The sequence below is a fragment of the Scleropages formosus genome, chromosome 3 (assembly GCF_900964775.1).
Source record: "Scleropages formosus chromosome 3, fSclFor1.1, whole genome shotgun sequence".
NCBI classification, from domain to species: Eukaryota; Metazoa; Chordata; class Actinopteri; order Osteoglossiformes; family Osteoglossidae; genus Scleropages; species Scleropages formosus.
Window position 1 is genome coordinate 22,603,514 of NC_041808.1, and position 60,948 is coordinate 22,664,461.

A 60,948-nucleotide genomic window follows, 5' to 3' on the forward strand; every position below is an offset into this window, starting at 1 on the left:
CCCCCAAGACTGAGGCTGGAAGATACTAGATGTTGAATTATCAGGCTTTTATTTAACAGCAACATCATTAAACTTGCTGTTGCATGGAAAGAGAAACAGTCAACCAAATTGTGTTGCTATGACATGTACCATTTCTTCACCATGTTGTATAGTTTTACCGTGCTTTAGCATTACAGTGCTTTCATCCCGGTTTTGCTTTTAGGATATAGGTGCCCTAAGACATTGAGTTTTGACATTGACATTGTCCCCAGTCAGGGGCCTATTTGTCTGTAGCGAGCAGCTCTCCATGTCGTGAAAGTAACACCATCCTTTTTTACCATGGAAGCAGCTGCAGTTCCAGATCAGCTGGACCCATTCCAGGTCATACCAGTCACTGGCCCAGTCACATGCTGGTGTTACATTCTCGGTTTTTTCACGGTATTTGCAGGCCCTCTGATAAATACATTCGTTTCCTACGTCATGCACGGCTATCGGCTCCGGCCTGAGCTCGGCACACATAAAGTGGCTATGCACCGAGAGTGCGGAATGCATGAAAAACAGCAAGCCTCATTGCAGTAGCTAACAACAATCGCAGATGTAGACGGATACACATAAGTCACTTAAAAATGTCTTAGTATTACTGCCAGCATTGTGTTTTAAAAGAGCTGGATGAACTGCTCGGCTCTGGGAATGTTATTTCCATGGACAGAAAGCGGTTGTATTTCATATGGGTATTTATATTTACATAGTTTTGAGCATATCGGGGCTGTAGCGCTGCTTATCAGATTAGGCGTGGAAGTAGAGCTTATATACTTGTGTGCCTTATCTTCCGTATGGAGCGCGTCGCTGAGAGACGCAGTAGGATGAGGGGTGTCACTAAAGCGCTGCCGTGCCCCTGGTGCCGCTGTGTGAGTTGCCAACGTGCAGAAAAGCTGTAGCTCGCTGCCACGTTGCTCCGGGCGGCCGGTCACGCACAGTTCCTGCCATTTCCCCCTAAACACTCGCCGGACCCCTGTGGCTGCTCCTCGCCGATAGCGCAACAGCGTCAGGCTGGACAAACAGCTCCTCTGAGCCAATCACATCAGCAGAAACATGTTGCAAACTGTTTAACATGCGTTGGATGAAAAGGTTAAGCGCATAAATAATGGAATATAAAGTACTCCACTGGAAGCAGGAGGTGTAGTGGTTAGAGCCCCAGCCTAGCACTTGAAGGAGCAAGTCTGAATCCCATCTCCTGATGTAGTACCCTCGATCGGGTACTTACTCTAAATTAATACAGCAAAAATTAGCCAACTGTGTAAATGGGTAAATCAGTGTAAGTCGCACAACAGTGTGAAATGCGTTGATGAAAAGTCTGTCCCATACGGGGTTGTGGTGAGCCAGAGCCTAACCCGGAAACACAGGGCATAAGGCTGGAGGGGGAGGGGACACACCCAGGACAGGACACCAGTCCAATCCAAGGCACCCTAAGTAGGACTCGAACCCCAGACCCAGCAGAAAGCAGGACCTGGTCCAACTCACTGCGCCACCATGCCCCACTTGATGAAAAGTGAGATGGATAAATATATTTGTAATAAAGGAATTTCACATCCTCACATGGTTTTATCCCCCTTCGGTGTCCATGCAGCCATGGCGCTTCAGTGCAATGCCCTTTGGATAACTGCTCCAACCATCCATGTGTCCGCGTGACGTCAGTGACGAAGGAAGCTAGCAGTGCGGAAAAGAGAATGGAAGAGAGAGGAGAGCAACAAAGTGTATGGCAGCAAGGGAGTTGAGGAAAGAGAGAGTGCAACATTCCTGCTGGGAAACATGAAGCTGTGTGGTGTGTTTTTTTCTTTCGGCATTAAAGAGCTGCAAGGCTTTTTAAAGGGTGGTAATTGATGCTTATAAAAGGAAGAATGTGGAGAATTGGCCTCCCATGGCTCCCCCCGTACACTGGCTCCTTCTGCAGCGCCGTGACCACCCACCGTCAGGCCCTTGTCCCCGTAACCCCTCCGACTGCTCCGTTGTGATGGCACCAGGACCACACAAACAGTTTTGTTTGGCATGATTCCCCTGCGGTGAGGTGATATTATGTTGCACTGTTTTCTCCAAGGCCGCTAACGCGCAGTATCTTCCCCCCGTATTTGTTGTCCGAACCGAAGCGAGAGCAATTATGTGAGGGGAAAAAAGACGGCAGAGGACCTTCAGAAGAAACTGGAAGTGAACACGTATTTGGCGACAGAAAGGCATAAATCTGTTTTCACCCCAACATTTGCCAGATTTGGCAGGATAGTCTGACCCCATGTTGATTTCCAAACTGAGAGGATTCCAAAGCAGGCCGACTGTGGTCGTGAGGAGGCTCTCAGACACTGGCGTGCGCTCCGTGTTGGCCTTGCGAAAGCCCACACATGCACGCGTCGAGCACGGTGAGCCCTTTTGTGGAAGGCCTGTCACAGAACACACACAGGTGTGTCAGCGCCTCGGATCACCTCTCTTGGCATCTCATCAAGCCGTTGTGAGGGAACGAGTCACAAATCCTGCCCTGTCCTTAAGTCTGCCAACAGATCCAGCCAGTGTAAGCAGATAATCAAGCCTTGTTTTTATTTGTGCCACTCATTTTCCCAGCAGCTCTGTTCGTGCGAGAAAAACCCGAAAGCCGAAGAGCATGTGTTTCGTCTTTCGTTTTCTTTATTCCCCCATTTTGCTCTGAGTGCGTGACATGGACGGTAATCCCTTAGTAAATGCCTTCACGCGTATCCTAGACATGCGGTCCAACCCCCCAGGTGGGAAACGAGAAGAAAGCGTAAAACGGGGCGGCACGGTGGCACAGGGAGTAGCGCTGCTGACTCACAGCGTCGGGGTGGTGTGAGAGAACGTGGGTTTGATCCCTGCTCAGTCTGTGTGGAGTGTGCATTTTCTCCCCGTGTCTGTGTGGGTTTCCTCTGGGTGCTCTGGTTTCCTCTCACAGTCCAAAGACATGCTGCTCAGGTTCCCCCATAGTGTGTGAATGTGTTTCACTGATGCATGGATGAGTAACCCCTTGTAAGTAGTGTATCTAGCAGTGTAAGTCACCTGGGTGAATAAGGTGTGTGGGCTAGTGACACCACATAGTATCCGTTGTAAGTCGCTCTGGACAAAAGTGTCTGCTAAGTGAATAAATGTAAAATGTGCCTCATATTTTTCCTAAGTACTGTGCAGATTTACAGAATTTACCGCCTACACATTCTCATTTAGCAGCTGAAGTCGACAAACAAAAGACCAAAGCTTATATGTTCTGGAATACATAACTAGCAAACTACAGGAAGAAGTGCCTGAACACTTTTCCAAGGAAGTTGTGAGTAAAGCTATTTGATTCTGAAGGGCACTGTGAGAAATGAAGCACTGTAATGTACTCTGATTCTGCACCAGAATTCACCTGTGGACTCATGACTGTGCTTTTGTACCATGCAGTTTGTCTGGTTTATTCCAGGAGCCCTGTGTCTAAGGCTTCAGTCCATGGCTTTGTCAGTCTCTTACTTAATGACCCCCAGCAAACATTCACGCTTCTCTAATTTTGCTTCACATTTACCAAATTTCATTTGCAGTATAGGGCTTTCCTGGTGTTTGTGCCTTAGTAATTACTGGATTGCTGCACCCCAACATAGACTCTCTTCGCTCGAAATGTCGGGAGCCCGACCGGAACATTATTGTCCTACCTTCCCTCTCGAGTAATCTCGTAAGAAAGCGGACTCGGGTAAGAAAGTGTTCTTGACTTTTCCATTGCCATGGTCTTATAGAGAGCTGTGGGAAATCACTGTTCTTCTCTGAAATTTAATATTTTCTGCAACTGATCTTGCAAATTTGGGCTAATATTCAGTAAAGCTGCATATTCCCAGGCAGAAGGAAGTGGTCACTGTGGTGTGGATCAAATTAAAAAATCTAAGTCCTGTATTAATACTGCACACCTAACTTTTCTCTCTGCACAGTAATGCTCTTTGGTGTGCTATTGGTCCTTTCTGAGGACTCTGGACACTGTACACTGCACTGCAATCTCACAGGGGTTCACAGCCAAAGCAAACAGCCATTCCTCACTGAGAATGTCATCTGTGAAACATAAAACCGTTGTATGTAACTGAGATCAGCAAGCCACATTTAGCACCGCAGAGTTATGGAAAAAATGGGGCCTGTTTTATTTAAAACCTGCGCTCTGTTTTAAAAAGATGAGATTAGCATATCTGGTTGACCCCATGGGTCACGCCAGCCCTACCATGTCTGCAGAGAAGAGCAAGGAGATATTCTCTAGAATGGTTTCCAGCCCCTCGTGTCACACTGTTTGTCATATGGGTAAATGAGATGTGACTCTTTAACCAATATTATTATTCAGTTAAAATTGTTCTTGTGTACCACTGTGGGGCTGGAATATTTTTAGGTGGGAACTGAAACTGTTTTCCTTCATTGTTCTGATTTTATGATGTTTTGGCCCTACTTATAAATACTATTTTCACTTGGTGCTTGAATTATTATTGTATGGTAATCAACAGCTACTTACACTTGTTACATTATTAACTGTTAAACTGTAATTGCTAATCACATACTTTGCTTTAATGGCTGCCAGAAAGCAATAAATGTACGTAAAAATCCTTTTCAACTAGTAATGCATTCATGCTTAAAATAATAATTGGCACAGTTTTTCAGAACAACTGGGTGGAATCAATGCAATAAGAAGGAAACGTAGAATGTTACCAGTCTAAACTTGTTTCTTAAAAGTTTTTTTGTGCTACTTTTACAGAAGAACATTTGATTGCATTTTTATTGCTGGCTTTGAAGCAGGCTTTCCATTTCAACCCTACTGTGCCCTAAGAGAGTATATATCACTGAAACAAAGAACGTTTTTTTGTGGCACCAGGAAAGGTTTGACAGCAGAAAAAAAGGATAATTTAGTTTCTGAGAAACTTCAGGGAATCTGCTGTCAAGTTCTGCATTCACTTGACAGATTAACAATGAGAGGAGTTTCTGAGTAATCAGCTCTGAACGGTTTTAAACAGCATGTTTGTAACACTGCAGCTGGATGCTTCTTGGAAGTTTCTTGAAACAAAAACCATGAAAAGGTCATTTCATTCTTGGTACAGGGTTGTTTAAAATCTGTGACATTGTAGATTAAGCCAGATGTATTTTTTACAGTGGGAGGGAAAATTATTCTTGTTGGTCTGGAGAGAAGTCATAGTTTCACTGTTCATGTGAAAGAGCAGGAGGGCAGCACAAGGAACACTGAGCCATAGTTCTTTTTATTAAGAATTATTGAACTAATGAAATGTTACTCCATGCCACCTAAATCACTTTAACAAATGAAAAGCTTTACTGGAGAGAATGCTACATCAAATACCTAATATGTCAACAAACATCAGTCTTTTTATTTTTAAAAAATCAAATGCAGTTCACTGACACTTCGGATGTTCAAGTTGTGAATTTTTGAAGACACATTATTCTTTTTATTTCTGTATTTTTATTTGTGTTTCATTCACTGTTATTTTCTAACATTTCTGTTCCAGAGGAAAGCCAGCTGCATTTCCAAGGCCGGCCTTTAGTTGGCAGTAAAACTCTCAGACAAAACAGAAACAGAATAGAAGAGGGGCAAGGAAATTAAAGCAGAGTAAAGTTTTACTTTATACCAAAAAAGTATAATCTATATTGAAAAATCTCCTCTATATGAAAAGGCCCAGCTGTCTAAAGTGGCTGTTTCCCCGCTGATTCTAGCAGTCTTTTTCAATCCCAGTGTCTTCATGGGTAATGGAAGCAAATACTGTACAGGTATTCATACTTACATTTACATGCAAATATAAATGTATTCATACTTGTGTAAGTTATCATAAAACATTGGGTCCTCATGTCAGAAAGTGTGGATGTTTTTAAATGCATTGTCTTTACACATGAATTTTCTAAAATTTCTCTTTGATGCAGAGCAAACATCACCTGCTGTTTTTTCATACCAAGCTTTTAGTTGGCAGCTGTCTGGGGTTCCTGGTCATTGGTGACCAATAAAAAAGTGATTGCATATAATTCTGGGATAAATTGGTCAGAAATCAGCATTGAACAGGAGTTTGTGGAGAGAATGTATTCTTATTTTACATCATTTTAAGTTTGTCTACTTTTAGTTCACTTCAAAATGAATTAAGAAGTTAAAATGAAAAGTTGTTCAAAGTATTATTATAGCTGTATCCAATTTTTTTACAGAACCTAATCTGTAAATAAATCTGGGCTGTCTGTAATATTAAGCTTTTATTGATTGTGTAGATAAAGTTGAAAGTGGCCAAAACCTGACAAATACTGAACATGCATATGAGATGAATGGGGCAGCAATCTGGGTTGAATGGGATGTTGTACTGATGTTTTATTTATTTTCTTGGTAATTTCAAATGAGCTTTAGATATAAAATAATTTGAAGTTCTTTTCACAACAACAAATCTGTGTCTCAAGGAATATTTTATATACTTTAAACAGATACCATCTCAGTGAAGGTAAACCAAATGACTGGCACCACAGACTGAGCTCAGCGCTTACACATAACTGTTGAATTTTGCATTAGTGTGTGGAGCTGCGGAAATCCTACACATACTAAGCAACACTTTCAGTGAATGCAATGTTTCAAAGAAAATGCACTTGTTACTGTTGAATTCTGCATTGTAATTTCTGAGGCTTCAGATCCGCAAGTCTAAAGTACACTTTCATTCTTTTTCTCTAAATATTGTCCTCATCAGGTCAAAGGTCTCATTCTAAATGACGACAGTGATTTCAATATGAGGATCATGACAGGAGGGGTAACATATGAGTGTGGCATAGGCTGGAGAAAAGGATAACTTCAGGCCATACTATCTCTGTGATCCTATTTTCTCCGGCCATGAATAAGTTTGAAGATGGCTGAGGCTAAGTGTAGTAGAGGTCGTGTGGCCTTGGTGTCCACACGCCAGGTCAATTCATGGAAAACTTGACAATGACAATGTTGTCCCTCCCAGAATCCAGATGAATTTGCATGAGTTACAGTCTCATTGCTAGTGCTGTGGTGCTGCTTGATGGTCCCACATGTAAGAACTCCAAAGTCAAAATGTCAAAGCTCTTGGTTCTGGCACCAATGTGGTGGAATGATCTCTCTTTGTCACTCAGAACTGCTGAATTCATCTCAACATTCAAGGGTGTCAAAATACATATTTTAGACTCACTTCTCTCCACATCTCCTATCTATCTACTCAATAAATTTCCATTACATTAGTTGTCACAATTGCCTTTGTAGTTCCTATCATTTTATATATATGCTACTGCTCAAGTAATGTCAACCCTCCAAATCCGTTCCAAAAAAATTTTAGTACTCTGACATCAAACTTCACATTTGCATGTATATCTCTGTCTATTGGTGAAATGCATTTTAGTTTTAGTTTTAGTTTTAGTTTTTAGTTTCTTCGTTTCATTTTAGCTTTCTGAATATTATTCAGTTTCTGAATTATACATCCTTCAGGAGGGAACTGTCTGCTACATGAATAAATGTAAATGTGCTCAAGGGATTTCGTAATGGGGGAGTTCCGAAGTCTGTAGGTCCCTGCATGTAGTTTGTAGGTTCTTTGCAATTTCTCTGATCATTGTAAATTTTGTGGAGAACACTCTTGACCAAACTGTCAGTATCTTTGTTTATAAATAGGTGTTGTATAACAGTACACAATTTAACAGATTAGCAGTACTTGGTTCTAATTTTCTGCTGAATTGATACAGAAGCAGTAAGGGTGCGCTTCCATGTTATGCTGCATGCTGACGTATTTTAGTTAAAAAATGATGGCAAAATAAAATGTGGTATTTGTCGTATGCTTAGTCCAAAGCTCTGAAGTGCCGAAGGCAGTTTTAGTGTCTGGACAGCGATTCCCATCCGCAGCTCAGCCAGTTTTGTAGCTGGTGTTCTAGTCAGTTCACTTAAAACTGTCTTTCATCACAATGTCCTGACCTTGTAGTATTTCAGTTATGCCATATTTCTCCATTTTTAATTTCCCCTTTTAACTTTACTCCTAGGAAGACAGGAAGCCTTAGAAATGTTTTAATCAGATTTTCCAACATTTTGTCACCTGGTATCTTCTTTCAGAAGCTTCTTTTGGCCAGATTAGATTTGCAAAGTTTTCTGATTACTGCTTTCTGGTAAACTTTGCCTCCAAACTTCGATTTAACATGTTTAGAACACAGATATATCGGAGTCTTAAAGAGTTACAAGAATACAGTGAAACCCGCACCACGGTGGATCGATGTGGTTGTTTCACCCGCTATACAGTTTTCCAAATGCGTCCTTCAGTAGTCGTAGCCTAAAAGCACAGCATTTTGTCGTGTCAAAATATTTCATTGCATTTTCATCTCGACTGCAGTCACTCTGTCCCGAATGTTCAAACAAACTGAGATAAGACCTAGACATAAATGTTGAGCAATGCCTTTGAAATATTAGACAGGAAACCTTCCGCTGAATGAAGTCTCTGTGTTTAGTCGCTTATTCCCTGTCCATTATACCTGCATAATGAAAATGAATGCTTTTACCATAAAGCCAATAATTATATGTGCAGCTCGGTCAGTTTAGAGCAGAGAGACATTTGCAGGCAAACCTGAGACCCCCATTAAATAGTTGTGTGCAGCTCTGCTATGCAGAACTGCTACCAAAAGTATTTAACCAACATTCAGTCAGTGCTATCGTGTGTGTTTATCTGTGTGTAGATGTGTGTTTGCAGTTATGATATATACCTCTGCGCATTCAGTAGTAGCCATGCATTTTAGTTTGCTCTGTTATGCTGGTCTATAAAGCACCGGGAAAGACACTGAAGCATCAAAGGATTTTCCTGAACAAAACTGCAGATGAACAATTATATAAAACAGTTCTTTTCTGCACGATTGGCCTGTTTGGAGCGTTTCCAGTCATATTGCATAAGGAACCTGAATGGGGGACTGTTGAGGCTCAACAAGGAGGTGCTGTGTGCCTTTATTAATGCACCCCTGGCAAAGCTGCTCTGCCAGAGCAAGAGGTTAATGCAAGCTAAACTTTACTCATTGTTCACCAAGGGGTTCGCAGATTTAATGCATATCATTACAGCCTCCCCAGTCAGAACAGCATGCCCTGCTTCCCTCTTATCTTTCCGGTAGGGTATGATGTGAAATAGAGAACTTAATGTTCATGGTCATGTAAGTCAGAAGGTGATCGACAGATCCTCTTCTGACATTTACATTTATTCATTTAGCAGACGATTACATGCATATAAACATTTACATTACAGATCCTCTTTTTAGCTTCCAATCAAGACTTTCCTGACCCTTTCGGTATTTGTCCCCTCATCTGCTTTATGCCACTACTGAGGCAAGCGCTGGAATACTGGTCCCTCCTAAGCAGCGATCTCTTGTAATGTACCTTAAAACAAAACTTAAGTAATCTCTGCAGCACTCCAAAAGTTTAATCTCCATTTCCAATCCCTTCCTTCATTTAGTATAAATCAGGAGCAGCTGGGAAGAGGGTTTATGAAATACCTAGATATCCTGTGTGTGAACTTAAATTGCTGCAACCACCAGGTACATCTGAGAGGATCAGACAGGTGTTTAATTCTTTGCAGCTGAAGCAGATGGGTTGGCAGTATAATCCTGACATCAGTAACAGTATCCGTAAAAAGTCCATTCAACAGTCAACAGCGGAGATTTTTCCTGCCATGAGGGCAGAAAGAATCAAAAACAGAAAAGTGCAAGCTACTGTATGAAAAGGTTTGAATGAAACTAGTTCCCCTAAGTTCTTGCTGCACATCTAAGTCTTATCGCTCAAAGAAAATGCTCTCTCAGATTTCCGAATTAAAGATTGTAGAATTTCTTCAATCCCAGTGTTTCACAGTAGTTTTAGATTTTAATTAAGACCTGATTTCCATTTTAACATAGTCTAGGCCAATTTATAATCTAGTGACCAAACTATTAAGAGCTGAGGTACTCAGGCACTCAAGGAGCTGATATGTGAACCCTTTCTCTGCTACATTTTAATGATAAACTATTAAGGTACAAAAGTTTGCTCTAAGTACATTAGTGATGTATGAATCTCTATCCCACACTTCTAGACTGGCCATTTACATTTATTCTTTTAGCAGGTGGTCTTCTGTAAGACAACATACAATGAATGCTGTGTGGACTTGCAGTATCAGATATGCTTGCATACTATTGGCAATTTAGAGGCACCAAGTCTCTTGAAACACATCTTTAGATTATCGGAGGATACCAGAGCACCAAGGGGAAGCTCTCACTAACACCGGGAGAACATACACACTCCACAGAGGCTGAGTCGGGATCAAACCCACATCTTCACGTATTGTCCAGACAACAGCGCTACTCACTGCACCACCATGCCGCTTTAAACATTCCCTGGTCCTCCATGAGTAAAGCAGTATTATTTATTGGATCATTAGTTCATCATTCCAAACCTGTGGCACATTTACAACAAATCCAGTTCCTTTTCTGCAACACCACAGACTAGGCAGTAATTTTTGTGTGGTTTACACAAGGGTCTTACAATCACTGGCCAGTTAGTTGTATTTTATAAAGGCTATGTACATACTCACAAATATTTTATTGTTCAAGTACCCCTAACGGGAGTACAGTATTGTTTTCAATATGGTAACGTAGTTCACCTCTTGGTGTAACCAAGAAACTAAAGACGACACAAGCAAAGAAAATAATCTCCAGTTCATTCTCTCTTTAGTCAATCATATTTCTTTAATTTATAATGCAGATGATTATGCCTTTGACACTTCATCAGTGGTAGTTCATGGTGAGTTACTCTTCTGTTACCACTGTTAATTTTTGGAGAAGTACTGTACTTTTTTGAGTAATTTTTGGCACTGATACTTTACTACTTTTCCTAAAGTACATTTTGCAAAGAAAAAATAACTTTTATTTCATTACCTTTATTGCCCTGTACTCATTACTTTGGATTTTTTCCATGTTTGTTTTAATATTCTGTCCTTGCAATCGCTTAGTTATTTTTACTGCAAACCTCCTCGCTCTTCGCTGACTTATGTTGACTCCACTTGTTTCAGAGGGCTGTCGGTATATCAGTGTTGCCTTGCAGTGACACCAGTCAGACTTCAGTGTTGAGTTTTGCCTTCATTCTCAAGCAAGGGAACTGAACTCTGGTGGGAAAACTACAGTTCAATTATTTTTAATAAGTTAAAAGTAAGTTTTTCCCCCCGTATTGTCAGAGTTGAATTGAGTACAGTTCAGCAGTTCTTTGATGAGTTGCTCCTGTTTTATTAATTTATTAAGTATATAGAGTATTAAAAAGGATGATGCATGGTCCTAATGTACAAATAGTAAGTGAAATGTAAAAATGTTGCTAAACATTCATACAGATTGTGATGCAAAAAATATGCTCAATGTATTATTTCCCTGAGGTGTTTCTTTGATTATGACTGCTAATGGAGAATACTGGCAGTGGACTCGTGTCCCATCCAGGATGTACCTGCCCTGCCTAGGGCCTCGTGCTTCTGGGATAGGCTCTGTACTGCCACAGCCATGCACAGGGCAAGCTGTTATTGATAGCGAGTCCTAAACTGGTAAATTTCCCCTTTGCTGCAGTAAAATACTGCAGTAAAAGAAATTTGTGCTGTTCTCAGGGTCCAGAGAATGGAAAAGACTAGTGTAATCCTCCCCTACGAGGAAATGACGAGGCACACACTACAGTATAAAATCGCGACTAGATGTGAGAACATACACATTCTCTAGTGGTGTAAGGGGTAAGGAACGTCAGTGCTAGAATGACTGTTTGTGGTGAAAATAATGGCCTCTGGGTGTCATAAAGGTCAAAAAGTACTATTAAGGCCTCCAACACAGCTGAGAATGTACAGATACCTTTCCCGGGGATATCAGATTTTAACAGCAATGGAAATTATTCTCATGATCCAAAAAGTCACTGTAAAACTATAGGTTTAGATGAACTTATCATAGGACAGCATTTTCAAGCCTTCTGTGTTTTTGCAGCTTTATTGTAAAACTTTTAAGATCAGGTAATGGTTCAGGGACCCTATAACAGTAAGTATGGAATAAGGAAATTTCTCTTTAAAACCTGTAATAGTGTGGAATTTAACTGTAGAGAATGATCACTGTTGTCTTTGACTTTCTCAGACCTTGTACCCAACATTCCCTTCTCAAACAAGCCAGTTACCATCAGAGGTTTAAGTCACGCACCACAGCCATCCCACATGCAGTCTACCTTTCCCTATTAGACACTCACAGTGGTTTATAATGACCTGAATGGGCAAGAGAAAACTACCAAATCAAGGAGAGCTGGACCTAGTGAAGATGACTGGGGCTGAAAAACATTTTTGTCCTGATTGAGAGGCTTGGACTGAGGATGGAGAAAGGATCCAACTAATAGATTTAGTTCCTTCTTGGATCACTTATTGCATCAGTCATCCAATGTAACTCTGAAAAGCAGCAAAAGAAGCAAATGTCCATTCATACTCTATCTGAATATATTTATTTGACTACCATTCAAGTTCATCTTGGCCCACAAAGAGTCCCTCAGTTCTGCTCGGGCCGTAGCTGCCAACGCTCACAAATGCACTCTGCTCAGGTCATTTCATTCGCTTTGAAATCACCAGCAGCCTGAAACCAAACCTCTGGAGCTAAGGGCTGGTTTGGCCTTTGCTAGGAATGGGAAATCAAACAGCATATGTTGGCTTATTTTTATAAATCCTTCCCTCACTACACAGTGAACACCGCCTTCAAACATGCAGTTCCAACAAGTCCCTTCCTTCTTCCACATGTAATTGTTTTTTTTTTCCTATCCAAAGTTAGGGAAATTATAACTGGGAAAGAACTGAATAATTACGTAATCCAATTTAACCTGTTAATGATTTGATGAACTGCATTATTTGTTACCATCTAATGCGGCTTTATGGAGTCACCGGGTTCACAAAGAGGTCACATTGTTACCATATTTATGTAATGCCTGGACAATGTGCAGCTCATTTAATAGTGGGCCCCGTCCTTCCATGGGTAGGGTTACGACACTCAAAGCCAAAACAGTAGTTGCTAAGCAGAAAAGAAGTATTTTTTTCCACTCATAGGCGCAGCTTGGTCTCTTCTTTAAAATAAATCATTCAGTCACAGAAACATAAAGCCGCAAAGCTCAGCATAATAAATTGGCCTTCAGTAGCTTGGTTATAAGATTGCAACTCCAGGGGAAAAGGCACCTCACCCTACTGCTGTCCCTTTAAATGGACTCCCACACACACACACACACACACACACACACACACACACACACACACACACACAAACCCTTCAGCCCCTAACCCGCTAGGCTTCTATTTGCTGCGAACTTTCCACGACTGAAGAACTTTAATATCTCTTCTCCTCTGTACAACTGCATGGACACTTGCTCAACATTAACACTAATGCTGAGGGCTGCAATTAGGTCCATAAAATCATAAAACCTCTGCACTGGATTATTGAGGGGGTTGGACAAGAATGTGGTCCTCATTGGAGGTGGCAAGAAAGACATGCTAACATCTCCTGTATGTCATTTCTGTTTTTTTTTTCACTGAAACCAAAGCTCTCCTTTCGAGCTCTTGAGTCAATCTTCATTTTGTTTCATCTGACTTTTTTTAATGACACAACCCCAAAACACTGACTTTCCTAACTCGTTTATTTGTATTGTAAATTTAGTAAAATTATCCATGCTTATTGCTGATACTTCTTGGAGGCTGGAGATGAGCTTTTCCATAGTAAGGTTTTGTGCTGACCCAGTTGACCACAAAGAGAATTATTCAAGAAGTAAAGTAAAGTATTCATTTTAGAAAGCAAAACTCAGAAGATCAGTATATTAAACATTAAAAGCATGTATAGCTAAAACACTGGGTAAAGAATCAGCACACTGAGATTTGTTTGCTTTGTAGCTGCATGAAGATAATGTCTACAGAGCTGGCTGCACTGTGTTGCCTCTTCAATACATTTATCTGTCATTTTTTTCACCAAAGCAATTTATGACATTACATTATCTACAGTTATTTACCAAATTAGACAGCTGGGTAATTCAAAGAAAGTACCTTGCTCAAGGGTGCTACAGATGGAGGTGGGATTCAAACCTGTGGCCTCTGGATCAAAAGGCAACAGCTCTACCAGCTGCCACCAACTTGTACATTTCACAGAAAAAGTGAAAATGACCTGTAAATATACATTTAGAGTGAGGCCTAAGTATACCGTTATTTTTCCATAGATCACCTAATTGCGCAACTCATTTTGCTCAGTTAAATTTTTTTTTTTTTAAAAATTCAGATCTTAAACACACACTGATTTGTTTATTAGATACCTGATGCCACCAAACAGGAAAAGTAAGTTCATACTGGATCTGCATATGTATACAATGTCACATTCATTAACATGGCCTGTAATTGTCAAGTAGAACAAATGTGTAATCAGTTTACTGTGTTTAAACCCACATTTCAATTCCAAATACATTTAGTAGTTCAGTACAACAGGCTTATCACCAGTATGTTCTTCAGATAGAGAGCTGGTGTGTTGTGGTCTTTGTTATTGCTATTATTGCTGCCATTCTTTTTACAGCTATTAATAATTTAGCTGATGTTTTTCTCCAGATAAACATACAATGTTAGGTTTATATACTAAACTATGTATAATTTACTCACAAAACTGGGTTTTTTACCGTATGTATTCAGGGTGAATAGCTTAATGAAGGGAACGTCATCAGGAACAGGGATTTGAACTTCTGTCCTTGAAGAGCAAAGGAACAGCTCTAACCACCAGTTTAAAACAACTCTTGAGCACACTAGTTCTTCATCATAGCCAAATTGCATCAATAATCCATTGAGCTGTGGGTCATGAACCAATTTATTGAGCATTTCTGTATGCTTGTTCCCTGCACATCATTTTGCTCACCAGTTCAGCAAATGCACCTCAAAGAAAACAAAAGATATTACATATACCTACTCATTAGGGGTTAAGAAGTTATTTCTACCAGCAGGCATCAGCCTCTGCAATGAGTCCTCATGCTGCTGGGGTGGACCAAGTGGCACTGAGCTGCTCTGTGTCATCTCAATACACCTTGCACCTCCTCACCTTACTCTGCCCTGTCTTGTGTAAATATACTTGCTTGTTCATCAACATAAGGTATTATTCCTTTATACAACATATTTACTCATTTACCGCTATGTCTTTCTTTGTCTGTATGTATAAGTGTACAGCATGTACTGTATGTACATAGGTATATTGTATGTTGCTGGAACCAAACAGAATCTCCCTCTGGGATTAATAAAGTTTAATTTCAATTTAATCCACATTTTATATCTTTCGTGCTGAATTTAAATAAAAAATACTCTGCTAAAGAGCCCTTAAACATTATCAGTTCTGAATATAAATACTTCATATTACTGAGGTCAGTTCCACAGGTGTCATTTCATAAATATGTTACTGATGGTATTACTTCCTATGTGTCTGTTTTTGCTGTTGCGTAGTGGTTCACTGGGCCCTGATCGGTAGAAGAACAGATTCTGTCCCCTAGTCTTTGTTCCCATGGGACACACACTGCCATCAGAGAATAAGCTGTGTGAACAACTGGAAACATTCTGCAGTACAAAAGTGTAAAGCCACCCTATGTAGGGATCTCTGCTCTGTAGCAAAATAATTTTTCATAAGTTCTGGGCTGCCAGCAATGGCCAGCAGCCAAGAGTCTGATAAATGGACAGCAGCAGCTGAGAGGACAATTTTGAAAAATTTGCTTTAAAATAACTGCTTTTGATTCAAAAATGGCCATTCAATGTGAGAAATAAAACAGATCAGACTTACAAATTTCAAAGAAGGCCAAATGCATAAAAGTTGGTGATGTCAACCGGGACGGAAAGACCCAAATGCGGAGTAGTTTGTCCGGAGTCAGAAGATCAGGTAAGTTTTCGGTATCGGGGACAGGCGGAGGGTCGGTCGATCGGAGGTCAGGGTCAGAGCGGGAATCCATGGGCGAGGTCAGGAGACGGAGCGAAGAGTCGGTCGAATGGCGATCAGAGTTGAAACGAAGATCCGTGGATGTGGTCGAGAAACAAAGCTAGGGGTCAAAACCGGAGGACGTGAACTGAGAAGTGGAGATGCGTATGAGCAAGGAGTCACAAGGAAGGGCGGTTGTCCCTGACGAGATTCCGCAAAAGGTATGGGAGCTGAGGAGGGTCTTTTAAAGGGTGAGCGGTTAATCAGGTGCTGGAGCAGAGTCAGGTGTTGTCGGTTGAGTCGTGGGCGTGGACATGACAGGTGAAAAGAGAACTTTATGATGTAAAATAACCTAAACTCACACACACACACACACAGACTGTCCTAAACCACTTGTCCCAAGCAGGGTCGTGGCGAACCGGAGCCTAACCCGGCAACACAGGGCACAAAGCTAAAGGGAGAGGAGACACACCCAGGACGGGATAACCTAAACTAGATGAACAGTACAAAAAAAAAATTTTTCTTAGGAAAAATGTGCTGAGAACAATGCTTGCGGAGCTGTAAACGCAGATGCTGGTGCTGTCCTGAACTCCTCGGGGTGGAGTCAGAGCTACCAGGAAGTCCTTTTCACGTCTCCATCCACGTGACTCATACTGGTCCGATTCTCCTAAAAGTGCAATTTTATCCGAATGACACAATGGACCGAAGGCCGTTCCAACTGGCATGCGCGGAGTGCAGGTGGCCCACACTTCACATTCAAAAACAAACGATCCCAGGAATAAGATCCAGTTAGAGTGATGGAGCAGCGCTGTTGGACTGTGAAATCAGTGAAACCTCGCACTTCCATCAAATGCCGTTTCGACAGCTGCTACAACGCAACCGCGACCGCAGCACAAATCCTGCGCGTGTTCACGTATCAGGGACAGGCAAAGGTCAGTCAGTGAACAGAAGCATATGTGCACCGGCGCAGGAGGACAGGCGTCCATAGAGGAGTCTCACAAGCTGCCGTGTGAACGCTGAGCTCCCTGGAAGGCTGCGGTGCGCGAGACAGCATGGCGTTGGGGGCTCAGAAGTTAAACGGAGATTGAAGCAAACAGATGAAGACAGAGATGCTTGCCACAAATAGAAGGAAGAGCGGGGACACACACACACACATGCTGTTATTGATACTAGTGGAGAAATCAGTCTGGTAAACTGCTAATGTGTCTAATTATGTGCTTATAATGTGTTAACGTGCTTAGAACGTGTCATTCTTTGCTGTACTTGTTCATGTACGGATTTTTAAAATCTATTTTTCATTAGAAAATGTTTTTGTTCATAAAACTGTTGAAGTTTTGCTTCGGCAAAACAGGCGTTTAAAAGCTGTCATGCCAATGAAGGACACTAAATTGAACACACACACACACACACACACACACACACACACACACACACACACACACGCACTCACATACAGCATCTTATTTGTCTTGGATAGAGGGGCCTCGTCATTTTACATCTCCACATCTGGCCTCTCTCTCTTCCTGTAGCTCAACCTACCACACGCACGACCCCAACAGAGCCTTTTTTTGTATTTCTTCACTACGGCCCACCCTTCGGCAAGTTCACTGCCAGCCCCATCTATCTTCCGAGCCAGGCGAGGAAAACACATCTCCGTGAGCTGTAAGCGAACCGTGACCCCGTGACCCGCTGAACGCTGCTACCTGCCAGAGAGGGGATCCCACTTGAGTGTTTTGGGATTTTTTCTTTGTTTCCTACTGACCGCCTTCCTCCCCCACCCATGTGACTGCAGTGCCCCCTAGCAACCTCTGCTTTCCATGAAGGAGTCAGGCTGCAAACAATGGAGCCACAGAGAAGCCCAGAAAAGTCAAGTCGCAAAAGTCTGTGCCAAAACACGACCGCGTCCTTGCAGTATGTTGACTATAGCTTCGTTTACATAGGTTAAAAAATGTGACCACAAAACTGAGACTGACTCGCAAACATGCCATAAATGAAAGGGTATTTGTGATGAACAATTCAGGAGATGAAGCGATGCCTAGGTCAATGAGGAGTGTCTTCATGTATGGGTACCAAGGCAGCGTTTCCACAGCTCCTCCCTCACTTCATTTTTTTGCATTTACAGTTGGATCCATCTCCAAAGTGACGTACATCTCAGAGTAAAAAATTTTCCGGTGCAGCTTTACTGTGCTGCACATCTTTACGTAGAACTACGTGTGGGTGGTGAGCCCTGGCCCACTCGGCCCAGATATCGGGTCGGTCGCTGCTGCATCCACGTCCATGGGCTCGTGCTGCACGGTGATGTCGGGTGCACGAGAAGTCAATGGTTGCAGCTCCGAAGTGTCTTCTTGGCTGGTGTCTTTCGAATCCCAAAGGCCTCGGCTTGCTCCCTAAGCCCAGCTCATCGGTAGCGATAGTACTTTGCGTCGTGTTTCTTGGGTATCTTTGAAATGTTTAATTTGATGATCCACCTTCGGGCCCCCTACCTCGGTCTAAATGAAGGTTTTCCTGCCGGCGCAAGATGTGTCCAATAGCGCGGCTCTCTATCAACGAACTGAGGTACAGATGTCAACACTATGACGTGGTTCGAACGTGATGACGTAGCGCAACGCGTGGCAACTCCATAACGAGCCAAATGTGGGACATTTTCGCAACATTGCCAGCTCGCTCAGGCTGAACCGGAAGCGGCCGTTCATATGTCGTTTGATGCGGTGTTCCTTCTTCTCTCCAATGGTATATGCACTATCTCTCTGTGTCGTTTCATTTGTGAGCGGTAGCCACGAGAGGGGGTTGCATTTTTATGTGACGGTCAATTCCCAAGTTACACCCCTACCTAGTGAGGAGAAAGATGTAGTTCTACGTCAAAAATGTGCATCAACAGCAGATGAAGAAGTACAGATTGCCACGCCCACACCGCCAAGCCAACGTGGAACACCTGGGGTGCGGCACAGACTGACGCATATAAGGAAGCGTCAGAGCAGGGACTGACGTGGAACCTTGTTCAGCTTTATTAATTGCGACCTCCTTGCTATTGCTCATCTCATTCCTGAGTCCTTTTCCAGTCCCTTACTCCTAATCCCTAGTCCCAGTACCTCCTTATAATCTTCAACCTCTTGCTTGTGTACCAACCTTGTCTTTTTAATTACCCCTTCAACAATGTTTGTGCCTCGGAGACCTTTTGCCTGTCCTTTGATGAAGCCTCATGGATTTTCCTGAATAAAGCACTTATTCCGCTCCGCACTTAGGTCCACCACTTCCTTCCGGAACCAGCCATGACACAGATAAAGACACACGAGTCTGAAAGTACAGTCAGTATGTCCAATACCACCACTTTTGATACCTGCCCTGAATATTTGAAGGAATCAGCTTCTCTGAGGGACAAAGGGCACTCATCCCAATACTTTGTACCCAAAACCAAGAACCTTCAAACTTTTGATGTTGAACCCTTGTGAGCAGGACCAGCAAGCAGCTAGAACTGGAGAAGTTCAGCACTATTACTGGGCTGTAGGGAGTGATCGGGCCCTGTAGGTAACACAGAGCACATCCTTTGACCATCTTGTAGCACATAACCAGAGACGTGGATTTTGTATGGGCAACTACAGGAGGCCAGTGGACAGAGACAAAGGAGACACATGGAAACTCTATGGTAGAAAATGGGTTTTTTTCTGGTACATGTGGTGCATTAACTATACTTGTGTGTGCCTGTGCTGTGAGTGATGATCAGCAGCAGAAGCATGGCACATATGGTAACCTTATTCATGTTTCCTCCCTCTTATAGTCAGCAGTTCTCTGTGCTCTCCATTAAGGTGCCCCCTCAGTGGTGGTTTTGTTGTCTTGTGTGCATTTTCTGTAGTTTTAAACTGTTGATAAATCAAAAACTGTACGTCTCCTGCTCATTTGTGTCATTTTATTTCCTAAAACTAGCGAGCGCTGGTAGCAGCAAACTGCTGCTTTACTTATAAATTCATTAACAAAAATGTTCCCAAACTCCCATCAAGGTGGGTCCAAGTCAGGCATCAATACTGTGAGAGAAAACAGTGATGCCTATTTCTAACATAAATGTTCATCCAGGGGATGCTGTGAACCTCGGTCACTGTGCAAAAGTACAACAGCTTTGATTTTTTGAGGGGTAGACTCGTGCCCTCATGAGCACATCTTCTTTAGAAGATCCTCCTTTTGTACTGGTGGTGTCATTCGATAGTTAAAACTCTGAAGGTAAAACAGGCGTGATACTATCTCCATGCAGGCATGTCTCAGGTATCACGACTCTCCCTGGTACACGACCACCTCCGCCTAAACAACTCGGAGCGCACGGCCTATTATGTCTACAGATGCAATAGAAAAGCGCGGCCTTGAAAGCAACATTTGGCCGAAGGAACGGCCAACCCTCTTCTCATGAGGCGCAATTGTGCCGTTTTTGGAGAAAAATTTTCAACCAGGTTTTGGTCGTGTGGGGTCACTTACTGTCATAATAATGAGTTTTAGAAAGTTCAACCCCCAGTGGCTTCTCTGGACAGCTGCCCAGGCTGTCACCAAAGCAACATGCAGAGTCTGAAATCTTACCATGTTTTAGGTCAGCTTAAGAACCTCAGCTACAACAGTGGTTTCCCTTGTAAAGGATGTAAACCAAGGAGCTTCTCCTTGAGGTTCTTGCTGTTTAAACAAAGGGCCAAGTGCTGCCAGCATGTCTTCCTCTTTGTGTTACAGGTGGTATCTCTGGCAGTCTGACAGGAGATGGACGGCTCGCCAGCACTAACAAATTAATGGAGGTCAGGGGGAAATTGCGTCATGCTACACCTAGCTGGGTTCAGGGACAGAGAATCCACCGCTGCCCCTGGGGCTCCATCCATCCTCATCCAAAGGGATGGAGCAAGAGGCTCACAGAGGGGTTACGCTGAGCACACACATTTTCATTTATCAGATGCTTTTCTCCAAAGCGACTTCCAATGAACTCTATGTAGCGTTATCAGCCCACACACCTTATTCACCATGGTGACTTACACTGCTAGATACACTACTTACACTGGGTCACTCATCCATACATCAGTGGAACACACTCTCTCTGTCACTCATCATGGGACAAGATAAGCTTCCTATGTCCAGCCTCAGCCCTGCAAAATCTCTCTTCTAACACATTTACTGCTGCTTATGTCAGCTAGTTTGATCTAATCTATTCCAATGGATATTAGACACACACACACACACACACACACACACACACACACACACACACACAGTCGGAGGCCACTTGTCCCGAGCAGGGTCATGGGATGCTGGAGACTCACCTGGCAACGCAGAGAGCAAGGTTGGAGGGGGAGGGGACACACCCCGGACGGGACGCCAGTCCACCGCAAGGCACCCCAGGCAGGACTCAAACCCCAGACTTGCCACAGAGCAGGCCCCAGGCAAACCCGCTGCGCCACCACACCCCGCCCCCGCGATGACTTTAGCATCTAAATTTCTTTCGTGCTGAGTGTGGCATGGGGGTATTCCAGATTTTATATTGTCATAACTATTTATTCATGTATGTTTTTAATTTTTTCAGTTTGAGGATGCTGCTGGTTGTCCATATAGAGCTTTTGTTCTTACATGACACACCGCATCTGTATTTTGACTGGTCCCGAGAGCCCAACTAACTGCATCTAAGCTGTTACTTCTGCAGTTGCTTTTACGTATTTTTATATTTTTATTCAGCACACGCATTTATAAGATTTGCATAAAGTACAGTGCCTATATGACTCAAGGTAAATGTATGATCGCGGCGCAGCCCCTGTACAGACATATTTTGCTTCCATCTAGTGGTGAGACTTTGAGCTTTATTAATGGCTTTTGCATCATTGTATTGCTGTTAAAAATGTTCATACTGGTCTAATACTGGACTTCACCCAAGTAGAAGAATTTAAAGGCGGGGAGGGGCTGCCATCTCTTTTCACACTACGTAACACGGGTTACTACATTTATTACGTTGAAGTTTGAGGTACTCGGGTGGAATTCGGCACTGAAAATCTGTTTTCACGTTGCTGTTTATTCATGGAAAACAGATGAGCAGCTCTGATGGCTTTAAAAAAATCAGAGCTGAGGAATAAAATGGAGTGCTTTTTCAAACTGTGTACAATTTATATTTTTATATTAAATTCACACTGTATTCTGCTACCCCAGTTTCATGTTAAATTACCTGTTTCCCAAGATCCCCACGATACCCCAGACACCACCGCAGGTGTCACTCTCCACTCACCTCCATCCTTCTGTCCATTAATGTATATGCAATATAATTGTTTTCTGGAAACATTTTATGGTTTCTCACTTATAAGTATTTACAATACATGTTTCATAAATGTTTCTGAGTACTATTACTGTTTTGTATAAGTTCAAATTTATGATAGCATATCCCACAGGGTTTATATGGAGAACTGGGTATAATCTTTTTTTTTTCTTTATATATTATTCCAATTTCCAAATGAGATGAAACTTCAGTGTAAGAGAAAAAGATGTTTCAGCTCATTCCATAACATACTTTGAAAGTTATACATCAGTATTTAAAAAAAAAAAAACATTCATATAGAATAAGTTATTTAAAAGAATTTATTTAAGTGTTATGCAACACAACAGAGCAAAAGACATAAAACAGCATTAATATTTTTAAAAACATTTCCCTCTAAAAATCCAAGTGTAAGTTAGACTTACAGCAAGTTTTTTTTGCTGGTCTTAAGTCATTCATGACTCACTACTGATGTGTAATAACACACAACATTTTGCCGCTTTTAAAATCTGTGACAATGCGACACACCATAGGCTGGTACTGTTGGCCTGCCATGTGTTTATTACTACATGGCACAAGTAAATTTTTGTCAGTGTACTCCATGCAGACCTTAAAGGGTTATCCATGACTTTAGTGCATTCGTTAGGAAGTTACTTGTCATGAGGTTAAGAATTTACACAGCTGGAAAAATATCCCTGAAAAAGAGAAGGATCTGCTGCATTTGAGTAAAACGAAAACTCTAGTCGAGAGAAGCGCAGAGTCGTTCCATACCGCTTTCTTTACGTCGATAAAATGCCGCTTCAGGGAAATGCACACGCTTCACGGAAAAAACAGGAGGAAAATCCTGAGATGTGCGGTGGAGGGAAACTACCCTCCTGTCCAGTCAGCTTCCACAGTGACCCCTACACTTTAGATTTGGTGCAATCAAGAATATTCCTAAAGGTGGAGGGGAGACACGCAAGGCATAAGATGGGTTCACTTATGCCGCAGGTGACACAGGAACACACAGTCTATAGAAGACGTGTAAGAAAAATACATGCCCCCCACCTTTGTTTTACCATGAATAACATGCATTGCACTCTGACCTTGGCAATACTGCAGCACCTGTAGTCAAACATGTTTATGCTTTTTAAATGTAAACATCGAGTTCAACATTTTAAAGTGGGAGTCTTTGTACTTCCACTGATGCCAAAATTTGCATGTGAAAGTCAGTTAATGTAGATTCTGTGTGGCAAGCCTGGGGTTCGAGTTCTGCTTGGGGTGCCTTGCGACGGGCTGACGTCCCGTTCTGGGTGCGCCCCCTTCCCTTCGGCCTCGCGCCCCGTGTTGCAGGGTTAGGCTACGGCTTGCTGCGACTCTATGGGGCGAGCGGTCCTTGGCAGTGGATGGATGGATGGATGGATGGATGGATGATCATATGCAAGAGCTTGTCACAGGGTGACATTCTCTGCTGGTGTGCAGGCGATATCGCTCTCCAAGGAAACACATTTCTGTGTGTGTTTCTGGCAAGGAAAGGTGTGCCTGTTTCAGACGCGTGTCTTTTGGCAGCTGCTGACAGTAGTCTCGCGGGTGCTACATGTCAGTCTTATTGAGGACTGTGAGCAGGGAGGCTTCACCCTCCACATGATTTGTCAGCTCCTGCGAATGGAAACACAACACAAGAATTAACACACTGATGCTCCCACAACATTTGCGTGTGTAAGGATAGTCTCTTGCTGCAGTCACAAAGCAAGTAAGGCGTGTTCCATATAGTAGATCTTGTACATAGATGAAGACACACACAATTATATCTCACATGTTTAAAGACAAAAAAAATGCACTCGTGCACATTTGTGTTATTTCATGGGGAAACGCTGTGCTGATAAATGCTGTAAAAAGCATCTGTTCCCATTTGCTTATTTTTGTAAAGACTGGCCTTCAGGAACAAAGAGAGGCTTCAGAATGCCCAGTTAATCCTAGCATTCCAGACAATCCAGAGGCATCCAAAAAGAGACAAGAGGCCTTCAGCGAAGCTGCAACAGGAGAGCTTTATTCTATGGACTCCTATTTTTCTACAGTTATTAGTTTATGGTGTATTATTATATGGATTTTTTTTTATAAGGATCAACAGATCATTCAGTCTACAAACCAATACAAAATAGCATTTATCAGAGAGAGGATGTGCATCATCCTGCAGCCAGCAGTGTGCCACTGAGCGATGTTAGGAAGGCAGCAGCCTCAGCAGCGCTTGTTTTTGATTTTATGCTCTCTGGGGGAAAAATAATAGACGGAAATCACTGTTTGGTGTGAAACTAATTTTATCCTATACAGAGCATTGAAAGAGCTAAGCATATATATATATATATATATAAACAGTATAATATATATTATATATACACAGTGTGTGTATATATAAATAATCTGTCACTGGAGAGGAAAAATACAATGCATAGTATCTACTGCACTAATTAATTTCATGTTGTATGGCGCTGATGGAACCGCAACCTGTTAATGACACAGTTTGAGATCTGCCTTATGAAATTAAAAAAACAGTATTAAAGGAAAGAGAAAAATTATGACTCTTCAGTTCAAGGGTCTCCTACCTTCATCTGCTTTGGTATTAGTGGGGTTAGGGTTGGGGGGGGTCAGTGGGGTACTTGTTGCAGGGGGCTGTTGGGGGCCATGGCCCCGTAGTCCTGGGCCAGTAGCCCAACGCCCACGGCCTGGAACAACAGCCAGGGATTACTCAGAAAGAGGAGTGAAGCTAATGGGTTAGCTGCGCCCGCTGGCTCAAATGGCTCCAAAACCATCCGTCATGATTGGCCTTATTAAAACTGCAGGGGCCTTTTGTTATGATTTGGAAAATGCCAAGAGAAGGAACATTTATTAAAATGCCCTTGGGACAGTAAAGATAAAAAGGAATTTGAACTGCCTCCCAATTAGGCAACATGAGAAAACATGAAGATGCAGATACTTGTCCCAGTCAATTTCCTTATTAGATACTAGTGAGACATTTTCCCAGCATTCTCATAAAACTTAGCTGACAACATAATTTTAGTACAAAAGCTTTCTGTATCACAGAGTTAAAGTATTTAGAACAAGATAATTATATGATTCCTTTTGCATAACTGCAAACTTAACTGGCTGATGAGAAGTGCACCCCCTGCAGTGGGGCAGCAGGAGGGCCACAAACCCCAGATATCTAAGGCTGTCTTGTCTTTATTTCTTACTTTGAGGAAAATGTTCAAATTAAGATGAAAAGTACAGGAAATGCCAGCAGAGACTTAACAAGGAGAAGATGGAGAAGGTGGTTAAAGTCACACTGAAGGAGTGTTGCAGCGCTGATCCGTCCAGCCGCGGTGCAGCACATTTACATACAGAACCCCGAGGTCTCGGTCCCACACAGCCAAGAGCTGGAAAACAGGAGCTGGCTGTGGGAAAGTGGCTGACAGAATGGAAGCATGAATGGATAAACTTGTCAGATACTTTGTGTGTTATTTGTATGTTATTTCATTAGAGGAAACACAGAAAAAGAAAACAATATTTAAATGAAGCCCAGTGCCCTGAATCCAGGTAATCACTGTAACACTGACAAGTGTAGCTCAGATAAGGCCCGTGTGGATTACGACCACTGCCTGGGAACCAAATCTTTCGTACAAACCACGTAAACCATTCAAAGTCAAATCAGACTGTCTGCCAACTAAAATAACTATATTTACAATTATTTCATGGCACAGAGCTTCGAAAGATAATGCACCACAGAACATGCCGAGAAAGTAAAAAGCAAAGAAACTCAGTGCAGCTCTGTGACACCGACGGCAGCACAGAGACGGAAGCTTGTCACAAGTCACTTTGGGAAGCATGACGACACAGCAGCCATAACAAAAAAAACCACATCAACTTTAAAAGCAAAGACTAGCTGCTCCCAATACACACCGCAGAACCTGGCCAGGCCCATCGAACCCACGGCCAAGCGAGGCACACTTACAGCTGAGTTGACTTGCTGGTTTGCCTGCTGCCTACGAAGGTCAGATTTGATGAAACCTGCAGAAACAGGTGAGCGAAGTAACAGGGTGAACTTCATGTCAAACCACGGGAGACGCCCCCAGCGCAACCACTACCTGTCTGATGTTAGAAACTCATTGAAATGGCCTTTTGCCTTAGTCTTTTGTGTCCAGTCCCCCAGTATGGACATGGTCTTTTGGTGAAATGACACAATGTCCACTAGAGGACACTATTACTAAGGGCATTTTCAAGAGCAGTTACTGCATAAAGCAATTGGGTAGACGTGCAGTTTCTGCAATTGCATAAAAGAGGCAGAGCTTCCTGTGAGTGCAAAAGTGAGGTCAGTTGCAGTTTCTATCTCAGCTCAGTGTTCATACTCTGTTGCGTTAGTATGCAGAGATCTCCCTCCAAGAGGTCTACCTGTGATGATGGTGCCTATAAGAAGGAAGACACATAGGAACATGTTTCCAGCCCGTGTGCCGAAGGAGTCGATGATCTTCCCTTGGCTGATGGTGAATAGGATTCCAAACACCTGCGTGTGTATATATTCTAGTTGAAAGGCAGTCCTGGCAGATGTGGCGACGTGCAGTTACACAGATGCATACTGTGTCATATAAAATTATGGATGAGTACAAATTGTTTATCTCCAAGTAAAACAGAGGTACTTGTGGTGGGTGGTGATGCCAAAGCTCTCAAGATAATAACGTCAATCTTTACAACGAAGGGTATTAGTTTCAAGTGTATAGATTGCGTCAAGGATTTGGGTGTATTGTTCGATGGGAAGCTGTCATTTGTATCTCAAGTAAATGCTTTGACTAAGTCGTGCTTCCTTCAGTTAAGAAACACGGCTAAATTGCGGCAGTTCCTATGTAGACAGGATGCTGAGAAACTGGTTCATGCTTTTGTTTCCAGCAGGCTGGATTACTGCAATGTTTTATTGCCGGGTTGTCCGTACCAGACTGTATCCAGGCTACAGTTGGTACAAAATGCTGCTGCGAGAATTGTTTCTACAACTAGGAAGTACGACCATATATAACACCGGCACTTAAATCCTTGCATTGGCTCCCGGTCTCTTATGGAGTTGATTATAAAATCCTACTTTTGACCTATAAGGCAATACATGGCATTGCTCCGGCTTACCTTTGCGAGATCGCCGATTCTTATATCCCAGGACGATATCTACGTTCATTGGATGCAGGTTACCTTAAAGTACCTGTGATCAATAAGACCTCGGTAGGAGGTCGCGCCTTTAGTTATAGAGCACCTAAACTGTGGAATAGTCTACCAGTTAATGTCAGAAATGCCCCGTCTGTTTCTGTTTTCAAGTCCAGACTAAAGACTACATGGTCACTCGGGCATTCCACCTCAAAATGTTAATTCCAACTTGGCTGCGTTTGGTTTTCCCACCGCTATACCAATGCAAATTAAATTTACTTGTTTAAGTTACAAATTACTAACTGCTTTTTCTTGTTGAGCATTGTCTACATAAGACCTGAGGAGGCCGGCCAGCGGTCACAGACGCACCCCCATGTCGACTGAAGATGATGATCAACTTCCACGATGGATGAGAGAACATTGCTGAACTGGGAAATCAAGCTACCATACAGCAACAATCCCATTATTACTTATTTAATCTAGAATGTCCAGGAAGGAAAGGCAGCCACTGGCCCATGGACCCCCAGAGGTTGTTTTCTCCCTCGATTTTCAGTTTAGAGTTTTTGTTCCTTTCCTCTGTGGCTATAAAAGCATTATATTATGATAGTCGGTAGTCAACTGTCTTCTTTGTTTCTTTATCTGATGTATTTGTTTTTCTTGCCTTATGCCTGTGTTAAAGTGCGCTGTAAAAATGAACTGAATTGAATTTGTAGACATACAAACACATCTACAATGTCTTTCTGCATGTGGGGAAGGGAATATCTGTCAAATCACCCATCTAACATTTCCTGAACGTTTGGTTCCCACAGGTGGAGTTTCGCCACCACGGCACCCACCAGGCATGGAACCTAGCCTAGGTGCAGCACTCTCTGTGCATACATCTGACATGGTGATACTCTTGTCCTTGGAGATACATGCATGCATGCAGGTCTCACCTGAGCTGAGCAGTTGAGCAGTCCTGAGGAGGTGCCCTCCGACTCGGGGTACGTCATCTCCACGGCGAACTCAAAGCCCAGTGGCAGGTAGCCGGTCATGAAGAAGCTAGAAACACAGTTCAGCAGTTATGGGGAAGAGTGGGAAGGAAGCCCAGCAATATAAGACAAACACAAATGGCAGAAATATTGAGTTTGTCTAGGCATTTAGTAAACCGATCATATGATAAATCTGCATCCCCACAATTGAGGAAACATTTCAGTGGTAATTTTCAATTCATCTTAGCTGAACATTCATCAGCGTGAACAGAATAAGGTACATGAGGGTTTACTACATTTCCTTTAGAACACAGAAACAAACAATTGCCCTGGAGTTTTGGAGTAACTGAATATTAACAAAAGTGGTCAGAAAGAGACTTCGCTAAAGTCACCCCTCAATGGAGTTTAGCGCCCATCGCAGAGAGCGAACGCCCGTGTCAGTTCTTACCCTAGTATGGCCGCGGTGAGGAACACCACCCAGAGGTGACCCAGGTCCAGGGTGAAGGTGAACACCAGCATCCCCACAAAGGACATGAGGTACACAGCCAGAGTAGTCTGTCTGAAACAGGCCAAAGACGCAGATCATGCCGTGTTCGTTGGAACTGACTTAACCACATTACTGTGTGCACACCCTCCCAAAAATGTCTTACACAGGTGTCCTTGTGGATCTACTGTGAATTCACACCGTAGTTTTCTAGATGTATGCATTTTTTTTCCTGTGGAAGACCACGAACTGAATCCTTCAAAAATCTTGTTTTTCTTTTAGGTCAGATAAACAAAAATAAAGATCAAAACAAAGAAGTAAAATTTCAGCCTAATTCTCAAAAGTTTTACATGTTAGAACTCATTCTTTTAGACTTTCTTTAAATGTTAATTTATATCATTTCTGAAAAAAATGCTTTCTAAACATTTAAAAAATTGTTTTGTTCTGCTGAACTCTGGCAAACTGAGCAAGACTTGTACGAAACAAAAAACGAGGCATTTCAGTCTGATCAACTTCCACATTTCCAAATCAAGAACGAACTGAGAGAATTACTTCCACTTTCTAAACAAACAGTTCTGTAAATGTAAACTGCTCTTTAGCAGCTCCTGGGCTATGGGTTTGGATTTGGGTTCCAATCCAGCTCAGTCTATGTGGAGCCTGTATGTTCTGCTCATGTGCATGTAGATTTCCTCCAGGCGCTCTGGTTTCCTCCTACAGTTCAAAGACATGTGTTTCAGGTGAATTGATGACTAGTGCACTCAGTGCATGTGTGTGCGTATGTTACATTGCTCTGTTTTTTGGTTGGGTACTTCTGGGTAAACACTTGGAAGTAGCTCATCACAGTGTATTTAGTATTGTCTGTGAGCTTAGAAAAAGCTAAATACAAATTAATAACAAGAGCAGCAGGTGGCATAATGGTTAGAGCTGCTGTCTTTCCGCTCAAAAGACCCAGGTTTAAATCCACCTCCTGCTGCAGTTCTCTTGATGAAGGTACTTGCACTGAACTGATCAAGAAAAATTACCCATCTGTATAAATGGGTAAATCAGTGTAAGTGCTGCATCAGCTAAATGAAATAATAAATAATGTAATATTAGTAACGTGCTGATCTGGCTACTGCCTATATGATCTTCCTATAAGAAAGAAAGGAAGTCATATAGAAGTACTTTCAGCAGGAAATAAGGTTTGATTACTGGGGTATGTTTACCTTTTTTGTTATTACTTCACATGCAAAGAAATGTCAAACGAGGGCAAGGGGGCAGGGCAGGCTGTTCTCTATGAGGAGACTTTCTTTTTTAATTCAGCATTTTAAGAGACACTGTATTCTGACACACATCGCTCATTACTTCAGGATCTGCAGCAGATTTTTTTTTTTTTTTTTTTTAAAAATCAACTCATTACTTGCGCCAGCAGGAAAAGTTACAGTTAAGGACATTATCTTGCACCTTTGAGGTCTGCCTGTTTTCATTCATTCCTGGAGTACTTCTGACCAAAAAGTACCCTGAATTACTCTAGTAAAAACACACCGTTGAATAAAGTGGTAAAACATGTTAAGTACCACTGCTATGCTGATGATACCCAGCTCTTCCCCTCCTTTCCACCTGGTGCGTCAGACATCTCCGCACGCATTGCTGCCTGCCTGTCAAACCTCTCTTCATGGATGTCTGATCACCAACTCAACCTCTCCAAACAAGAGATTCTTCACCTCCCAGCTGGTCTGTCCTCCTGTCATGATCTCTTGATCAAACAACTCACTCATTTTGCCTGCCTCCTCGGCTAAGAGTCTGGGAGTGACGATTGACTCGAGTCCATCTTTCTCTCGGCACATCGAAGCCACAACCCGGTCCTGCAGATACATCCTACATAATATCCGCAGGATCCATCCTTACCTCACAACAGACTCTGCTCAACTACTTGTCCAGGCTGTGGTGACATCCTGTCTGGACTACTGCAGCTCTCTCCTGTGTGGCCTTCCCGCTACTGCCATCAAACGTCTGCAGTCGATTCAGAATGCTGCTGCACGAGTTGTGTTTGATTTGCCAAAGCGTTCCCATATATCACCTCTACTCGTTTCTCTGCACTGGCTTCCCATAGCTGCCCAGATCAAATTCAAGACCCTGGTTATTGCCTACAAGAGCATCAATAGAACTACTAGCTATTTACAAGACTTTATCAACCACTACACCCCAACCAGACTCCTTCGCTGGTCTACTTCTGCCTGCTTGGTGGTCCCATGTACGAAAGATAAAGCGCGGAGGTTCTCGGTTCTGGCTCCGTTGTGGTGGAATAACCACCCCCTCTCACTCAGAACTGCTGAAACTCTGTCTACATTCAGGAAGGGTCTGAAAACACCTTTTCCAGACTTACTTTGACCAAGATCTCTCAAGCTCATGCAGTGTAAATGTTGATGCACCATGACTTTATGATCATGCCAGGATAAGCATTTACACAGCCGCCACTCCTGCATTGTATGTAAATGTTTGTGTACCTTAAAAAAAAAAAAAAAAAATTGCAGGAAGGTGTTCAGGATTAGTCTATCCTGCGTTTTATGCACCTACTCGTGCGATGAACGTTGGTGCATAAAGTGGAAAGAAAAACTAAGTTTACTTAAGAATCACATTTGCAACTATGTCTTTTCCTCCTAATGTAATGCACGAATTGTATTTTCTCTGAGATGTACGGCGCTTTGGAGAAAAGTGTCTGCCAAATGGATAAATGTAAGTTATTTGAGGGAGAAATGTGGCATTAATGAATAAACACAAAATGTACTGCAGTTGCCTACTTAGCAGGCAGTGCCAATATGCTGAAAGCACCGTGATGTTGTTTATGCAACGCTGTTATCCAAGTCACTTCAGGATTAATTGAGGGTATAAATTAAGCACGCTTCCACGTCTGCTCTTGATGATGTGCGAGTTTGTATATTATACACATATTATATGGGATAAAAGTAGTGTGTGGCACATTAGAGACATCTCACTTGTAGGTCTTTGTTCTGTCCAGCCAGATGCCGGAGAGGAGAGAGCCGAACATCCCGGCGATGACGATGGTCAGGCCGATCCTACCGGCGTTCAGCTCCTGTCCCTGCAGAACAGATGAGACATCGCATGAAAGCCCAGCCTGGTGAAGCAGGTAAAGACCTACAGTGGTGAAGGTATTGATCTAAAAATTACACGCTGAACTGCTCATAGTTTAATTACTGTCAGTATTTTGTTGGAGAGCCTCTGCTTTTGTTCAGATTGACTTACATTCCCACCCTTTCACAGAGATGCTGTTTTTACTAAATCAGTTCCAAAGAGAAACCGTAAGCTGCCTCCTTGGATCAGGAAGTAAATGTCCTTCACAGCTACACCTCCTGCTGGCCGACAGCATGCGGGGGTACAGGGTAGAGGCAGAATGCGGAGGTTAGCCAGAGGTGACGTTCTCGTACTTTGGGTACACGTACCGTGCTCTGCCATAGAGTGTCACTTTTTCCACGCTCGTTTCTTTAAAGATTCACTGATCTTCACACAACTTAAATTTCTACTCATCTAAACTTGCCTAGCTACTGAGGCTCTGGGTAGTCTTCTAGTCTTTATCTAACCTTGTCAAGTCCTTATCAAGCCTTGACATAGTTACTCATATTCAATTGGTTAAGTTAAAGAAAGTACAAATTGTAAGCATTTTCCTACTAATGAAGGAGAATGAAACAGTGAATTGAATTTACTGTAGCTGTAATTTTCATATTTTTTCTGTGTATCTGTTTTAAGCATAATTGCTTTTCCTTCTGCATTCTTCGTATATTTCTTCAGATTTTTTTTTCTGAGAGGCAGCAAATTTTCATAAGGCTACACATCAATAAGCAGCCCCATAAAGGGGGCAGTTTTTCCAAGGCAACGTAATACAGAAGAAGGGCCTTTTCTTTGTGGTGACCTTGCAGCCGAAGGAAAAAAAACATCCTTCACTTATGCACGTTGGTTTTATGCCTAATTTATGAATCGGACAAGTAAGAAACTGAAGTTGAAGAATGATCGCCCACTCACTCTCTGCCGGATAGTTTTCCCCAAAAACCCTGTGCACAGTTTAGCTGAGGAAGCAGTTAAGAACAGGGACTCACAGGGTAATGTTCAATGATCATTCTGTTCAGCATTGTGCCAACGGCGTAGAAACAACCCACGTTCAGTCCTGCAAGAAAGTCGGGTCACTCAGAACAGCCGCACGCAAGGCGAAGAGATAAAACCTTTATCATTACAAAAGGTCTTCTGCGTGTTACTGAAACACACCATTAAATTAAAGAGCAATAATTAGGTCACACTGTTCAACCTTCCTAAACTTCAGATAGGTTCCTATATTTTTCCACAATACAAATAGTTCTATAATGACTTTAGAGCAACTTCAATGATGATTAAACATTTTAAAATAAATAAAAATTGTAAAAGCATGGAATATATTTGTGTTATGCAAGATTATAAAAGGCATATAGAGTACATTCAGAATACTTAAAAAACCAGTCTGTTAATGTCAAAAAAAAAAAGAATAGTCTGTTTATAATATTCTGGTCTAATTGAAACTTTTTCTCTGCACTATCAGTTCTTTTTAGATAACATACAGTGTAATCTTTAACCTTTGAATAGTTTTGGCTGATCTGTGACACAGACACGCAGACTGTAGCCATTATCACTTCATTTGACCTTTGGTATACATATGTGACATCGTAGTGCTTACTCAGAAATAAGCATCATCTTGTATTGTGTTAGCAGTGACTGCTCTGACTTGTGTTTCAACAGCCCTACAGTAGGAATCTCCACAGCTTGACACAGATGTTACAGAAGCAGACAGCATGTGACCCACCGTAGGTGACGATGAGGAGGACAAAGGGCCTGTTGTGCAGCAGGCGCAGGATCGAAGCCGTATAGGAGTACTGCTCGGGGCACAGAGAGCGAGCCGCTGCCTGCGCTTGCGTAGGGGGGGTGGCGGGCTGCTCCTCAAAAACTGCGAAACAGTAGATCTTTATGACAAGAAGAGGACCGGCATGACAAACATCTCCAGGGATATTGCTGTGGTAAAGCAGACATGCTGCAGACGTGCTTTACCACCGGTACCGACTCAAACATGTACCCAGCAGCAACGTGGCCTATAATGCATCCAAACTCGACTCGTTCTCTTTACATCCTTGGCAACACGCACACTCCTGAACAGAGGTGTAGAGGCCTCACAAGCTGTTCAGGCCGAGCACAGACTGAAGGAGTTCCTTTTGTGAATAGCTGGGGAGGAGAGAACAAGCATCGCGTCTTTACGCTTCCTGCGCGGAACATTCTAGAAGCCCTTATGTGACCAACCACAACGCCGGTCTTCCCTTGTCACGATGATGACCCAAGCAAGGTTGTACCACAGGCGAAACAGTAAGTAGATTTCATTTTGATACAGATGCAAAGCTGGCATTTTTACAGTTCCTAAAGCCTTGGGAAGAAATTTTTTTGGGCAAAGATATACCTTTTTTAAAGTTAAAACGCAACACACGCCCTACACCTAAGCTACACTAGAAAATGATGGGAAGTCTCATGAGGGTGTAGCCCTGTTGCGCTGCTGTCTCTCTCTGTCTTTTGCCCCTGGGCTCCTTCCAAAGTAATATCAGCGGAGGGCAGCGACAGTGAGAGCTGCTGAGAACTGAGATCGACACACATGGTGCGTCCAGGTCCCGCCACACGTGAGCATTCTCTGAATTAAGATGAACTGCCTTTAACTGAGCCACTCCTATGTCCACAAGGCAGCTGGTCTGAGGTCGCAAGAGGAACAGGTAAAGGGAAAGGCTTGAAGGGACAGGTTCAACTGACTGCGCTGCATTTAAACTATTCACTTTATTATTCATGTCCCTTTGTAAGTGAAATACCACAAGCACACAAAGCTGAAAAGCTGATGTGGGCCAGGCAAGTTCTTACCAGTCACCACCAGGATGAAGAGGAAAGTAGCCACGCCAGCAGTCATGTAGAACATGATGCTGATATGGTAAGCAAGCTGGTCCATGTCGTCTATGTTGGGCACAAGCATGGGGGGCACCAGGAAGCCGATGGCAATGCCAAGCTGTGGGGAGACGGGGTCAGAACGTACGAGCGACGCAGGAAATCTCACGGCGATCTGTCACATAAACATGGCTTTGATTTATACACTCTTGCATTAAAAAAAAGCAGTTATGTTATCTGCAACGGCTTGAGCATCTTCAGAAATAATCAGTCATTTACTATATTTTACTGAGAAAACCAGAATTGTACACAAAGATTATGACTGGAGACTAGATGCTCAACATGAAAACAAGGCACATTGCAATTTCCAGTTTCAAATCTGAAGAAAAGATACGGCCTTCCTGCAAGCAGTGACATTTGGCAACCGTGAGGCAAGTGCTCAAGACTATTAAAAAAAAAAAAAAAAAAATTTAAATAAATAAATATACAGATCTCCTGCTCATTCAAATGTCACATGTGGCCATTTTTGAATGTCTCTGGACTGTCCACCCATATCAGCACCATGAATATCTTTTCACTGAACTCTGGACTGAAGATTATAGATTTTTGCCAGTCTAATCAGTCCTGTGTGTTTATGAAAGTGCCCTTAAGTCTGTTATGTCAAAGTCAGGTGACACAGACAAGACGGCATGATCCTGTTTTCTTTAATCATTCTACGTACTTCACAATTTTCACACTCAGAAGCCAGTGTTTACTAAATTTGTGAGATATTGCTGCCTAAACTGTTAAAAGTATAAAGGATTGAAGACATTTACAATGAATCCTTACGTTAAGTATCCATATGAGTAAAATAATGTATACTGCTCTAAAGGAGAGGCCACAAAAACTACCTGGGAAGGAAACAGGTGCTGAACCCTGCTGCTTCTACGTCAAAGGTAATAATGACCAGGACTGTCAAAGGTCCAAGTCCCTGCGAGAGTCCTTCTCTTGTACATTTGAGAAGGCATTTAGACTTGCCTCAGCAAAAAATCATTTGTAAAAACAAAAGTGTAAGCAAATTTGGATGAGAGTTCCTCTAAAGCCAAAAAAAGTGTGAAATCTATGTGAAAAAGGGGAATACGGCTTAACATATGAAGAGGAACAAATTTCGTATCGCCAGGGACAATATCTGTTAATGATATGCTGGGTCTGAGAAATAAGATAACCTTTCTGAATGTAAAGATTTACAACAAAAAAAAAATCCTCATTTGCTCGTTGTTTCCCTGCAAAAGGTGACACAGTACCGTACAAGCAAGTATCAAAGCAAGGAAAAGCATTAGTGGAGAACTAGGCGAGTAGGTCCTCTGTTGCTGAAAACGAATCTTCCTGTAACAAGGATATTAAAGTAAACTAGAAGCAGGTGTGTTTGAAATAATTTATACAACGGAAAAAAAACTGGGCAAGCGTACGGCCATGGCGCACACCATAAGCCACAATTCATGACCATCATAAAGAAGTTCATATACAACTTCACACACATACACGATCATCTGAAACCACTTGTCCCATACAGGGGAGCCAGAGCCCAACCCAGCAACGCAGGGCGCGAGGTTGGAGGGGGAGGGGACACACCCGGGACGGGACGCCAGTCCGTCGCAGGGCACCCCAAGCGGGACTCGAACCCCAGACCCACCGGAGAGCAGGACCTGGTCAAACCCACTGTGCCACCGCACCCCCCCATCATATACAACTTCCCTTTCAAAATAACATTCCTGGGCCCAGGACAAAATCGGCATTTGAGTTTCATGCCCACATTGGCAGGAGCACCTAACAAATGCCACATCAGGAAACCAACATACTGACATAGCCACCGACACATGGTTTTTATAAGAAAAATATATCATGATTTTCCCACTACCAGTAGAACAGCAATCAATAATGTGATTCGGTTTTGATTAGGTGCATGTAGTTGACACTCTCAGTGTGGTGTACAAACTTAGGGCTCCGGAGAAAAATGAACAAATGCTGATACAGCTGAATCTGAAAAATGCCTCTGAGTCCGAGTCTGATGAGAACGGGCAACCCTCGCCTCGCCGTGCCAAAGCATCACTCTTACTAAGAGTGTTCAAATCCCTCCTCATCATCCCGCCCGGGCCATGCCTACCGCTTCGCTTGTTGTTCACCCAGTTAATCGGATTCAGACCCAACTCAACTGCTCGTGAGAGGCAAAACAGGAAGAAGAAAGAGAGGAGAGGAGATAAATGACTTGATTATATGAGGAACTTCACCTGGTTTCCAAAGACCCCGATGGAGCAGGCGGTGGAGACCTCGTGCGAGCCGAACCACACGGAGGCGATGCGGGACGGCATTCCCAGAATGAACACCTGAGCGAGCGAGCAGGTGAACTGGCCGAGCGCCGTGACCCAGAAGAGGTCGGGTCTCACGCTGGACACCTTGATCCACGTACCGGTGCAGTTGAGCGCGGCCGCCAGCAGCGCGACCACCCGCAGCCCCTGCTTGTCCAGCAGCCACGTGACTGGAAATATGCAGGGGATGTAAGTCAACATGTAGATCATGGACATCCAGTCAATGGCGAAAGAGTCCACTCCGTAGAACTTCATGAAGATGTTGTTAATTATGCCGTACTGAATCCATTGGAAGGAGTTGCACAGGGAGTAAGAGCTGAAGAGTAGCACGATGAGCCATCGGCGCCGATAGAGGCGGGTGGCCGCTTCCGCGCGGCTCGTCCCCGCTGCCGCCGCCGCCGCCGCCGCCGGTCCCCCGCCGCCGGCTTCGGCCTCACGGTCGCGCTGCTCCTCATCGTCCTCCTTCATTTCGCCGTCCGCCACAGCGCCGTTCTCGGCGGGCATAATAATAACTCTACTGCTGCGGGACGAGCGGAGCGGGCGATGTCCTCCGGAGCACGAAGAAGGGGCTCGAGCGGCGCGCCGGAATGTATGAAATCATTAATCAGCGGAGTTACTCGGACTCCGCTTCACACAGACACATGATCTTCTCTCATTCACCAGCGAACAAAGTTATTATTTCCGAAGCTTTTCCAAAGCAATCCTCTTCTGGCACAAACCGTGGCAGCTAATGCATTTACATACGTAAACTGTCACAGAAATCTAAACAAAAACGCCACACGCGCGCGCACACACAGTCAACAGTGACATGACTGATCACATCATTGCCAAATTCAACTTCTCCAGGAAGTTAAAACTATGCTAACGAGATGCCAGATTACAACTCAGTGTTTCTCAAAGTCGAAACTGTTATTTCAGGTGCTCGGAAAATATCAGTAGGAAAAACAGACATTTTTTCGCCCTGTTAAAAAACAAAATTTAAGCGTAACTTTACGTGCCGTGAAAGATCTCAGCAGAGCACGCGCCCTCGCCGCTGTCAGCGCCGCCGGTTTCCTGTGGCCACGTGGTGCGGGAACGAAAACTCCGCCTCGTGAACTTTGACCTGCGCGCGTCGGCGGTGCCTTATGAGGAAACCGTTGTGCTTCGCCCTGCTGTCTGCACTGTCTGTACTGTACTGTGTAACACGTGTAGAACTCGTGTACTGCTGCACTCACGGGGGGGGGTAATTCTCCACTTTGCCTTCGATGAAACCTAAAATACCGCCATAAGGTGTCTTTTCTCGTGGAAATTACCTATTTTCTAACACCTGTTTCAAAAAACAATTCTTTCTTTTTGTATGACTGTGCGTCCGCCCCTCTGTGCCCCACCTCGAGCTGGACGAATAAAATCGCGCATGACATGATAATCGTGCAGGAGCTATATTCACCTTGTTTAATCAATGGAGGACCGGAATAATGGGTTTAGGAGCACTACCGTACTACTCTTTAAGGAACAGAGACCCGAATGTATGAGCTGCGGCTGAAAACAGCATAATAAAAGTCTTAACATCGTCTTTTAAATTTATTCTAGCTTTATTTGAGGTGTTAACAGAAGCTAACTCGTAAATAAATCGAGGCCTTAAGCTAAGATTTTACTGATTGTGGCGCAGTGATTGGATTTACGCACGATTCGATTTATGAACACAGACTCCGTTCCTAAGTGGAGATCAAAGTCCATACTACCAATAGAAGTCTCTTCCAGCACCACATTTCAAAGGAGTGCCTATGCTGTGTCCATTAATAATGGATCGAATCATTTCAATTATATGACTGAGCGAACCTTAAGAGCAAATGCATATTAATTGAAATAACAATTAATCGATAATGTGTTTTCAACAGTCTATTAGCCAAAAAGTACAGACTCATTTACCAAGTTCTCATCAAATACTTAGGGTTTAACCACATTTGAATGGTGTCATTCATTCAATGAAGAAGTCAGTCAAGGTGGATTTCTGTCAGTTTAACCAAAAACCTGTAGGCCCTACCTGATGGGATCAAAATTGCGCACCACTGCTGTAAAAGATGTCTGTACTTTATTTTTTTCTGTAATCTGTACTTCAATGGAGCAATAGTTTAAAACAAATATTCTGTGTACTAATATATGCACATTTTCACAAGATGCAAAGCAACTGCTTTGCTTAATTTTTACTTAATATTCATATTTTGTACAGTGTCTTTGTTTTCGCTTTTGGCTTCTGACCACGGCATGCAAAAACGAGTCTTTCAAGCATCAGTAATTATTCATTTAATAAGTTCATTAAATGTATTTCCAGTATGGTAGCAGTAAAATGTGGGGAAGCAAATGATCTAAGTTCATCACTAGCCTGTCTATATAATTATTAACAATTCAGAATCTCCAGTTACTAAGAACAGCAAGTCCTCAGTGGGGAGGAGACTGGTGTACCCAAGTAAAACCCCTGTCAACAATGAGGTAACATGCAGATCTGGGTCATATTAGAACCCACGGCCCGGTTCCCTCTGAGACACAATGTCATCTACGTACAAATCACCATTTGTGAATGTGGTAATCCCCGTTAAGTCTTGGTGAGAGAATGGTGCTGTAAAGCCTGCTTGTCCTTAAAGGTGGTAGAAGGATGGAGTGACAAGTGCTAGACAGAGTCCCCTGTGATGGGATGAGTGGTGGTTGATCAAATAAGGACGATCCACAGCGGAGCACAGGGCTTCGTGGTGGCTCAGCACCATTGACAAGTACTTGACCTCCTCTGTAAGCTGCATCACCTCCCTCCGGAGAGCAGCGTTCTCCCTCTCCAGCTTCTCGCTCTCCTGAAATGACATGTCCTCAGTGAGTTTAGCCAGGAGATCAACCTATGTGTAATGTCCAGGATCACAGTCATACTTTTCAACAAGTTATACAAGTCCTGCATTATACTTTATTGCATTAGGGTGCCGCACACACTTTTACCTAAAAAATGAACTCACTTTTGTGTGTTCTAGTGCTTTGTGATGCATGTACATGTAAGTAGTTTTTAAATTCAAGAAAAAGGAATCAGTTTTGTTTCAGTTATTAGAGAAATAAGTTTTTTGATTAGTTATGATCATGCCTACTTATTTCTCCACTTTTACACAGATACTGTATCTCTGCTACACAAACACTCCATATATCAAACTTGACCCTCAGCAATTCAGAGCAGCCTTAGATAAGCATCCATAGCTCACTTGTAGAGGTACATAAACAAACTATGCAATCTCATAGCACTGTGCTCAGTAAACAGGAACAATGGAGTGCAAACTTTATTATAATAGGGTTAGATATCTGAATGAAAATATGTATGTACAACACTTAAAAAACAATGTTTCATATGGCAAGGGGGTGCGGAGGCGCAGTGGGTTGGACCACAGTCCTCCTCTCCAGTGGGTCTGGGGTTCGAGTCCTACTTGGGGTGCCTTGCGACGGACTGGCGTCCCGTCCTAGGTGTGTCCCTTCAGCCTTACGCCCTGAGTTGCTGGGTTAGGCTCCAGTTCCCCGTGACCCCGTATGGGACAAGCGGTTCTGAAAATGTGTGTGTGTGTGTGTTTCATATGGAGAAATAACTCAACCATATAGGTTGCTTTATTCTGTACTGAGTGTTTAACTGAATATTTCAGGATAAGCAAATGTTATGTAGTTACTCCATAATTAACTTAGCCTTTAATGTACAAATTAAAAATGAAGGATTATTATTATTATTATTATTATTATTATTATTATTATTATTATTATTTTACAATATTAATTTTGCCCATCTAAAGTCTTTCACAACTCAACCATTTACCCTTCTTAGAGGAGAAGCAGCATAATCAATTCCCTCAGTAAGTGGTAGATTACAGTAATCCAATGTGTCTCCTGAACATTTCAACATGAGGGAAAGTACGACTTTTTGGTCATAAAAGTTTTCGATGAAACTGAAACCAGCAAAGAAGCGTGAGCATTGACAGTCAGTCTTCATTCAGTGTTTAGACTTGATGTAGCAGCTGTTCCTTGTTGGAGCTTTTTGCTTCTCCTCAGATCCCGTAGATGTTTGCTGCAAGGTTATCGGGTGACCAGCAGTGACTCTCACATTGAGATCAAACTTTCAGTCACTGTGGAAAGATTTCTGTTGATGGGGAAATCCCAGACAGCATTTGAGCTGCTTTCTTCCACTCATGTACCAGCTCAACTTTCACGTGAGTTTTTAAATATTTAAATTACACGTTTATCAAGATAAGTGCCATATGACACCACCCATATTTGGAAATTAATTTAAAAAGGAAAGAAAATATTTGTTAAAATTAGATATACCGATAATTCAACCATTATTGCTCTGCTGTGTTGGAATGTTTAAAAAAGATAGGAAACCATGTAACTTGCTGAATGATGGTGTCTCTGGAAATTTGGTACAATTGGGGTGCTTCCCCTTAGCTTGTCAGCTGTGAAGGACAGTAAGCTCAGTGCCAATTACAGGGCAGCACTCTTGTCTCCCTTTGACTCTACATCCACTGTGTTGTATAGAAGACTTCTTCATGCTAACATAAGTAATGACCATTGGAATAGCTAAAACCCCAAGTCTGTAATTGTTTTATGTTTAAGATGTGCACCTATGATAGTCTTTTGCTAACACAGAAAATTTCTGAAATACATAGTTCATGTTCTCAGCATTATAACGAGAGATCACGTTTTAATTTTTTTACTTGTTAACACTTCAGCCGAAAGCTGTAGAGGTGAATAAGAGCGAAACCCTTGGCCTGTGTGTCAACCTGCCTTGCGGAAGCGATGGTTGAAAGAGGCTGAACGTTGCTGTGCAGTTTCACATGCACTTATTTACTGTAACCTTAGGAGCTGAAACCAAGCCTTTGTATTTGAATGTACTCTTGTATGTAGTTTGCTGAACAGTGTATTTGAACTAAAACTGGTTCTTAGAACGTCCACAACCTGTCACGAACACGCTCGCACCTCAACCAGCAGCACCAGACTCCAGTTAAGCACCTGATTTCAGTTGAAACACTTGGCTATAAAAACCACCGCTCTACCATGTTCCAGTTGTGGAATCTCTTTGCGACAGCTGTCCCTCCTGTGATCAGGGCTCTTCCACAGAGCCCTATCTGCTCTCCACCCGTCCACCTCCCTCCTCGTTCCCTTGCCCGTCTCCTTGTCCCTTTTCCACTCTACTACAGCATCGGGCCTCGCAACGTCCTCATCGACCACGTCCTCGGATTCTCCCCACGTACAACGTCTGCGCCTTGGATTCGCCACGCCTATCCCTGACTACGAGTACTGCCTTGTCCCAAGACCCTTCGCAGCAAACGATCCCACGATTGGGTCCACACCCGGGTCCTCGGTCTGCACGAAGTGACACAACCAGTATAAGGCTGGGTCCATACATTCGGTGATGCTGACAAATAGGGTAGTTTTACATATTATTGTGCTTTGTTGTTAAAATCATCTGTAAACCAGAAGTATGTTTCAAGATTGCAAAATGGAAGAATCCAGATGTATGTTACCACACTTCTTTAAACATACAACCTATGCTTGATCGCAGTACTGTCACAAATAATTTTATGTACTTGTTCCAAATATGCATGCATCTAGCCAGAGGAAGTAACTTCAGGGATTTCAGTATAAGAAATTTAATCAGTCGAAAATATGAGACTTAGCTTTGCTGCAAATAAGTGTACAGGCAAGCACCTATGCAGGATGAGAGATGTAGACCCCATGCTGCCATACTGCCCATGATGGTATCACAAGCAAAGTGAAGGGCTCACCATGTGCAGGATATCTGTCTTCTGTATCTGTTTCATCCTGCTTCTCTGGGCTGCAGCACGGTTCTTCTCCCTTCTCATAACCTTCTTTGCATCATCCAAGGGGTCCTGAGGAACGGGTCAGGAGCCAGTGGTCAAATCATACAGCGCAAATTTAGAGAATGTGTCTGTAAACCGGAATACAAAGGCTCATATAAATGTCTATGTAAAAGCAGGGAAACTAAACTGCTGGGGTCAATAAGTACAGTATTTACTGATGGCTATTTCCAACTTCTGAAGTGCTGCAAGTGTCGCTGACAGTAAGCCTGTATAATAACTTGAGCGCAAGCTATGCTTCAGACAATTTGTTTCAAGGAATGAATTCAAATTCTAGCAAGAGGACTTTAACCAGGACCACATCTGAATAATGATGTCATAAGGAATAGACAATAGGCTTCATTTTATAAAATTTTCATTAGATTTCAATAATGTGAATTATAAGCAAATTGATTCCATCTCAAAGTACAGGTGCAACTATCACATTTGAAAATATGTGACAAAGAATAGTTATGTACAGAGTCTGAAATTGCTGTATGGGTAAGCTCATTTTACACTCACTTTCAGTAACTGCTTGTCCAGTGCAAGGTCATGATCGTTAGGAGTCTATCTTGGAAGCACATAGTGCTAAGCTAGTCAGGGCAGAGCCTGGATGGGATACTAGTCCCACACAAGGTGATCTCACACACACTGCAGGCATTTCAGTCACTGAGTTCATTTGGTTTTTGAACTGGGAGAGGAAACCCATGCAAACACAGGGACAACATACAAACTCCGCACAGACAGAGCTGGATTCACACCCACGTCTGAAGCCACAGTCCAGACACGGCGAGGCACACATACATGCAGTCACACAGTCACACACTACAGACAATTTAGAATCACCAGTTCACACAAAACACATATCTTTGGACTGTGGGAGGAAACCAGAGCACACGGGAAATACCCACACAAGCGCAGGGAGACCATGCAAACACCACACATACCGAGCTGGAGTTGGTCCACATGGCCCATGTCTTAAATTTGGGCAAAAGATCAAATTATATATCTTCAGGGAAGACACATGAAACAACTTAAATTTTACTTTTTTTACTGTCAGCAGAAGGTTGTTCCTTTAAGTGGAACCATAGAGGACGTGATTAAACAATGTACTGCATACACGACATATAACATCTGAGTGTAACCAAGCCAGTGACAGCAAGTGAATGTTGTTAAATTTCAGTGCTACATTGTATGTACTTATTTCATGGTGCTGTGCTATTATGTTGTGTGTTTGGTGACAAGCTCCTTACTACAGTCCAGAAAATTAGACTGATTTAAAATAAACCAAAACATGAACTGGTAATTTTTTTTAAAATGCATTATAATTTACAGATGCAAGCAATCATCTCAAGAGTTTGTAAGTTGCTATTGACATGACAGGTACATTATGAGCAAGGAGCTGGAAAAGAACTTGTGTTTCCTCACTTCGAGACATAGTCCATTGTCTTATGATTGAAAATTATACAGCTAGTCATAAACAGTTTTGTTTAGACAAGCAGAATAATAACTGGAACAGTAAGTAGGCTCAAGACTGATATATTCCTCCTCCATTTTTTATTTATATTTCATATTGAGTATTGAAATCTTTTCTACTCTCCTCCTCTGTCCTGATCATCCACCCCTCTTTTTGCTTTGTTTTATTTTTCTCTTTGTTATGAAAGGGGGGAATGTGTTAGCAAATCTCCTCTTGGCAGTTGTCATGTTTTTAACCTTATTTCCAGTTGTTAGAGCTGGACCCAAAAAGTCTCAGGTTCAAATCCCACCTCCAGCTATAATACCCTTGGGCAAGGTACTTACCTTAAAGTTACCCACCTAAAATGAGTAAATAATTGTGAGCAGCTTAACATTATAGGCTGCTTTGGAGGAAGCTGTCAGACAAATGCATTTTTCTGAACAGAAATAGAATTTTCAAGAAAACATCAAATCCATACATTCAAAAGTTTTTCTAGTGAGACCCCAGACACCTGTAAGCGATATCTTTGTTACTAAATGTAAATCTGAAGAAAGAGACCAGTGCTTCTTTTTTCATCTGACTAGTCCCTTTGTACAGCAGGACCCCTGGCTGCCCTCATGTTCCGTGCTGGAAAAAATATTCCACTATTTTGTAAACCACTGCGGCGTCTATGACCATGATCTCACCAGATAATTTCTTCAAGCTCAGTGAAAGTGGCACCCTGAATCTGGCTTCTCAAGGGGAAGGATATGGTGATTTTGCATCACTTCAAAGATGAATTCATAATGATCTGCGGACCCTTTGGACCCTCTGTGAGTTTCAGTCACTTCTGCATACGAAATATCAGCTGGTACAAAAGACAGTTGTGTCATTTTCATAATTTCTCATTCTGATGGCCGTACAATTTTTTGTCATTATCCTCACCATCTGAATAATTTAATTTTTTCCTCCTATTCATACTGTATATGGCACTTAATGTTAGCTGATTTCACAGCTGCTCATTACAGAGGCAGCGAATTGGAGTGAAAAATAGGTGTTGGTATTATGCACTCCATCTTAATGTCAGTTTGTTGAACAATAGCACCCAGTCTCTCCATGTTTGTACCTTTTCTAGCCCAAGATGGAGATAGAAGTTATGACTCATGAGCCATGATGCTACCTGTCTGTAACTGCTCACAAAGTGACCATCACTCATATGTTGTTCTCTTTTGAAAAGCTGGCTTCTAGGAGCGTTCTGTATCTGCAGGTCTTACAAGTTTGGCTGTAGCTTAACACCCATCTCATTTTTGCCAGCTTTAGCCACCCATCCCACCTCACCTGAGTGTATACACAACTTATGATTTTGGGTTCTCATTTTGATCAGTACAAAAGAGCAAACCACAAAACCCGACTGCCACGGAAGCATCTCACATGAACGTGTGGGGGACTCACCGAAGAGCACAAAGTCTCCAATGTGCGCAACCCGAGAGTACCGTACACTGAGCAGAGAACAGTTTACACACCGCAGAAAATGGGAGGATTTCTACAAGAATACATAATCGAGAAAAGTTAGTCAATTATTCTGCAGTATGTCAAGCTGGTAATGAGGAAGTCTTTTACACTCCACATATCTAAAACAGGTGAAAACTGGCAAAAAGTAGCATCTTGCAAAAGGAGCATTTTTACCTGTTTGCCACCCAGGGAAGGGGGTTTGCTGTAAGTTGTGTTGTTGTCTGAATCTTGTGCCATAGCAGACTGTATCGCATGAAGGACCTTGGCTCACTCTACTTCTGCTTTCTTTGCCTCTGTGAGCATGTGCATGCACTGAGAAAAACTTCGTTATGTCCCTGATGAGTTATTACTTTCATGCTAACCCTCTCTCTTTTTTTTTTTCTCTCATTCGATTTTAGTAAGCATCTGTTTAGTCAGAAAGGCCTGAAATGGGCTTTGGTAAAACCACATTCAGTGACATCAGGTTGCAAGTTGAAAGTATGTGTTTTTTTCTATGTCAGAAATCATGAAATATTTCTGACATCCTCAAGCAGCATTACGGAGAGGCTTTGTCCTTCAATATGCCATTAGATTTTTATGCTATGCGCTGTATCACAGAGAAGGTTGCTTAAATTATTGGGTCTGCCTCAATAATGCTGCTGACTTGGTACCCAAATGCTGACAGAGGCAAGCAAGAATGAGAGAATGATAGACTGCCGTGAGCCTGCCATGATGTTTAAGCACTGCCCCAGCAGTGAATTAGGTGCAATGTTTTACTGCAGATCCAGACGGAATGAAGGACTGGTGAAGAAGAGATTAACAGTTACCAGTGTGACAAATGTGTAATTCAATAGAGTGCACATAACACCCTCCAGGTATCAAAGAATCCTCAACATGATGAAGAGGACAGTGAAGGTTTTACTACTTCTGCTCCTCACAATGGGAGTAACAGTGAGTAGCCATCCACAGTCAGAGTGGTTAACCAGTTGGAACAGCTCCTTAAACAACAGTTTCACAAACCCAGTGCCATAATCTGGACCCAAGGCAACAAAAGTGACCTCTTTTTTTCCCTTGTGTTGTTAACCATTCCATGAGGGCTCTCTGTTTGAATGATGGCCTTTGTTTCAAGTGCCAGTGTCTTCGGCACAATAGTGCAGATTACACACATAAGCCTGTGAGTAAAAGAACAATTATAAGTTATAGTCTCTGAAGCAAGAATAGGGTACATGTCCCAAAATAAGCATAGGCCTTCAAACTAGCTCTACTGTTGGGGGGGGGGGGGGGGGGGGTAAGTGCTGCAAGACATGTGTATCCTCTTGACCATAAGTTAGAATCTTCCTACCAAGAGAAGTGCAATGACAACCCAAGTGTAATCAATTAATGAACATACAGGATAGCAGTTAATGAGGACTTCTTTCATGCTCCTGTAACTTCACGGTTCTATACAACAAAAAGGTATTGATAGTGGCTTAATGGCTTGTACCCTTGGGGAGTCTACCAAACAAAAGCTGTGTGAAAGGGGTATCATTGCTCAATTATCAAGAAGGGCCACTTAAAGTACTCATTAGCTATGAAGGAAAGCAAGTTAAACCAAACTAAATATGATCTTACCAATGAAATCTTGAAATGCAAAAAGCTAGTGCCAATCTAAACTTTCCCAGACAAGTGAATGAAACCATCATTGGGACAAATGTTCTTAAGCATGTTATCCACTAATTGAAAAAAACAAAAAGTTACACGGAGACCATCTCCAGACAGATGTAAATGTCTCTGGAGAGTCAAGTTGCCTTTTTAAAGATACTAGCCAATGTTGATGGTTGGAATGGAAGCGAAGTTCCTGGCTGGGTCCCCACAAAAGTGATTAATCTCCAGGAATATGTTGTGACATTTAAGTGCAGTGCTAAGTTAGTGGTTGTTAACCTATGCATTTCCCTAGAAGATCTCAAGCAAGATGGCAACAACTTGAGTCATTGTGACCTGAGAGTGATGATTTTCCAGAATGTAATTGGATCTGTACTGAGTGACTATAAATCTAGCCATACTGAGAACCTGGAAGAAATGAGATTATCAGATATCAGAGCCTGAGCATTGCTGCTCCAGAGTGTCTAAAGAAATGAAAGGAAAAACTGGTTGTACTAGTCAAGTACACTAGATCCCCTGCTGTTTCTTCAGGAGTTTCAGTTTGTTAGTTGAGTATGATGTAGAGTGAATGAGGGACTTGTCAGTTCTGTTTTCTGATTCTGTTTGCAGCTACTTGTAATTGTGGTATTGGACTAAGTGACTAGAACTGCAACTGACAATCAAATGATCAAATTATCTGTGCAGAGTTGAATTGAGATGTTTATGACACAATTTCAATACAACATGTGCTGAAAGATGACCGAATTAATTCTGTCCTGCTACACACTATTTCCAAGTTGGGCAGGTTTAACCATCTTTTCTTTGCTTTATTGGTCTTGATGCTCTTAATAGCACCATATTGTTAGAAGTTAGTGAAAATGTGAAGTCAGCACAGTACACCCAAGAAAAAAAAAAAAAAAACTTTAGTTTTAGTATTCCAGTACCTTGAAATGGTGGTGGATCTGGATTTCTGGAAGGAAAAAAAAAAAAAAAAAAAAAAAAAAAACTACATGTGACATTTAAGTTTAAAACCCTTGTGTAGTGCTGCCACCAGAGGGCATCAATATAACTGCAAGCACGTACACACACACACACACACACACTTTCTGAACTGCAGCCTACCCAGCAACACAGGGCGTAAGGCCAGAGGGGGAGGGGACACGCCCGGGACGGGACACCAGTCCGTCGCAAGGCACCCCAAGCGGGACTCGAACCCCCAGACCCACCAGAGAGCAGGACCTGGTCCAACCCACTGTGCCACCGCGCCCCCTATAACTGCAAGCATTAGAAGGAATTACTTAACACCATGTTGCAAAAACAGCTGGCTGAAAAATACAGACCAACCCTGAGACTGAAAGAATGTTGCAATATTAAACATGGAATCATCCTCATTTATGAAACATTAGTTAACACTTTAGGGAAACAGCTGTACACTTAGACATGCAAGGGTAATGGTTCACGGGCCTGGTGTAGCACTGTATGTAATGGTTTTTAAAATTCAACTGCATGGTTACCTTCACTGGTGTCAATGTAAAGAAAAGAGCTAATTTCAGGCAAAACCAGTATAGAGAGGTATGAAAGGCATGATTGAGAGCCACTGCTCTAGGCAATTTTATCCCATCCAGAAAATGATCGCTATGTACCATGCAGCTAAAGGAGGAAAAAGAAATTTTTTTGAAATTGGTTTTAATTGTTGGGAACAGAGTAATACATGCATATTAATGGTGCAAAACTGATAAAACCCACTCAACCAGGAATGGAAACTTCTAGTCCCCCCCCAAACAGCCCTCAAATTGCAAAAGAAAGCAACACTGGCAAAATATAAAAGTAATATACAATTCATCACATCTAGTGATCACATCTATACACTTTATAGGTTTTTAATATATATAAAAATACAATGCAAAAGTGGATATAACCAAGAGAATAACAAAAATTGTATGACTGTAAACAATCCATATGTGCTTTTGTGTGATGCCTGCATCACAATTTTAAAAAAAATGAGCACTGCCACCCTCAGGGTAGAATATATAGCATTTTTAAATACTGTGATGGTTTAATCTGGCCTGCACACTGACAAATACAGTGACAAGTCAAATAGAATATATGTGACAGACTGGCCAGAGTGACGTAGTGTCGTTCAGTTTGCTGTGGCTCATTTCCATAGCATTTGCTTGCTTACAATGGCAGCAGTTAATACAGGGTAATGGGCAACAATACCAGGAATCAGTCACGCTGGATGGCCAATTCCCTATCATGTTGAGTGACCCTAGATAAATGAGGCCACCACGCCCCAGATCTTTCCAGCCAGAAGAGTCCAAGTGCTGCTGGCCATCTGCCGTTGTGCGGTAAACACTTGATGTGGCAACTGTAGCCAAGAGCCAAGCTCCCTCACTTTGTTCCCAGCTGCTCAAGTAGCGGGTTCGCCTCACTTTCAGGTGTCTTGACGCTATCAGTGCGAACAATGCAAGAGGGTCTATGGCGGTTGAGCATGACGATAAGCTGTTGTCGCTCTTGCTTCAGCTCCTCAATCGTAGCTTTGAGTTCTGCGTTCAGCAGCTCCAAGCGTTCCGACTCCTGGCGAACAGGACATGGGGGTGATATGGTTATTGTTAATATCGCTCCTGCAAAGCCACCATTACATATCCCAACTGTCATTCAAGTATCATGTATACTGTAACTGACAGGACATGAGAACAAAGAAAACAGTACTGAAGGTTTAAAACTATTCAACATGAATAGAGTTTCCTCATAATTAGTAAGGGAATGTAGACAAACTTGGCTCCTACTGTTTCACTGTACAGGAGCTAAGAATGCAGGATGTACATACACAAATGCAACCTACAGCATTACAAAAGATGCCTCACTCGGCAAGGAACTGCAGCACCCTGTTCTAATGCTCCGTTTCACAATGACTTTCATACATTGTGTCAAACTGAGGCCTCGTTATTCATATCGCACCATTTTCTGGCATTTTTTCTGCACAAAATTCCATTACGGGCTAAAACTCTAACGTACCCTGTCATTTTTATCTGCATAGCTAAAACTGTAACGCTACAAATAAAATTTTAATTTTGTTTTGTTTTTGTTGTGACACCATTTCAGATTTGTTTAAAGTGGTCATTTGGTTAAAGGCAAAGGCCTAATATAGTATACAACAGTAAAGCCCAGCAATATTTTGGCTACAAATATAGGTCCTCAACTATGCTGCCAATTACTGCTCATTGCTGACATCTAAAAAATGGGAAACCTGGAGCTGGAGTCATCTTCTTTATCATCCAGCTACTGCATGCATAGAAATCAACTCCTTTCCCTGCAAATTCACCTTTTGCAGGAAGTCTGTCCTTTCCTTCTTCTTGTTTCGACATCGTGCTGCTGCCACCTTGTTTTTCTCTCGCCTTCGTTTCCTCCTCTCTTCATCCTCATTAATCTGTAGGAGGAAGTGAATAATTTAGTGGTTTTCCCAGAAGCATATACTGATTCAAAAAGTTTTAAAGCCCTAAAACAGAAAACATTTACAAAAAAAAAAAAAAAAAAAAAAAGTATATATACATACACACACTGAAGAAATATTTTTTTGGAGGTAAGCAAAATAAGCAGGCACTTCCTAGGCTCCCGAGTATCTAAAATGTGTAATATTCAGAGAAAGCCATATGTATAACATAGCCCTATTTGTGAGATATTCTGAAATTAAATGACAGTATATTTTGTAATATGTACAAATTTGGGCTTGGAGAAATGACTTTGTATTTTCCAATATTCTGCTCCCATAATGTTAGAGACAACATATGCCTGGAAAAACCCCAGCATGTCAGCAGTGGGATCTATAAATGAGTAGAGTATACTGAACTTCTGTAGGGCCTAGCAAAAAACCACTGGGCATATTTCCTGTTGAGTCATGCAGTAACCTTTCGATTTTAAATTTGTAAAACGAGACAAGGAAAACCAAGAAAAGATTCACTGCTGTGAAACTGAAGAAATATTCTGAAAGCAATTATGATAAAAAAGGAAGTTATTAATACAGCCTGTGCTTAAGACATGCTGTCTACACCTTGAACCTGGTTCTCACCTCCTCCTTTAAAGGGGCAGGCCGTTTTCCCAGCCTTCCTAGGAAATGAAGAGGCGAAATCATGGCCCCCAGGGTGTGCAGGTCAGCCAAGCGGAGCTGCTCTGTCAGAGTGGTGCTGGGGACTCCAGGTAGAGGGCCGAGGCTGGGGAGGGCACCAGGTGCTAGGGATGGTTCTGGTATTTGTCCTGGCATCATGTCCAACACAGATACAAGCGATGCTGCAAAACATGAAAACCACATTTAATATTCACTTTCTAAACTGTCTGAAGCCAGCCCTAACCCTGCACTGTCCACAGTTTGGCACCCGTGGGATAAGACAAGGCAAATGGCAGAGCATTGTTGTACCATTATGCTTCTCACACTGTACAGTGCTAGGAAGGTGAATACTCAGAAGAAACTTGTCTGACATGTGTAGAACTTACTGAGTTCACTCATTGCCTGGTGACCCCTAGAGACAGTCATGATGACTGGCATAAGGATTATGTCTTTACTGTGCACAAGTCAAAGCATTGATTCCTCCTGGCTAAAATGACAAGTAATACAAATACAAGAAAAGAGCAGTTTCTAGCACCACATGGTACCTATGCACACAATGCCATTAAAGCAAAAGCAAGTTACAGAAAGCAGAAACAAAGCTTGCTGCAGGGAGGGGGAGGCAGAAGACAAACGACTTAAAACTGGGGAAAAAATTGAAAACAAATGCTGTGAACTGTATTGAGGCCCCTCTCAGGGTGTCCCTTTTTTAAACCGAAACAAGAAAAACTATTCCCACATTACATGAAATAAGTTATTCAATAGAAGCAAAAGTACTCTGGAGAATAAGCAAAATATGTCTAAGGGATACCAAAAACCAAGGTATCGTCAATGATGGCATGATTCAAACACTGAGTGCATTTCAAACTGACTTTATGCCGTTACAACCAAGTCCAGATGCACTTGTCTTTGCAGAGTTGAGATTTTTTTTCCCCTGAGTTCGGGAGGCATTTGTTCCTAAGGTCCAGCTTTCTAGGGGTTTTCATGCCGCGAAGTGTTCTGCACACCATTTCAGTTGTACACCATCAGTTGGTAATCTCATTGAGGTTCTCCTAGCTCCTGTGCCTTGGCAGCAGGACCCTAAAAACTGCTACAAACATCCTGTTGTCTGCGCAGCACTCGAAGCTTGTGGCATCAAAACCTCAAGTTCCCCTTTTCCAAACGAATTTTATCCACAGAACAAGGGTGCCACACTTGCAGAAGCCTTGCTTCGTTTTAATAAGAAACCCCACATTAGACATCTTAAGTTGTATGGACTAGCAGATGTTCAAAATATGTGTGTGTGAATCACACACACACACACACACACACACACACACACACACTTTCAGAACCGCTTGTCCCTTACGGGGTCACGGGGAACCGGAGCCTACCCGGCAACACAGGGCGTAAGGCCGGAGGGGGAGGGGACACACCCAGGACGGGACGCCAGTCCATCGCAAGGCACCCCAAGCGGGACTCGAACCCCAGACCCACCGGAGAGCAGGACTGCGGTCCAACCCACTGCGCCGTGTGTGAATCAATTGTCTGTAATTATATATGCCCGAAGCTACATGTTGCCAGAGAAAACACTGCATTGTTTTCACTGCCAGCTGATGTTTTCTCCAGACCACCTTGCTCTGGAGATGCAGCTTCCCACACTACATTGTCATAGTTGGCCAAGTATCTGCACTGAGTTTGACCAACAAAAATGCCTGGGTACTGGGATACAAGCATGTACAACTGGATAGCAGTGGTTTAAAACTCAACTAAAGCAGAACTGCTTGCCATTAACTCTAAACAGAGCATATTTCCTTACACACTGCAGAGCAAAAGAAAGAATTAATGCGACTTTACAAGCTCCTCTCAACACCAAAATTTTGCAAGTCCCTCCCTGTACTGAGCCCCTACAGTCCCACAAACTGGGAGAAATACAACCTTAAGTCCTGGAATGTCTGTGGGTATGACTCAGTTTTACTCAAGGTCTGCATCATGTGTCCAAATCCAACCCAGATCTTAAGGGAGTCCAGAGGCCTTGCTAAATCCTAAGACGTCTTCAACTATTGTGTGTCACTGTACTTGGCATTCCAAAGGAACTCCACAGAGTGTCCTGCAGGTATAAAGTGGCCATGGCTGGAGACTGGAAAACATAGATTTGACTCAAGTCAGACAGCTGACACTGACAAGGACAAAGTTGTGAAAGTCCTCTTTTTGATCTAATAGCTAGTTTCTCATTCTGCACCACACCAGCTATGCTCTCAGAGGTGTGTGTGTGTGTGGGAAGTCAGTTCCAGTTGAAGCAGCACAAACTCCCATCAAACCACCAGGGCAATGAAGGCACCTTGTTTCCAGTAAAAGCCCATAAACACCCTTCAAACCGAACAGTGCACTGTAAACAAGTACAAAGCCTTGTACTTTGAAGGAACAGGCATTGAGGTCCTCACAACATCACAGTACCACCATGGTTTAATCTTCAACAATAAACAAGCTGGTCAGCATTTTCTTCAGTGTAGTTCCATGTCCTCCCATATCAGTATTTTTGTTACAAGGAGAAAAATTTGTCAAGCAGCACAATCTTTACAAATTTGTTCCATGCCATCTTATTCTCAGCAAGTTCCATGCATTGGCCACAAGTACACTGAAAAGCTGAACTGGAATTTCTAGATCAATTATTTTCCAATGCATGTATAAGCTGGACAACATGTATATAGGCAAAAGTTAACCAAAAAGCAGTTTTGCTCACTACACATCTAAGAGTTGGACTGCAGCTTTCGCATCCATTTGTAATACTTCTGAAATCTGTCTCAGGGGAAAGCGGCATTATAAAATGGAAAGGCGATGCCTCACGATTTTTGTACTTGAATCTGTAATGCATCTGCCTTCCAGGGGATAGTGGAAACTTTATACAAGATGTCTCTTTAATAAAGTTTCATTCCCCCTCCCTAAAGTATTCACCAGTTTGTGTGGTTCCTTTCAGTCATGCATGTTTGACAGGCATACATGAAGGATTATACCTGTAATAGAAATATATTTCACCATTTTATCACTATTTAGTAATCAGGTCACAGCCAAGTCCTGAGAGAGTGACACTGCATGTCTTGGCATGTCCTTCACATCAGGGTGAATGTCTGAATAAACGGGAGAACAAATTACTCAAAAGTGAACTCAATGAGTTCCTTCCCAAAGTTCCTCTAAACAAACATCTGGAAGCAATACATGAGGGAGGAGAAAAATAGCCACACAACTTTATTATCCAACAGCCTTATCAAACTTGGTTCACTTCTGCACAACATCTTAACCTTTGTGGAGCTCCATAACTCCTCTGTGAAATCTGGTACCCACAGCAGAAAGCAGACTAAAGCTATGGAGTGGCTATGACTTGTGGACATGGATTAGATGTCCAGTCTCCAGAGGTCCATGCTACATATCTGGAAAGCATTTCTATTTAAGATATGGAGTCCCCCTCCCTATATTTTCCAAGCGCTTGCCTTGCCAGTGCATGTCCCTTAATCTCCAGTGCCATCCAGTATATGAGGAAGTATGCTTTTAAAGATCCCATGCGGTGGGGTCAAAATATCAGCAATGCCAGTCAGATCCCCTTTCCTGGGTTGCCACAGTAGATATGACAATTGCACAGATACCGCTACAACAAGCAGATCAAGGCCAAGTGCCTGAGAAAGAACCCCCTGCCACACACATGCACAATTGTTGACTCAGCTTTCATTATAATGTATTATTTACAGTGACATAACTTGAATTCATAGTGACAGCTAGTGCTGGGGTTACTTGTGTGACAGGTAAGTGACCTGCATGGCATGTACGGAACACAAGTTGAAAGAAATGAAGATGATGGGACCTCTTTTGTGTGACAGTGACACACACACACACACACACACACACACACACACACACACACACAATCTTAATGTAAGAGAAAGAAATTCTATCAGACTCAGAGAAGTGCAGCGTGTCACCTATCCGTCGACAAACACCCCAATTAAGCCGCTGTAGTGTAAATCCTGGAGACCATGGCAAATGCACCACAAGATTACTACAGTAACTAGAGTAAGTAAAGCACAGCAGACTGAAGTGTCTAAAAAACGAATTACGATAAACAGCGTAAAAAAAATGTCCTAAGTAAAGCAATTCACGGAATTTCGGTTCCAGGATTTCCCAGCCATATGCATTTTTAAATTATATTTACAGGAATTCACACTGTCGGTACGTACAGTCCGCAGCGAAGGCGTTTCTCTTTGCTTCCCACGGACGTGCCATTGCCACGCGTTGGTTACGCGGCCCCTAAGGCTTAGTTCCGCATCGTTAAGTATGTTTTTTTTCAGTATTTTTTTGACCGAAAAGCTGCAAGTCGCACCCAATATTGCTGTTATTATAAGTAGCGCGTCGATTGTTTTATCAGTGCGACGATGTATCACCTAGCGCGTGCAGAAGCGCCGCTGGACCCCCCGCGACGTTAGTGACAGCTGCGCCTCGGCTGTCGCCGCTCGACATCCGCGTCCTTTTTTTCTCACAAGTCAGTAACTTGACTAGTGCCACACACGTTCATACACGAGCGGCACACACTGCAGTGCAGCCGGGGGCGACCGCCGCATCCTTCCGTCACAAACAAAGCGAAGGCCGCCGAAATGCCCCCAGCTGCCCCTGCCATCGCATCGGTCCTCTATCCATCCATCGCTCGCTGTGTGTGTGTTACAACACCGAGTAGCAGCCTACGGCTAGCGGGCAGAACGCAGGGCTATGTGTGCACATTTGTGATTTGAAACATCAACATATCGCATGCAACTCTCTAAGCAAAGACAAAAGAATACGGCGAATTAATGTAACATTATACTATAGCGGTTTGGCAGCGGACGAACGGCAGCAGCAGGCAGCGAAGCGGCACCGCTGCACGCGACGCGGGACGAGCGCTACAAACGGCCCAGGGTTCAAATGTCGAGCGCAGATGGAAGTTCCCCACGTGTAAACTTTGGTTCCGCGAGAAATGCTATTTGTTTGGCGAAAGTGGCTCATTTACCTGTGCTTGGTCCTAAATGCGCCGGGGACACACGTTCGCGGGGCCGCTGTAGGTCGGACGCGGGTTCTAGCACTGAGAGCCGTTGCATCAGCCCCTTTATATACGATCGCAGCCTGGGAGGGCTCGGGAATGCGGAACATTGTGCAGTTAGACGTAAGCAGGGATGTAAAAATACGGAGAGTGAGGCAGGTCTGTTTCGCTCCGCCCCTAGCAACGCAAAAACACAACAGAGCGCGGGAGCGCGCCTGGAAAACACGTGAACGGCTGCGAGATAAACACACGCGGCTTGTTTTGCTGTAGCCGCGCAGAAAGAAACTCGCCACTTTCAGGGAAAGTGATCCCAATCAAAGGAAAGAAATGGAGTCAAAATAGGAAACCTTTCTTTTTGGCTTTCCTTTACGAGGCGCGACTCGCATAGAGACGGAATCAATGTTATTTCATGAATTAAAATATCATGTGTGAAAAACGTTGGAAGAGGTTAAATTTAGGTCTTTAGCTACAAGAAGTACAAAATTCCGTAACTTTTTTCATCTCCGAGAGCCCTGCGCGCTAAATCTCCTCTGCGAGAGGCCCGTTTCGCTGGACTTCTTCTTGGCAAATTTATTCATACCTGGAACATGTGTGTGACATGTCATGTCTGCACGTTACATGTGTGTTGCCTACAACACTGACTGTGTGTGGTCGTCCGGTTCTGCTCCCTCACAAGTTACTCCAGAGGGTAGGAACCACAACGGGTTCTGTCAGGCCCTCATTCAAAGGATCCCCTATATATAGCATAGGAAGGATATCTGAGGACATCATGATGATATGACCCTGTTTCCAAAATCAGCATAACAAAATAACAGTTACTGCATCTAAGCTAAACACATTGCTGTTTCTCCTAGTGACCACTGCTTCCATCTGTTTTTTTTTTTATAGAACTCCATGCAGAGGCTACACGCACATCAAGTTTCTTGTGTATTCTTCCATCGTTTTGTGCAAACATGCAAGGTATGTATTTTGTCCACAGGGCATTTCCTAGTGAGGCAAGCAATGGGGAAAACGTAGCACCAATAGTTTTCACAAGTGACTTCAGTTTTATTCTTGTCAGTGAAATACTGAACCTTTTTTTCCTTGTATTATGTAATGTATGTATACGTATTTGTAGTGTTTCGATGTGTGGTTCCTGTTCGCGTTTCAGTGTTTGTTTTTCCCCTTTGACTTGGGTTATGTCTGCATTTATGCATGGCTGTGCTGAATCAGCAGGAGGAATTACCAAGTACATTTTTTCAGACGTTTTTTTTTAGGTCTTCTCATTATTGAGTAATAAAAGATATACAGAAACCGGGGTGTGACAGTTGTTTCAGAGGTATGGAGAGACTGGAGGTTTGGAGCTCTCCATTAACAAGCTAACGTCTCATAGTATGATTTTTTTTGTGACCAATTAGTGTAAACTCTGTTGAATGTGATGTTGCATGTCAGCAACTCTGTTCTTATTTGGTATCCATGGACTCACTTTTACTCCTTCTGACAGAGATGTAGCAGCACAGCCACAAGAACCATTTCCTTTTCTATCTGCTTCCATTGCTTTAGTTTATTTTAAATTGAGTGTACTGAGCATGTGAAAGTTAAGTTCAAGTCCTAAATAACAAATCCCAGCTGTCAATGGGTTTAAATGGAAAATATAAAATATTTTAAAATAGATTATAATGATCTGCATTTATGGATTATTATAACTATTGTTCAGTTCATTTATTATTATCATCATCATCATTATTATTATTATTATTATTATTGGTCGGGGGCGCGGTGGCGCAGTGGGTTGGACCGGGTCCTGTGTTGCCGGGTAGGCTCCGGCTCTCCGCGACCCCGTATGGGACAAGCGGTTCAGAAAGTGTGTGTGTGTGTGTGTGTGTGTGTGTGTGTGTGTGTGTGTGTGTGTGTGTATTATTATTATTATTACATGAACAGACAAAGCATCCAGCTGTTAAGAGGAATGTAGGATACACCACTGTGTTTATCTTCCTCCTTTTGCTCAAATCTGCAAGTGACCACAGTATTTTCTGTAGTTTAGACTCCTCTAAGACATCCTTATACTCACAAGGTGATGATTCACCACTCTTCAGGAATGAGCACTGATGGTGTTATCAGTGCATGTCCTTGGCCATCTTTGCTGCTACTGCTTAACTGGGAAAACATGGTTACCGAACCAGACCCTTTCTAAAATATATTGGAGTTTGTTGGAGATTCTAAATATATTCAACTTTTATTTATGGCCAGTTTCCTGTGCATCTCCATACCGCTTGTTCTAAACATAGATGACATCCTTGGAGAGTAATTCCTTGGCTCAAGAAAAGCAACTGCAGTGAATAGACTAAGCAATGTTGTGTAGGGTCTTTAGTTAGGTAGGTAAATTTTCATTCATCAGAGTTGGATTCTTCCTTTACCCTGAGTATGACTAAAATATCAATGACCAAAGATATGATCAGTTCAGACTTTAAAGACAAGCATATTTTTCTCTATCCAACAAAAAAATGAACAAAAATTCAACACAGATTATTGTAGATTCACATTCCATGCTCTCAAAGTTTAAAAATTATACTGTACCTTTGTAAAAATGTATTCATTGATTCATGCACACAAATGTAAATAAATGTAAATGTCATGCATGCTTCTCACTGGCAATACAATAGGAACAGTCACTTATTTGTGTTATGCTCATCTAAAATCTATTTTTTACATGCACACACACGCATATGTATGTGTGTATATATATATATATATATATATATGTATATACACACAGTGCCTTCAGGAAGTATTCATATACCTCTACTTTTTCCACACTGCGGTGGACTTATTTCAAAATGGACTGAATTGATTTTGGCCAGCAATTAACTCACAATTACCCATAAGGCAAAGTGAAAGCATAAGGCATAGTGATAGCATATTTTTAGGAATTTTTGCAAATTTATTAAAAATAAAATTAAATGTCCCATTATCTCCTTTGTACACTTTTCACATTGTGATGCTTCAACAATAAAATTAAAAGGGTGTTTAAATCATACAGTATTTCACCACAGATCATATTTTTAACTTTTCAGTGTGGCAGCTATTTCATTCATTTATTTACAATGAATGATCTCTTCTACAATGCAGTTTCACAGAGGTCTGGAAAATAACCTGTAAGCACTTGGCACAAGGAGGGTACATCCTGGATGGGGTGGCAGGGTGTTAACAGGTGTATTAAATAATAATGCTGATACTGACTGTTTCCTGTTTAGGTGATTTTTAATTGGGGGTCTTTAAATTTCACTGTTATGTTTTTCCTGGGTATTTATTTGGATGTCATACCTAATTCGTAGTTACCTCTTTCCAGTACGCAACACATCAAAGATTTGTGGCCATTCAATAATTACACAAAATATTTCTTTATATGTGACAGTAATCTACACACATCCCTTGTCATACAGACATAATTTGTTCCTGAAAACCGTTCATATACCAAGAGCGCAAACCAGGAGGTCCTTTCCCATTATTTTAAATGGGGAAAAAATTATGTGTTCCTGGACTTTACAGACGTGCTCAAATATTTCCACAAACACTAAAAAAGTCTCAAAAAATAGTTATCAAAAATTTGGAAGATAACATACTAAAACTGAACAAGTAGGAAATTAACATGAAATTTCTCCCGTAATTTGCAAAATTACAATGCAAAATTAAGAAGAGGTTATCATATGGGACAAGTGGTTCAGAAAATGTGTGTGTGTATGTGTGTTATCATATGTTGTTGAAAAGTCTGTGCCTCAGTAGGGAGAAGTCTGCCTCAAACACCTGAAAAAGACCATAGTACAGGGAGCAGTCGCTCTATACACTGAAAACGGGTACAACTTTTGTTGCAAACCAGGAGTGCTTATACTGGGGTATACCTGTACTTGCTCTGCTGAGGCCACAAGTCTTAAGTCAGTAATGTTAATGTACTGGTATATCTTAAGAAATGAGAGGTTTATACAAGTATAAGGACATTAATTAATTAAACACACAGCCATATGTGAATCTTGCTGCATGATGGTAAACAACAAAATTACACACACACACACACACACACACACACACACACACACTGTCTGAAACCGCTTGTCCCAACCGGGGTTGTGGCAAACTGGAGCCTAACCCAGCAACACAGAAAGCAAGGCTGGAAGGGGAGAGGACACACCCAGGACAGGACGCCAGTCCATCGCAAGGCACCCCAAGCAGGACTCGAACCCCAGACCTATTGGAGAGCGGGACCTGGTCAAACCCACTGCGTCACCACACCCCCATTACAGAATTAAAAATTGTTAAATATGTCCTTGAAAAATAGAGCCATGATACTGGGATTAATTTTTCACAACAAGAAGTTAATTTTATAAAA

General features: G+C 42.4%; 3 protein-coding genes across 6 annotated transcripts; all 3 read right to left on the minus strand.

The window, feature by feature from the left end:
• Positions 1–23,566: 23,566 nt before the first annotated feature.
• Positions 23,567–38,123, minus strand: LOC108936720 (feline leukemia virus subgroup C receptor-related protein 2-like). Of its 4 annotated transcripts, XM_029250462.1 has the most exons (11): positions 36,970–38,123; positions 34,682–34,823; positions 33,594–33,734; positions 32,860–32,927; positions 31,744–31,847; positions 28,733–28,843; positions 28,249–28,354; positions 26,579–26,690; positions 26,142–26,197; positions 24,757–24,876; positions 23,736–23,812 (listed from the first exon to the last, which is right to left on the minus strand). In XM_029250462.1, exons 1-10 carry the CDS (start codon positions 37,549–37,551, stop codon positions 24,799–24,801), a joined length of 1,500 nt encoding a protein of 499 aa, XP_029106295.1. In that variant the 5' UTR covers positions 37,552–38,123; the 3' UTR covers positions 23,736–23,812; positions 24,757–24,798. The 4 variants fall into 4 exon arrangements, with proteins under 4 accessions (XP_029106296.1, XP_029106298.1, XP_029106295.1 ...); XM_029250463.1 differs by lacking the exon at positions 24,757–24,876 and having other exon boundaries at positions 23,567–23,812; XM_029250464.1 differs by lacking the exon at positions 26,579–26,690.
• A 1,539-nt stretch (positions 38,124–39,662) lies between these two features.
• On the minus strand, positions 39,663–46,080 carry LOC108936660 (basic leucine zipper transcriptional factor ATF-like). The gene is made up of 3 exons (XM_018756171.1): positions 46,018–46,080; positions 42,825–42,929; positions 39,663–39,869 (listed from the first exon to the last, which is right to left on the minus strand). The coding sequence occupies exons 1-3, from the start codon at positions 46,078–46,080 to the stop codon at positions 39,663–39,665; spliced, it is 375 nt and encodes a 124-aa protein (XP_018611687.1).
• A 3,031-nt stretch (positions 46,081–49,111) lies between these two features.
• Positions 49,112–56,680, minus strand: LOC108936725 (jun dimerization protein 2-like). The gene is made up of 4 exons (XM_018756265.1): positions 56,556–56,680; positions 51,512–51,729; positions 50,768–50,872; positions 49,112–50,019 (listed from the first exon to the last, which is right to left on the minus strand). The coding sequence occupies exons 1-4, from the start codon at positions 56,641–56,643 to the stop codon at positions 49,834–49,836; spliced, it is 597 nt and encodes a 198-aa protein (XP_018611781.1). The 5' UTR covers positions 56,644–56,680; the 3' UTR covers positions 49,112–49,833.
• Between the last annotated feature and the right edge of the window lie 4,268 nt (positions 56,681–60,948).

Excerpts from the sequence above, each read along its gene's own strand:
- LOC108936725 (XM_018756265.1), bottom strand. The coding sequence starts at position 56,643 with ATGCAACGGCTCTCAGTGCTAGAACCCGCGTCCGACCTACAGCGGCCC. Across the intron at positions 51,730-56,555 it reads GCATTTAGGACCAAGCACAG|CATCGCTTGTATCTGTGTTG; the intron begins GTAAATGAGCCA and ends CATGTTTTGCAG. Across the intron at positions 50,873-51,511 it reads CTGCCCCTTTAAAGGAGGAG|ATTAATGAGGATGAAGAGAG; the intron begins GTGAGAACCAGG and ends TTCCTCCTACAG.
- LOC108936660 (XM_018756171.1), bottom strand. The coding sequence starts at position 46,080 with ATGGCACAAGATTCAGACAACAACACAACTTACAGCAAACCCCCTTCC. Across the intron at positions 42,930-46,017 it reads CTTCCCTGGGTGGCAAACAG|GACCCCTTGGATGATGCAAA; the intron begins GTAAAAATGCTC and ends CCCGTTCCTCAG. Across the intron at positions 39,870-42,824 it reads AGACAGATATCCTGCACATG|GAGAGCGAGAAGCTGGAGAG; the intron begins GTGAGCCCTTCA and ends ATGTCATTTCAG.
- LOC108936720 (XM_029250462.1), bottom strand. The coding sequence starts at position 37,551 with ATGCCCGCCGAGAACGGCGCTGTGGCGGACGGCGAAATGAAGGAGGAC. Across the intron at positions 28,355-28,732 it reads CTCACCGCGGCCATACTAGG|CTTCTTCATGACCGGCTACC; the intron begins GTAAGAACTGAC and ends CTGTGTTTCTAG. Across the intron at positions 26,198-26,578 it reads TATAGGCACCATCATCACAG|GTTTCATCAAATCTGACCTT; the intron begins GTAGACCTCTTG and ends CTGTTTCTGCAG.